Consider the following 59,018-nt stretch of genomic DNA (forward strand, 5'->3'; position numbering starts at 1 on the left):
TTTCACTGAGAAATTATCAAACTACCTTTCTCACTATGCTAAACAATGTTCTTTGTAAGCAAAGCAGAACTGTTGCTGTGCTGTCACCAACATCCTGTTGTTTCACTCTTTTCCTTCCCCCAGTAGTAAAAGGCATCGTACAATTTGCAATGGTGCTCCTCAGAACACATCCCTCTTATCTGGTGTTCTTCTAAATGCTCATCAATCCATGATGAAACTCAAGTTCTTCTGAAGACACTTGTTAGTTAATTGTGCTGAACAGGCTGATCCTCATGTAGGAGGATGCTACTTAGTTTATAGCCCAGCTGCCCAAGGACACAGAACAAGTCCTTCTGGCCGTGGCCATCAAGCCAATCTCAGTGAGGATGGAGCCCTCAGGCTGACTTCAGCTAATTCAGCCGTTAAGCAAAGATCTCCAGATACTGTGTTTTCAGAGGTGTAGCTTAGGATAAACAAGAGCCCTTGTTTGTTCCTTCACTGGGAAAAAGGTTACATGTAGTGTTCAGGCCTTCTTTGGCACTGCAGTGTGCTTAATGCAGAATAAGGTGGGTTTCATGAGTTGTGCTGCTCAATGGAAAACAGATTTAGGTCAGTCTGCAATGTTAAAGTTAACAAAAACCAAATGAAAAGCAATAGCAGAGACAGTATTCTTGAGACACTATGTTGAGAAAAGCTGTACATTTCCTCCTTTTCATCTTAAAAGATGACATTTGAAGCAGCCCCTCAGTTGGGCAACTGTGCAGATCAAGGTCTGTCACAGCCCCAGTGAACTGCAACACCCAGGTCCCAGCTAAACATACTAACCACTGATTTATAGGTAGTGTCTACACTCTCCTGCTCCATGGTTCATTTTGGGGTGATGAATTAAACCAGATTATCTTTTTCATCACAAAGATTTCCCCACTTCTGGAATATTGCCAAATCCACACTCAAACACGCTCTGCAATACGTGCTGCCAACTCATGACACTCACAGCTGCTTCCCTGAAGTGCTCATTTTGTTTTGACTTCCTTTTATCGGCGCAGGTTTCTGCCAGTGAATCAGTCTGCTGGTGGAGACGGACCAGTCACGGTGGCAGAAGGCAGAAGCAAGGCAGTCAAAGCAGAGGTAAGTTACTTGTACATACTTGCTCAGGGTCTCTTTCTCTGTTTCCTGTCTCCATAAAGATATTCTGCCTTGCTTTTGTGCAGTTGGTTGTAAAAATAAGCAGAGTTTTTCCTCTCTCATCTGTAAGCTTATTGCTATGCACAGAAGTGCTTCTCTGCTTAAGCTAGAAGACAAAGAAGTTTGACGTTCACAAAAGGGAGGAAAAAAGCAACTTTTTATTTTTTTCCTACTTGTTTTCTTCCCTCTGAGAACAAGGGAATGAATGAGCAAGTATTGCAACAATGTGTAACGTGGTCTGCCTGTTCCTTCCGTATAATGCACATGTATGCTTTCTCAGTGAGTAAGGCAGTGAATTCTCATGCATATTTAGTCATGCATGTTTAGTTGCTCTTCTGGTTGGTGTGTGTATGCCTTGCAGCTTCTATGAAGTAAATTTTAGACTGCTTAAGGCACAACGGTTGAAGGACAAATTTCAGAATGGCTTGCTTCTTAGCTTCACTAAATCTTAAAAGTACGTAGAGAAGCTTCCAAGGGGCATTTCTCTCTCTGATCTTTTTTCCATCTAAGCATATTCTTTTTTGATAGTTTACCATGCTCAATAGTTACTTATGACTTCATCTGCCTCGATGAAAACAGCAGTTTGTGTCTCCTGTCTTTATTCCTAGAGTTTAAGGGAGCAGTGCTCTGCCAAGATTGATGCTGCTTAGCCACCTGCATCTGAGTAAAAGGTCAGTACCTGGAAGTCCATAAGCCATGCTAGCTAAGCCAGATGATCACAGAGTGCATTGAAGGAAGTTTACCTTAACAAGAGGAATAATTAAGCCTCTGCATTGCCTCAACTAATCTTGGTAGTGATTTCAAAACAAGCTGAGATATTAGCAGAACTTTTTCTTGCCAAATTGAGATTCCCAGTGCAGAGAGAGGCAGGCATATTTTGCTCCCACTAGAACAGAGTGAAACAGCAGAAAACAAAACAATATTTCACTGCCTGAGTATATAGTTTTGAGGCTTCTTGTTTTGATGAAAAATTAGGAAGTATTTGATATACAAAGGGAATCTAATGAAGTGTGTTTTGATGCCAAATTTAAAGTTTTGGGTGTTTCCAAATGCTGCCTTACTTCAACTGTTTGATGAGTCATGAGGTTTGACTTCTTCAAATTTGTTCAGTCAAATTTAAAGGTTAAATTGAAGATTACTTAAAGTCAAAACATATTTTCCTTGTTTACCTCTCTCTCATTCCATAAATTCTGTTCTTCTTTCCCATTACTTCATGGGGAATACTTCCTTATTTTCTCTTGATCCTCATACTGAACATTCCTGAGTACAAATAAACTTCACAGAGCACCTTATTTTAGGATAGCAGATGTCTTATGCTAGAAGCAGACTCAAGAAACGTGACTACATGAGAACCTCTGTTCATCATTTAAAATTGCATTCTCCATGTCTAATGCCTGATTCCCAAAAGACTTGTCTCCTGAGCCTGCTTAACTTCCTAATGAAAACTGTAAGGCAGGCAGGTCTCCTATGGAATTCACTCACAAACCCTGTATGCTATGGCTACTGTGAGACTGCATAGACTGTGACAATCTCGCTCTTGCTGGCTGCTGCTGAACATAACACCAGCTGCCTTTGCCTGCCTTCCCCGCAGCAAGGCTGAACCCTCTGGAGTATTCCTTCCCTGACAAACAGTCCTCAGGAGCTGCTGTGACCCCCATCACTGTGCAGGCTTGTGTCTCAGTGCTGGACTTGGCAGATGTTTAACAATTACATCAAAAGTCAATTACAGGATGGACAGGAGGGTGAACTAACAAACACACCACAGTCACAGAAATGTGTCCTCCTGTTCTGAGGAAGCCCAGCCATCACTGGTGAGGCATTCTTACAAGATGCTGTGATAAGCTGAAGCCTTACACTGCATTATGTCCCATGGATTCTACTGTTGAACATTTAGGTCTCCTGCCTTATCTTTATGGTCTTTATACATATGCAGAATGACTACTACTCTTCACAGGCATCATTCTCTCCTCACACATTAAAGCACAGCATAAACAAAAATTTTGATGTTTAATGTATGATGGGGCTTTTCCTGAATGTGTAAGCACAGTACTGAGCTTCATGGATCAATTTTTTTTTTGCAGTTCTTCAGCAATAAGAAGCAAGGAGTGCTGAATTTGTGAGCTCTTGCTCTCCACACAGTTTTAACCTATAATCCCACACTCAGAAAGCACCTAGGCCACAGAATCTATTCTCTTTTCTAAAGGGATGTTTGTGTCAAAATTATCTTGTTGAAAAAAAGTCTGGGAAGCTCAGAGAGAGCAATGTTCTTACATTGACCTGGGTTCTAGAAAATAAAGACTAAAACCTGGAAGCAGACCTATTTTACATGGAGTTGGCATAAACTGGTACTCGATTGACTGCAGTCTGCAATTTCTGTTCAGAAATGCTAATCTGGAACCATCAGTTGTCCCAGGAAAGGGCAAGGTCTCACTTCCCCATGACCAATACAAGATTTGCACTATGGACAACCATTTCTAAGAGGTAATGGAGACAGGCCCTTGGCAGCACAAAGGCAATCTCAGGATCCATTGCTCATACCTCATGGCACTTGCATGGTTGCCAAAAGGTAAGGTTGACTAGGAACTGACTCATGGGCATTTTGGGAGCCACACATGGTCACTTGTTCCATATTCTCAGAGGAACTGATTTCAAACAGAACTTGATCACCACCCTGTGATGATCCTGTCTGAGAGCCAACTCTTATACCTGGGGCACATCACCCTGTGAGGGAAGCACAAACTGGCACTGAACATGCAAGCATGTTGCCTAGTGTCCATTAAATCTCACAGAGTGCATGAATTACTCCTGGCGCCTTCATGAGCCTCATTATCTGGTCCCTTACCCCAGCACACCACTGACAGACACACGAACAGCATTCAGACCCAGAGGAAGAGAGGGCAGGTTCAAAGAGAGCCCATCCTGAGCCTCTTTCACCTCGTTCCCGAGGGAACAGGAAACAAACAGTGCTTTCTTCTCCCTTCACCTCTGCTGCTGGCAGAAGGGTGGAGACAGATGAAGGCAGACAAGCTGTGTGATGGTCATCTCGGGTGCTCAGTTTTTTGCCAAGCTTCTGCTGGCTTGTGCCAAGACTTGGCCCCGTCTACCAACCCCAGTTCCCTTGTAATCTGCAGAGTGCTCACGCATATTTCTTGCATGGTATCCCCAGGTGCTTTCCTCTCCTGTTCTGCAGCCCTACCTGTTAAACAGGGTGAGCTGTAGACAGCCCATCCTCACACAGGTTCTTATGCTGGCAGTCCTTGGGGAGCAGTTCTTGGGCCACCTTCAGGAGACTCTCCTCTTGGGTCTTCCTGTGGAATTCCACACCACTTTCTTCCTAACACCAACACCCCTGCATGTGCTCTTCCACACAGCCCCAAGATGTGGTGCCTCCTGGTGCTGCTCTGCTCCCAAGGAATTGCCTTTTCAGCAGGATTCACAGCAGCCTCCACTCCAGCTGTTGACACAAGCCACTGCAAGAAGAGTCGCAACCCCGAATGCTTCATGAATGTTGTAAGCTGGGTCACCTCCCTCCCTTTTGTCCTAAAGCTTCCCTCCCAGTTGCATAAGTAACAGTCCTTGTCAGGAAAGCCAAGAAGAGCCCCTTCTGCATCTCCTGTTTTCCCAGCCTGCTGTTTCCAAAACCTCTGCCTTAGGGTCACTTCCACAATGAGGGCTGGCTCTGAACGTGCCAGGGACAGATGTGCCCCTTGCACATTGCATGAGGACAGACACGTAGCACTGCAGTGGGAACTGCTGCCTGCTACCTTGGCTTCCAAGGCTAGGCAACTCCCCAGAGCCTCCTGAGGGGCACTGGAGATCCAGACTATGTAATTTTGACCCCAGTGGGCAGACTCAGCCCTGGGCTGTGGACAGAGCACAGACTATACGGTCCAGTCCATACCAAACTGAAGAACAGACTTTGCTGCCTGCATTTAGGGTGAAGCCCAACAGATATGTGAAAAATGTGGAACTGTATCATGGCTCATGATACCTGTTTGCAGTCAGCTTTCTCAACATATGTCAGTATTTCAGGCTACTGCATAAGTGGAGGAGTGCAAACCTGGCAAGAGAGCAAAGAACATTGCAGCACTAGCCTGGAATAAACCTTGATTCTCCTATCCAAACAGTCTGGGCTGCCACAGAGAAGAATTCCTTTGCAGTGGAGGGAAAGGCTGGTTTCTAATCTCAAGTGAAGCAAAGGCCTGCCCTTCCATAACAAACTGTTTGCTCAGAACAGTGGTAAGCGAGGTTGAACCCCTTCTTCAGATTCTCACAATGCAAATTCTCAAAGATGCCTTACCCCGAGTCACCAAAGATTTCTTTGGAGTACATGCAAAATTTGACATAAGTGATACCATTAGTTCCTTTGACAAGATCTCCACCCTTGTTTGCTTTCCTGCATGGCTTGTGTAACCACACTTTTGCAAGAAAGGATTCATTATGGAGCATTCCCATAGCTATTGGCATTGACTTATATAAATACGGCTGCATATTTTATCTGTAGAAAGGTACAATCTGTATAAGCCTTGAATAACGTGACAAACTATCTCTTAGGAGAGTGTTTGCTACTCAGCTCAGTTCTGCTTTGTCCCATAATAGGGGGCTAAATACTGGACAACCACCAACTAAACAAGTCAAAAAAATGATTTTGCTTCATCTTTTTACAAGGCCTGTAATGTTTATTCTCAGCCGTGGTCTCTGTGAGCAGGGCCTTGCACTGCCATCACAGCACATCCCACTGCTCAATCTGCACTGCTCATCTTGGTTAGGCTCCAGAACAGGACAACTATACATTGACAAACTCTCCTTTGGCTTTCCATAGAGTGAAATTATCAGATATCATGGATTCCCCAGCGAGGAATATGAAGTTACAACAGAGGATGGATACATTCTTGCTGTGTACAGAATTCCTGCTGGGAGGAAGGATCAAAATACAGGTATGACACAGTTACAGGACACAAGGAAGGTCTGAGAGCCAACTCCATTCTCCATCTTTCCCCTTTTCACCTGCAATGGCATGTTCCATACCTTTCCATCTTCACAACAGCACCTAGTGAGAAGTGTGACTCGAATACTGAATCTATCTGAAGTCTACACATTCAGTATCTCTGTCCTTATTTCAGACTTTCCTAATAATTTTGTTGCATCCACGGGTTGGAGGTTTTTTCCTCTCAAGTGGTCTGGCAGGTAGGCTGGTAAACAGGATTTGGGGAGGTTTTACCTTAACAACCTAAATAATATACATATAAAATAGTAGCCTGACAACAAAGCCTGTTAGGCATATGAACAATTCCCAGGCTTCTGAAGGACAGAGATATTTTCAAGGAAGGAGAAAGTAAATCAGGTTGTCAGTGAAAAGCAAATGCATTTCATCAGTTTCATCACATTTTCTGAATTGAACAGAAGTTTCTAGCTGGAATTTGAGGTACTCTGGGTAGTACTACTTTGATTATTACTCCTTGCTAATATTATAGAATGACTTATTTGGATGTCTTCCCCATACTGGATCTCCTTTGGAGATCATTTAGACCAGCCAGACTCTCAAAGTAAGGCCAGCCCAGTTAGATCAGAGGGCTGATGTAACTGGGCTGGCCTTAGTTGGATCTCAGCTCTGCTCAATGGTTACCAAAGTGGATTTCCTTCTTTGGATTATTTTTTCTTTCTCTTCCATACAGTTATTCCTTCAGCAGTTTTCAGCTTTGGGTAGATGGTTTCAGCATAGGGGCTGTAAGCTGGCTTTCAGTGCAAGAGGAGGTAGGACAGGCATCATCAGTAAATTCGTTATTTGCCAGACCTGTCATAAAATGGTTATGAAATGTCATTAAATGGTTCCCGCTTGCATAGAAAAAAATCCTTCAGGTTTCTCAAACCAATATCTATTTGTAGTTCTCCTGGGAGCTTCTAGAAGAAGGAAACCTCTCACAAAATGAACTCTTCACTCCGATATTAATAACACATTAATTGCTGTTCCAATAAAATAATATTTTAATCTTTTTCAGGGCAAAGGCCTGCAGTGTTCCTACAACATGCTTTTCTAGGAGATGCTACCCACTGGATTTCCAACCTGCCCAACAACAGCTTGGGCTTCATCCTTGCAGATGCTGGCTACGATGTCTGGTTGGGAAACAGCCGAGGGAACACCTGGTCTTTAAAACACAGGACCCTTAAGCCCTGCCAAAAGGAGTTCTGGCAGTTCAGGTATTCTGTGGAGAAAGACTCAACATAGAAACTCCAAGAGGACTAGATAGCTTCAGACTGATGGCTTTTACCTAAAGCAGCATCAGATCAGGATCTACACCAACCCAGGAGAGTAAAGAACCAGACAAAGATGGATGTTCACTACTACTCAGAGTTGGGAGCGTTGGCTGGGGAAGAGATTTCAGAAACTGGGAAATGAAACAGGATGCTGAGGATAAGGGAGGATATACTGTGAGAGGGAGAGCAAGAACTTCAGCTGGAACATGCTGAGCAGCCTTGTCTAGAAATCTGATCTCTCACAGTTGAATTCAACCAAGAGAGAAATGTGTTTTGTAACCCATGCAGGTGAAAGCACTGATTAAATTCAGTTCCCCAAGGGCTGCAGCTGTCACATGAAACTGGCACTTGATCCACACAGAGCCCAAGGCATCAGGCAGCCAGGCTGCACAGCTGCACCCCTCTGCCCACTTCTCCAGCTCAAGCAAGGATGCAGACACAGTGTGCAACCTCCTCCTTCAATGGGTCCTGCTCGGTGCAATGAGCAAAACTGACAGTCAGTAACTCCCACTCTGATAGTCAAATTGTCTGCCAGCTTTTTGTGTTTCTCCCTGCAGCTTCGATGAAATGGGTAAATATGATATTCCAGCAGAGCTGAACTTCATCATGAATAAAACTGGGCAGAAGGATATTTACTATATTGGTCACTCTGAAGGGACAACTGCAGGTAATATCAGGAGAGTTACTAACAACCATTTGATCCACAGGTGACTCTCTCCACTGATTCTGTTGTTTTTCTTGTTTGTAGAGAGCTAGGAAAATATAGAGATTTTTCTGTGTTGAGATTTGGAAAATATGCAAAACTTTTCTAAAACCAGGCTTGGTTACCTTTAAGAAGCAAATCAGCCCAATAGAACATGCAGTGGTAGTTTAACTTTTTAAATAATTGTAGACGTAGTAACGATCATTTACTGGGTACTTCTGGTACTGCTACAGGGTGTTTTTTTCAGCAACAGGAATTTACATGAAGTTTTTTTCGTATAAGGACAGACAATTAGGATCATAGAATATCCTGAGCTGGAAGGGGCATAGGATCCCTGAAGTCCAACTCCTGGCCCTGCCCAGGTCAGCCCCAATGATCACACCATGTGCCTGAGAGCATTGTTCAAACACTTCTTGAACTCTGGCAGGATTGGTGCTATGACCACTGCCCTGGGGACCCTGTTCTTGTGGACAGGATAGAAAAGCTAAAAAGATACAACAGTCCATATAATACATAATTTAAATGAATACATTTATTTAAATTAAATTGCTTGAAGGCAAGGAAAAATAATCTTAACATTACTAAGTCATGACTTATTGTCAATATTACAATTTAAATTGTAGTTCATGAGTGGCTATAACTGGCCACATTTCTGTTTAGAAACATAGTGCCAGAGACCAAAAATCAGGACAGCAAAAGCATTAACAGTTAACATTAATAGCTTATTTTCACTTAGGTCCAGCCTTTGTCATTACTCATTTCATGGCCTCTGAATGCAGTTAAATTTCTTTTAGCATAAGTTGAAAGTTCTTGATGGTTATGGTTTATGTTTAAGATCTATGAATGGACATTGATTAGAAAGGAGCCACTGCCAGTGTAAGCAAGCCAGAAAAAAAAGAGAAGGCAGTGTGGGAAAATCATATATTGTCTCAAATTCTGACCTTTTCTTTCTTTGCTTCTCATAAGAGTATTTAAGGACCTTCATGGCAAAACAAACCAAGCACCTAGGCTTTCTTCATCTGCCTGTGATGCAAGCAATCGATTGAAAACACTCAAAGCTCCCAGCATTCAGCTAATTATTCTATAGTTTCATGAAAGCATAAACATGCATGGATCTTTAGAGACTCCTTTCTGAAAAATTCATTTTTGTGAGAGTTTCATGAATTTTAGAGGGAAATGATGTTATCTTCAAATCCTCACTGACATGTTGCCTACAAAAACAGTTCTGATAAAGACAACGCCCAGACATGCCTTGAATCTTAAAATTAACTTTGCTTCCCAAATAAAATTCGTTTCAGGACCTTGCTTCAACACTTTCCTTAAGTAAAACATGCAGCACAAACATGAACAATAGACAATGGGCTGTAAATCTACTATGATGTCTTGTTTGCTATCTACTGTTTATGTTTTTAATTTGTCTGTGGAGAATATCTTCACTAGCTTAGGCTGTCTGTTCTGTGTTTGCAGGCTTCATAGCATTTTATACATACCCTGAGCTGGCTAAACGGGTGAAAGTGTTCTTTGCTCTGGGCCCAGTAACTGCATGCCTACATGCTACAAGCCCTCTGGTTAAGATAACAAATCTTCCTGAACCACTGCTCAGGGTATGTACTTTTTCCCTCTAAGAGTTCCAATGCCTGACTAATCTTCACAGGATTCCCTCAGCTTGAGGCCAAGTGTTCCCAAACAAGTGACATGCTGACACTGAGCTTGGGATGAATTGAGTGCTCTCAAAAAAAACTGTTCACAAACCCTGTAGTGAAAAGAGTTCAGATATAGAGCTTTCAGCAGAAGCTTCCAATGGAGTAGGAAACTTGTGAAACTCTGTCCTGTTTTAGGATTCCTGCTGTTTGACTAAAATTTTGCTGGCCTCATGGTGGAGGAGCTAAAGCAGAACTGCAATAGCAGACATGACAATCTCTAGGACTTCAAGAATGAATAGGCATTAAGGTCAGCACACTAGAAATGGAAGGATAGCTTCCTTGAGGGTTGCTGATAGTAATATGGAGGAGGAAGAATAAATGTGCTGTGGGGAAGAGAGTGTTCTACGGGGTACTGTGAGGGTAAGCTCTTCCAGGACTCCTTGAAGACTAAGTTATGAAGGCTAGGCTTTTAGCCACAATTTTCTGCATAAAATTCTACTGTAACAAGAACAAAAGGTGTTGCACTTTTCCCTCAGCTAGTACTTGGCTGCAAAGGAGCTGCGCACCAGATTGAATTTCTGAAAGGACCTGTGACACAGCTCTGTACAAGCCTGGATAAGTTTTGTGCCCATGTTCTCTGTTACATAGCTGGAGGCAGTGTGAAAAATATCAACACGGTGAGTATATGCAAGAACACCTACTCAGAGCATAACTAAAGGGATTTTGGCAGTTGCCCTCATGCACTATATCCTTGTCTAGTTACCATCACACATGTAAATGTGCATAAACCACAGAATAGTTCTCAGCAGACTGAGAATTCCAGAAATTGTGTATTGTAAACAGTGACAACATGGCTAAGGCTGGTGATGGGTGGGACTAACAGCTAGGCACATTCCAATGCCAGAAAGGAAGAGCTGAGTTCGAACTGGAGCTATATTGCATATGTCAGGATGTACCCTCTTGTGGGGCTAAGCCAACCAGATTTTTGTCACACACAGATGTTCTTTAAAAAGAGACAATGAGTGATGGAGCCAGATTTCTTGGCAATACAGTTGCCAGTTTCCTTCCTTAACATATAGACACTGGGGTCCTCCGAACACTGAAATAGTTAAAAGACAGAAGAAAAACCTCTTCTTTCCAATTTTCAGACTATTTACACCAAAACTTGGTCCCAAAGTGTTGACTGCCAGGGGATCCGTGGAGATCCGATGCTCCAGACCTGGGAAGCTGCCAGCTTTCCCAGAGAGAGGGTCCCACAAGGAACTGCCTTCTAGGGGATCAGAAGATCCCCCCTAGATCCAGTGGCTGGTCTCCTAGCCACTGGATAAGCCTCAGCAAGCTGTGGCCGTGGCCACAAGCGATCAGCTCCGATCAGTGATTTCAGCTCAGTGATTTCAGCTCTGCTTGCGAGGCTATTCCAGGTCAGCTCAGGGACAGAGAGACAGGAGCATCATATGGAGATTCCATAGAGATTCCTTTATTATCCAGCAGCTCTGTGAAAGGAGCCAGGGACGACAGCTCCCTAAAGAACTGGGGGGAATACTGGGGTTTTTATGGGGGAAAGCAAGGGCAGTACCGGGGGGAAAGACCAATAGGTTACAAAGGATTAACATGGGTACCAGGGCATGGTGGAATAACAGAAGCTTTTCAGGGATAGCTCATCATGATAAGAAAAGGTGTGCCAACCTAAGGAGCATCTTTCCAGGAGGGTTGAGATAAGCTAATCACAGCCCATTTAAGGGACATCCCATTCAAGGGACATCCTTCCAGGACAAGGCTGCCGGTGGAGCCATGGCAGGACCATGGGCCTCCACACCAAAGAACTACTGTAAGGGGCAATTTCCTGGTTTTGTTGGGCCCAACAACTCAATCCACAAGGTGTAGAGCTACAGAAAGCCCTTCCACTGTGTTGAGGAACACAGCACACCTACAGTGGGATTCACAAACACTTGTGCATCACTCAGAGGGGACAGGAGAGGCAGCAGTTTTCCCTCTGCTTGCCAATATATGGATGCTGTGGTGCCAGTCCCCTTTACAGTGGCCAAAGTATGCAGAAGCTGGCCTGTGTAATGTTTATTACTGCAGTGTCTGTAACAACTGGGCTCATTTTTTTCATCTATAATCCTTTTTAAAAGCACATATGGGAAAGCAGTTAGACTCAAAGGTTCAATGCAAAATCAATTTCAGCTTTTGAATTGCAGAGCTAAACCATTAAGGATATTTCCTGCCATGCTTAAGTCACTAATGTGGTTCTCAGAGTAAGATAACATAGCTGAGGAAGAATTCAGGGAGATGGAATTGGGACATTTCCTTGACAGAACTATAAAAAATATTTTGTAAGCTGACTTCTTTAATATTAAAAACTCACTTTCTTCACAGTTTCATTCTGTCACAGCACTGGATCTTTGTCTTTATAAAATTTCTGCTTTCTCTCCAGAGTCGAGTAGATATGTACGTAGGACATTCCCCAGCTGGAACATCAGTACAGAACATTTTTCATTGGCGACAGGTATAACTGCACTGACATGTAAACAATCTCTTACTACTCTTACTACTGCTTTTTATGCAATTGACAGCCTACAGGGAAATTCAAAGGCTTTGGATTTAGGAAACTGACCGTCATACCTTCTCACCTACTGTCATGAACATCTGCACATTTAATGTAGCCCAGAATATACATGTGCTCCTGAAGACAAAGATTCCCAACAGTCAGTCCCACAGGATACAGCAAGCCAAGAAATGGACACAAACCATGAGCAGCTGGTGACTCTATGGTCTATTTTGCCAGCCTCTAACAAAATCAAGTGAATGCAAAGCAAACACTGATACAGGAAAATAAAACAGCAAAGGCAATGCAGCAGGCAGATCTTTAGCCTCTATTTAAACCCTGGAAGCAAAGGTCTTCTAAAGTGACAGACACTGGGTTTCTCTCACCCTTTATTACACACCACTCACAAGTGAAATTACTTGTCATGTTTGTGCAAAAAATTAGATTACCAAAACAAACAAATACCTCCAGGTATTCACTCACCAGTCCTGCAAGGCATATTACACAGGACTTATAATAGCCCTGACACATTATAGATGTTCAGGTTCTCTTTCCATGTGACCACTGAACCCAACTCTGCATGACAAACAGGGACCCCAACTTTAGTTACCTAAGGTAGTAAAGCAAGATTTCAGGTAACAAAACATACTGAGGATGGAAGATAAGGATCATAACAGAAAGTTAGCAAGAGAAAAGGCAAGGATGCCACTTACCCTGGGATCTATCCTCAGCACCCTGGAAGCCTGCAACCAGAGAAAGGTGTGGGAATAACCACAGTCCACTACCTGAGCCTTGACTTAACTCACAGGCAGGAATATGCTTCCTGCATTTCTCCTCCTTCATCTCTCATCTCTTTTATTTTGTCTGTTCTTTTAACAGCTAGCACATACAGACCAGTTTCAAGCTTATGACTATGGTTCTAAGGAAAACATGAAGAAATACAACCAGGTAAGGCAAAATGGCTTCCCTCAGAACTGATCCTTGGGTCTTGGTAAAACTGGTGATAGGAAATTTCAAATTTTAGTACCTGTGAGTTCTAACAAGGGGGAGAGTGGTCCTATATAATGTTTCAGCTGAATCACACACACGTGTAAAAGTCTATTCACAAACAAGGCAGAGATAGACTCTTACAGACAATTAACAGAAGTTCATTTTGCCTCCCCTACTGATACCTGATACTGATACCAGGACATGTCAACTTACATGTCATTCCAAAAATGAATAAGAACCACACCCAAGTTCTAGGACTGGATGAGTAGAGCTCTTCACTTGCCCAAAAATCCTCAAAGCCTGCCTTTTGTTTAAGAGAGGAAATGGATCTCACAGCTACAGTGACCTCTCCAGTGGACTGGCAATCATTTCAGCACATTTGACTTGCAGTGTCCTGAGCTGTACCAAAATTCTGTTTTTCACAATGCTCCAGAGCTACAATCAGTCACTTCTATCTCACACACTCAGAAATTTTCTAGAGCATAATTAATGACCAAATTATTTCCTTTCCACTTCAGTTTCAAATATGAAAACCAAAAGTTGCAGTCCATGCACCCCAAAAAACTTATAGATCTCCTTGCCCTGAATACACAGGAAAAATCTCTAGAGTCCTTGACTGATGAATACTGACTGTTCTTTCCACACCTCTGAAAAGCACAAGCCAGGGCCAAACTGCAAGACTTAGCCCTGCTTTATAGAGAGAACAGGAATAGGATGGGTCATTCCACAGACAGGGAAAGGGGTTAGGGCAATGAACAATAAGAGGGTGGCCTTCATCCTTACGGTTTTATTGTAGGCAGTGCAGAAGCAAAAACAAAGAGAGGTGCTTGCACAGAAACCTTTCTCTAAACACAACTTTGATACAGCAGCACTCACTCAGGTCTCCTCCCCCTGTCTTACAGACTGCTCCTCCTGTGTACAAGATAGAAGAGATAAAGATACCAACTGCTGTTTGGAGTGGTGGACAGGACACATTTGCAGACCCAAAAGACATGGCAAGACTACTTCCTCGGATTACTAATCTCATTTACCACGAGAATTTTCCTACATGGGGACATCTTGATTTCATCTGGGGCCTTGATGCAACTGAGAAAATGTATCTGAAAATCATTGAATTAATGAGAAAATATTTTTGAAACCATGAGCAGAGTGTTGATTGCAAAAACTTCCAAAATTTCTATTTGGCGATAAGGGTGGTATCTGGGGAAGGGGTAAACACACAGGCACACATAATGGATACATCTATAGCTATTTATTTGTTCTTATTTATTTCTTGCTTTCCTCATAATTTGAGTTTTTCCATGGTGTTACTGTGACTGCTGTGTTCCTGAGAAGTCTGAGGTGTGTAAGAATGAAAGCTGAAAACATGAATCTATTTGAATACATACTTCAGGGATCACTGAATTTCAACAGTTTTTATTTCTACAAGACTAATTTTCCTAAGCCTAAATTCTATTTTCTCAGATAGATCTTATTTACCCAGTTGAGGCATTCTCATGCCCAATTTTTGTCTTCCTATGAAGACCCAAAAGTATGATTTGATCTTTGCTCTGTTGAAATGAACAATTTTGTTTAAATTAAATTATTGATCCCCTTGACAGAGAACCCTTCTTTTTTTCTTTTTCCCTTCTCAAATTACCCTTTAATGGCAACACAAACAAGAGATCTTCAAGCACAAGAAACTGATCAGATAATAGATGACTACAAAACATCAAGGAATCCAACCTCAAAAAATCGATAGAAGTATTCCTCTTCCCTCCATGCCTAAGAATCACTCAAATGTTAGTTCATACACTCTGAACCCCTCACAGTTTCAAAGACCATGGATGGCAGCTATGGAATAAGGAGATGTAGACCCATCCAGCAAGGTGCACTCCAGGCAATACAGCTTCCACCCTATGAGTTATTCTTCACACTGGCAGTGAAGCTGTTGCAAGCACTCTGAGCTCTCAGCATTCACTTTTACACAGCTCTGTGTCTCGGCCATTTTGATTCAAGCAATTCCTAAAACATGGCAAAGCAGTTGGATGTTTTCCCTTTCTGGCCATTAGCCCGAAGAGATGGTGTCTTCATAACCCATGCAAGTGCCTCCCCTCTTCTCACCTACTGATCTGGAGTGTCTGTCCCCAGATTGCACACAAAACCTTCATTATTACAAGCTCCAGCAAGGAGCTTTGTTTCATGGGGTGTTTCTGGCTGCAGCCTCAAGCTCTTCTTGTCCAGCCAAGACCCTTTGTATTTGGAGTTGATATCCAATACAATAGTTACAAAATAGTGAAAAGTATCTCTCTTTGTAATGCAGGAAAAGTACACTAGCTTGTCCATGCATCTACTGTAGCACTCTTTAACAATGCTGTACTGCACTTCTGACGGCTTACAAGGAAAGGCCAAAATTGTCAACAAAAATAAAGATCCATTAGACCAAGGAGGCATATGAAAGCAAAGCAGCATATGAAAGGAGTTTCCCTTTTATTGCTGCATCATTAAATGACAAAGCACTGGGCCACTTTAGTACATTGCTTTTTACTGCAGGTTTTCTTCTGCCTTCACCTAAGCAAGAGAAGACTCATGGATATATTATTATTATGATTGGTATTATCCCCTGCTGCATGCACCACTCTGTACAGCATGCTATCCTGTCTAGTCCCATGGGAATGATACATCTGGTTTCCATCAACAGCATTTCATTTATTGACTCCTTTTTTCTTTAGTACACTGTTTATATTGGAAAGGTAGTCAAGAGACCTGTTACTCTACTGAGCCAAACATATTTTCTTTACTGTTTCTTAATGTATTAAAGTGATCTGGGAATTTGCTTTCTTTATGGTCTCCAGCAAGGCATTGAATCTCTTTTTGCTGTTTCTTAGATGAAAAAAAAAAGATGATGGTCCTACCCTTGTAGCAACACAGTGAGAATTGAGGTGTGTGAAAATTGTAGGAAAGATGGAAGCAGGAAGGGCTCAACTGAGAGATGTGTTTTCCCAGCCCCTCCCATTGTAGGAAGAGAAATAACAAGAAGAAGGGTACCAGATCTTTTATAACTGTTGTAGCATATTGTTTAGTTCCCCTATGGAACAAGTAATACACATTCTAAAGAATATTTTATTTTTGCATTGGCTGCCAACCATCATATGCAATGTTTAGGCTTCCAGATATTTTATAGCTAGCTTTCAAAATCCACAGTCTGCAGAAGTCAAGTAATAAAACTGATGAAGCAGATGGGAAAAGCAATATTTTGAACACTAATGTAGTAATTCATGGCTTCGTAAAATAAAATTAACTTCTTTCAGCCCACTCATGGCCTTGGGGTACTGACAAACCTCACACAAAATTGTCCAAGTCTGCAGCAAGGAATGGGTGGATGTAGACCAAGTCTTTTTCAAGTATCAGCCCTCATTGTCTGCAGGACTTCTGCTGTTGTGAAAGATGGGTTGTCAGATGAGGTAATTTTCTGCATATTTGAGAGTCCTGGATGGCTAAGAATCTTTTGTTATCATGCTTTCAATGTTGTGAAACTGTAATCTTCTTGCTATATCTAAGGGAGTCTCCCCATCCTGAAAGAAACACATGAAACATATTGCAATATGATAGATATGAGTCAAGTACAAAGAGATTTCCTAACTTTGCCACTTGTGTAAGGTCCCCTGTCACTTCTGCTCTAAAATAAAGGTGAACATGCTGAGTCTAATACTGCTCTGTCTGAAGAAAGGAACAGAGACCTCCCCTGCAGTAGGGAAAGCCTTTCCACTGTTTCCTGGGTGTAATATCCAAATGTAGGGAGCTCAGCTAAGATTTGATTTCAAGAGCAAAATAGGTAATACACTGCTCACCTCAGCTCAGTAGTGTGGATACTCCCAGGTCAATACTGATTTGGGCAACACTTGAGCTGTTCTGGTGACAGAAGCAGCTTGACTTATCCTCTCAGAAGAAGGGTGCTTAGCAGCACAAAAACCACCTAGAAAGATTATTATCCCTACCCTGCAGCCTATATCTTAGGAATAATTATAGAGTAGCTCCCAGCTAAGAAGAGGCAACACAAAGATAGCTAAGATATGTGCTAACCCAGGGGACACTCAGGCAGAACTTATTGGTAGAAATCCAGCAGTGAAGGATTCATATTCTAAAGTTGCTCTTGTGAACAAAGGCAATGGAGTGAATGTTTCATACCAAAGAGGAAACAAATTGGCTGCCAGGAAGCTGTGCACCCTCTTCTTTAAACTTCTGTGCACCAGCTAAGGCCTACAATGTGCTTACTGGTTGGCCACCATGACAAGCAAATACATGTATCAACTTCACCTTCTTACCTCATTCTTTACAGAAGTGTCTGCATGAGCTTCAAGCAATAGAGGAATGACTGCTTGGTTTTTCATTTCACAGGCATAGTGAAGGGCTGTGCTGCCAGACTGAAGGGAAACAGAAGCAGATTAATTTTATTTCTGTGACTTCTTTAGTAGTACTTAGGTAAGTAGGACTACCTGTAGCCTTATCAGTTTTCCCCTAATAGCTGGATGCAAAACACATACCATTTCCTGTCACAATACACTACACAGTAAAACAAATATGTTACCATGAGAAAAACAGGAACAAAAAAATTCATTCCTTCCCTGGGATGCAACTGCTAAAACAGGTTTGATACATTAGCAAGAAGCCAATAATTTTAGAGGATCACATGAGCTTGATCTCAGAAACTACATCTTAAGCAATACTATTTGCTTCCACTTCAGTGTTTTAGAACTTCATTGCTGATAAAACTGGTGTTTCTCCTTTTCTACCTTAGAGGAGAGAAGCTCTTTATCTGTGCCAAGTAGGCTAGTGGATACATAACTTTATATATATGGCAGATCAGCACACTCTGAAGAGCAAGAGAAGACAGAGGGCCTTGCCCTGTAGCCCACAAATCTGTTCTAGTTCAAAATCTTATAAATGTTGATAAACTCAGATGCTTATATCACTAGAATCTTTACAGAATTGGGTATTTAATACATAAGTACCTCTTATGGATTCTTTTATGAAGGCATTGTTCAGAAAGAGAGGATTAGTTGATCAGTGGGGAATTATTTCTGTGTGCACTATAAATCTATTGCCTAAGTGTAAAGCAGAAACACTGAATCCTCCTGTTACATCAGTCAGTTCAGTCCCTGATGCTCCTACTCCAATTATATTGCTAGAAGGATCTGTAGTCTGTTTTTAGTATTGTTTCCTCCATGTGAGCCACATTTGCATTTGCATAAACCCACTTACAGAGTCTGCAGCATTCACATCGACTCCAGCTCTAAGCAACATCTTGACCAGGTGTTCATTCTGCTTTGTCTTTGAGACCTGTTTGGTGCAAGGGAAAGAGCAGCACAGTAAAACAGTTCATCAGTATATAGTCTTAAGTGTATTTGTGCAAATACCAGGATTTTTCCGAAAAAGAGACATGATCTCTGGAAATGTCACTGATGCAGTAATACAAATCTGCTACTGCACCAGCTACAGTCACAGCAAAATCCCTGCTCCTTCTGTTGTACACATTCAGTCTTTCTTTAAGAAAGCAGTCCATATTCTATAGAGGTTCCTAGACTGAAACACTGCCATGAAAAATATGTTCAAGAGAAAGATACAGGTTCATTCTTGCTTCCATGCAGGCTCACCATGAGCAGGTATCCAATAAGCATAACTGGCATGAGGATTATGATGAGCACATAGTCAAGGAAGGTAAAGCGTTTTCTCACAGCATAATGGAGGCAAGTGCGGTCCTTCTAAACACAAAGAAACTCTGATTAGTACCAGATTCAGTGATATCACTTTGCTTAATATTGACAAGAGTAAACCACTTCAAATTCCACAAGCTTTCTTTTAGACTATCTAATAGAAAATCTCCTGTGATTTTCAAGCAGAAATAGATGCTTGCATCTTGTTTCCTTCAAGTAGAAGCACATTTAACACGTAGAGGGTCATAGAAATCAGGCTACACATGCAAGGAGGATGTGGGGTCCAAAGGACTCCACGAGTATGTTGGCAAACTTGGACCTGGCTGCAGAAGTTCAAAGGAGATAGTGGGTATCTCATGTGGCTATTGCTGCCACACAGCAATGTAAATCAGCAGGAGGAATCACCAGAGCCCCCCTTCTTATGGAGGTGCTCAAGCCAGGTCTCACTAATGTGAGACCTTAGGACATCTCTTGGAACATCAGAGAAAAACAGGAAAGTAACAATTACCACCACAGACTCCTATTGAGAACAGAGGTTAAAAAAATCTTTGAGCACTGAATATACCAAAGCAACTAAAGGGCAGGTCTGTAAAGTTTTGTGCTACAATGTTAAACTTGCTACAGGCTGACAAAATGGAGCTGGACGCAGGGCCCCAAAATAAGCAGAGAAGCCTTTTTGCTCCACCCATTTCTCCACATATCCTCAACAGGAAACAAACTTGAGGTTTGTGCTTGCCAGTGTCCCCACTGGCACTCCAATAATCTGAAAGGATAGTCCCACACAGGAAGAGTCAGTGGCTACTTACCTTATTTCTGAGGTTGACATCAGCATGTTTTCTAAGAAGATAGTTAACTATCTTGTTGTTTCCTTTTCTACATGCACAAATTAAGGGAGTGTCTCCACTGAAGCTGTCCTGGACATTCAGATAGTTGCTGTTGCGCTCCAAAAGGAGATGAACTCTATTAAAATCGTTGCTATAAGCTGCCTGACAGATGGGCTGAAGGAAGAAGATAAATTGATCAGCACGTGTTTCACTAAGACATCCATAGTTCCCATTCTGGCTTACTACTCATAAACCCTAAATACTCGTCAGAGGCTGTAGTTCTTGGTGCCTTCCAGAAGATGGTGGTAGGAGACACTCCTGCAGCTGCTACACAGCTCTCAGCCCCAAAGACACCGCCTTTGCACGGTGGAATGGATTTTCTGTTCATTTTGGATTCTGTTTCTATAATATAGGAAATAAATCCTGTTGACTTGCAGCCATTAGGAAAACAAACAAACAAACAAACAAACAAACAAACAAAAAAAAACAACCAAAAAAAAAAACTGCTTCCATTCTCTCAGGAGTTGGTCACTGTATTAAGCAGCAAGCAGGGACAAGCCCATGTGCCTGAGTTTACATCAGGCGTTCCCTTTGGCTGAGCTCTGCTGAACACAAGGAGCCTCTCCTGACTCATCCTTTCCCAGAAGAGAACCACATTTCAGGTGAAAGTTGAAAAAACAAGCCATATCAATGTTTCTTTTCTAGACCTTAAAATATATCAAAAAATACATGCCAGTGTGCCCACAGGTCAGATCCTGTTTGGCTTTTGAGAACTGCTTGCTGGTCAGCTTTTTGCTCAGTATTTCTACACATCCTTGATCTAAACTGCAATTCCTTCCCTCTCCAGTGGCAAGAAGTTAGACTAAGGAGAAGCAGAGAAGGGCAGGAGTACTTCAAGTTCCTAACAGCCTAACACAGGCAGAAACGAACATTTAGAAGTGGGGCAGACTGGTAGCATTTGAGCTCTCCAGTCAAAAATAGAATAAATCTTTCTTTTCTTTGATATTGAGGATTTTACCCAACATTTTCCAAAATATAAAATTTCTTTAGATATTACCTGTAGTTTTTCCTTTTTTTCCACATCCTAAATACTCTACATGAAAAAGATCTAGTCCTGAACTCTGAGCTCTTTCCTTACTCTGCCAGTTCGTTCTCTCCCCTCTGTCCTCCCCTCTACTCCCACACTTTCCTGCCTTAAAAATATTCGTCTTGTTTAAACATTTTTAGCCAAACTTTGATCTACAACACAGGTTTATCTCCAGCGTAATTACTGCTTAGTTTTCTGGACAGCTGCATAAGAGAAGTGATTTGTTTCCAGAGAAAGTATTTACATGCTCACCAGACCTTGCATCACTTCTTGTTTTGTTTTTGTCAGACAAAAAATCTACAAAGAACACATACCATACTCATTTTGGTGTGATTTGCACACAGGTGCCATCTAAAAGATCATTTTTCTCTAGAACCTTGCTCTCTGTCATGTTGGTGTCTAGTACTGTATCTTCATGTCCAGGAAAGAGAAGATCATGTGGAGTCTGTGCACCTCTGGTTTTAGGTTTTACTCTCGTTTTTAGGTTGCTTTGCTTATTTAAAGATGCAGGAGATTTGCTCTTTCTTGCTTGAATATCTGTTCAAAACCCACTCATTTACCATATAAATTTACTCCTTTCTAGGCTGGTTTTGCTCATTCAGCAGCTCAAGGATACGCTTTCCTGCTTTTATTTCTGTACTGCCTCCAAGACTTTTACTTGCTAGTTAGTTAAACCTAAGGCACTTCTCACTCATACTCTCATTGATCCGTGGGATCTTTTTCCAAACTTCACACTACTGCTGAACTCAGTTCTAGAGCCATGAACAATGATGGCACACAGACCACTCCCTAAAAAACCACATTATTTGGGGCTGAAGTCATGCACAGAGACCAGCACACACAAGTCACACAGCCTCTTTCACCTACTGAAACCAGCTCTTCTCAGAAAACACCCAGGGCACAGAGAATGTAAGGAAGCAGTTCTCATCCATACCAACAACTAATACCTGGGTAACCAATGTATTGAAAGTATCTTTTGAATCTTTATTATTCCCCTGGAGTGGTGGTTGTTTGTAGAAATTATTCTCTCTGCATTAACATGTTCCATTAATGTTTGAAGAAAAAATCAACAAAGGAACAAAAACTTTTTCCCCATTTATGGGAAAAGATCTCATGTATGGGATCTTTTTTTGAGGCCTACTCTGCTGGTTTGTATTGATGAAAACACCTTTTAGTCAAAGAAAGGTGAAAAGTCCCACAGACCAAACTTGTAATATACCTCCCAAATTGGCAAACATGACTCCATGGCTGGAAAAGAAAACACAGTAGCAGAATATTTAAGTAAAGGGAAAAAAAACAGTATCAACAACTATAAGTTCATGATAACAATAAGGATTCAGAAAAAACTGTGTTAGGAAAGTATAAAGATAAGGAAAATTCTGAATAACTGGCAATTAGCCACTTGTCCAAGAAAGGCAAATGCTGTATTAGACAGTGTCTCTCACAGAAAGAGATGTTACAGAAGTCATTTTACTAGGGTAGTGTATAGAGCTCTTGTCATTTGGTCCTAAAATTAGACCAGACCAGGGCAGGAACATGAATCTCTACAACTGAGGAATATGAAGAGCCTGAAGAAAGGTTGATTTGCTTAGCTGGGCTAGGGAGAGATAGCACTGTCAGTGTTCCAAAATAAATTAAAGGGTCACTGTTAAAGAAGACCAATTAATTTCAAGAAACACAGTAAAAAAAATGATACATCTGACTAAGAAATTTAGTGTGCAAATTGGAAAGAGATTTGTATTCATAAGCAGGGTAAAGTAACAAAACAGGCTTCCAGCAGCAACAGATTGGACAAAAAACCTGCCTGGCCCTAGGCTGGGGCTTGAGCATGTGCCAGGATTTCTGTGGCTATGAAGCCTCAGCCACAAATATCTTTTCCACCTCTCGCTCTTTTTGGGTTGTCACTCTGGCAACCTTATCTAAAGAAGGATTAACTGTGCTTAAGACTGTTTTAGACTACCCTCTGAAGTTTGCTCATAAGACAATAATAGAATTTCTTACAAACAGGGAGACAGCATCTATCTGGAGTATCAGCAGGGAAGCCAAGTATGGAGTTAGAACAGTGTTAGGTACAAACAGTAAGTTCCATCCAAAACCCAAGAAAACATATTTCCTTTAAGTTTATAGAAAAGCCTGTAGGATAAGAGACTGAAAAATCTCACTCAGTTTTCTACAGTGTTAGAAGATGGCCTCATTAGTGATACAGCTTAACAATCAGTTTCATATTTGAGTTGTGGTTATTACTGTTGCTATGTTATTTTTATCTACCCATCATACACAACAGAGAAATATACCTATGGGATAGTACTCAGAATACCTGAGATTCACTTGCAAGGTGCAAGCCATACCCAAAGAATCCAGAGTTCATGGGCTCATGCTCAGCTGTGGTGAGGAGCAAGACTACATGAGGAGAAGTCTGATGGCAGTGGAGGACACCCAGGAGAGCTCCTGCAGCTTCCCTTGTTCCCAAAGATGCACTGGCAATTAGAACATAGATTTGTCTAAGAAATCTCCTTCGGGGATGTGTGAAAAGTGCTCCTACAAAAACAAATTCTGAAGAAAGCAGCACTGGGCACCGAGTTTCTCAGCTTATGAAGGAGTGGTTTGCAGCCCAAGACACAGAGTGGCTACTCTTGCCTACACCACATCATTTATAAATCCCAGTGTCCTGAGCACCCCAGGGAACTCAAAACACACCTGGCTCACCTCCATAAAGCAGCAGGGCAGACCCAGCACTGGCACAACAAACACTGCACCCAATACAGACAGGGGCTCAGGTCTGAAGGCAGGAGGAATAGGACCCACAATTCCAGCTTAGGTGAAGAGGAAGACAGGGGCTCTCTGAGGGCCTCCCTTCACCTCTGCTCTCATTCACACTTCTGCAGCAGCAGACAGCATTCAGATAAGGTGCACAGGATGAACCTGACAGTGTCACTTTGCACAGAACGTACAGTGCAAGGGACGGAAGAGACCAGAATCCTTTAACCCTCACCAGAGATACCTTTTCCCAGCCATAGAGTCAGGGCTAATCATGAACTAGAACACAGTCTGCCCACCTGTAAAAAAAGCAGTGGGCAGACACTGAAGAATGTAAAGTAGAGTTTGAAGAATAGATATGCCAATGATTGAGTGTTTACAATCTCTGTTTGTACAATACTTCTTCTTCTGCAAGCCTTTCAGACCAGGATTTAATTGTTCAGTATATAAGGCTTCAGGAAAGGTGAGAAGTACTCACAGGACATGCAAGGGTTTTCATGGCTGAGAGCACTCAGTACCAGATCGCCAAATAAGGGGTCCAAGAAAAGCAGTAATTTTTTTAGTTTTCTAATCAGTTGTGGAGTACGTCGGGTCCTAGTAGTTTACCCAGGTCCAGATGAATGCCACATCTGAAGCTGCCTGATGTTTTCAGAGTTTCTTGCATCACTCTCTGCTTAGCTTTGCTGAACTAGTGATAAATCTCCAGCTATTTAGCAAGTTCTACTATACATGAGGTAAAGATGAAAGGCACAGTCTGAAGAACAAAGCATTCAACCAATAGGCAGGAGGTGAAGGTAAAGCCTGACTTGCAACTTGGAGAGCAATTTCAATTTACAATTGCTTTCTTCTTTAGAACTCCAGGAGATTGCCTAAATTACATCAGGTTTTGCAATTGCTTAAAAAAAGGAAGACACTTTGTAATGACAAAATATTCTGAACCAATTCATAGCCTCTTGCTTTGCATCATAATTATAGAAAAAGCATGCTATGAACTTAACAGGAAAGTCTAAATTATGTTTAAGATGCTGAGGAATACATTAATGTCCAATATATACTTCTCAGAAAAGGCAACTTACAATTCTTTATTTTCGGTTCCCTAGCTTTTTATCTTGTATGAATATGAACCCGAATTTACCCAGAAAACTGTATCTCAAAATGTTTCAAGAGAGAAAATGAATGTATAGGAAAATATGAACTAATAAGCATATAACTGTAGACAGCATTTGAACAATCTTTAAACACCTGTGTAATTAAGCTAGATGACACTGGCCTCCACTGCAATACTATCTCAGAGTAGTAGATCTGGAGAGAGGCAAGAAATCCTTTCAGAAGAAGCTACAGACTATTCAGCGAATCACCTTGTGAATGCACAGATTCAAGCGCCTTGTAACACTGAAAGAGGAGGAGATATTTGATTTTCTTGAATAGCTTTTTAAAAATAAAGGGGTGGCTTTCAGCATAGAAATGTAACCTTTAAAAGCAACATGCTTTTAAGGTAATGCTACCTTCCGAAGATGAAACACAGCACAATGCACTCTTTTCACAGTCACAAAGGACCAAAATCCTTATTTTTTCCCACACATACAAATGGGAAATTTACAACAGAATATGTTTAGGCAGAATTTAAGCAAAAGTACAGGGAAATACTAAATCAACCATAGTTTGGGGACAAACCCATGAAGATAAGATAAAAAAAATACCTTTATTATCTGTATTCAGTGTAAGCCAAGGAGATGTCTCCTTTTTGCAAAGTTGTTTGTTGCTTGCACCACGTACAAAATCGTTCTGATCTCAACACAGAAGAACAGAAAATGTTGAACGCATACTTTGTGAAGCTGCAATAACTATGCTGGTTATTGCATTTTCTTTGCTTCTATAAACAATACTACTGATGGCTTGTAATAGACAAAGGAAAACATTTCCAAAGGGAAAAAACTTCCAGATCCCTACAAGCCAGGGTATGGGCAGCTGCAAAGGGAACAGAACAAGCCCAGTCAAGACGTTCAACAGCGTCAGTAACTGCAGGAAATGATCACGTACCTCTGAATAAAGTATCCCCATGCCTATTCTTCACTCTGCAGCTCCTTCTTGTTCAACAGCCCAACAAGTTACCCTCACTTGAATGCGCTTGAGCTTGTTTCAATCTGGTTAATAGTTTACTTTAAAGTATCGCTTTTTCTTAAGCTACCTTTCCTCTTAGTGCTTTCTACTCAGTAGCGTAAAACAATCGTCTTCAGAAGCCCAACCCAGGGAGGTAAACGTGAGAGCAGCAGCTTATGGGAGACTGCCGGAACAAGTTACAGCACAGAAGCATTTTCCTTTGTCATTTTTGCAATAACATCCTCCAGTTGCCTAAAAAGGAAAGTAGCAGAACAGGTTGAGGAGAGGAAGGAGAGAGAGAGAGAGAGAGAGAAGGGAAGAAAGTTTCACAAGTAAGGAAATGGAGGAGTGCAAAGAATAAAGAGCATGAAATCGAAAACTTAAATAAGGAAGAATTGTACCTAGTTTGCCACCCAAACTACTGTTGACTAAAATACCTTCCAAATCTTCTGCAAGAACACCTAAAATGCCTGTCACGAAAAGGGAAGCAATTAGATACCACCCCTTTAATGAAAGCTCACAGTATAATTAGCCTCTCACTCTTTAATTAAACAGGCCGGCCAATTTCATCACTTCTGCTCAGTCTTCTCTTTCTAGCCCGGCCCAAGCAATGAATATGATTTATGTCTAACCTAATAATTTTATTTGCTAATTGAGGAGAGAATTATTGCTGATGGCCCTGAGGACAAGATGCTGATAGCATTTCTGTATATACTAGTTATTTCTGGGCAAGGCTTGTGTATTTCAAATGCCTGCATTCACTTCAAAATTATCTTTTCCATTTATAGTTGAAATCCTGTCTTTCCTATAAATTCCTGTATTTCAAGAAAAATTTTAAAAAAACACTTTTAAAGCATATGCATGTAAGCATGCATCAGAAATACAAGCCCTCTGCCTTGCATTTGAGAACTTCTATTTCCAAATAATTTTCATATTTATTCTCAGTGAGGTGGAGGATCATATAAAATTACTTGTTCTATCTCCAGCCTTCTCTAATTAAAGTAGTACAACATCACTGGCTGCAGTGTTCATTTGCTAGCACCAGTTGTGCCCCTTTCAGTGGCTGTTTATCCCAAGAAAATTAGGCTGGCATGTAACAGACACAGACACAACACCTACCTGTGACAGACTCACTGAGATCCTCACAACAGACTGATCTTTCAACTTCTGGTGAATATGCTGTTGGACTAAGGACATGGAAGAATGAGGAATACCTCCAAGGTGGAAAGGTCTTCCTCACCACTATTTCTTCACATCAAGATCCTAAGATTTTCCCATCCTCCTCCTCCTGCATCCATTGACCTGCTTGTTGGAATTTGAAAGAAATATTGAATCACTAAGATGCTATATAAAACCACTTGGTAGTTTAATTAATCCTTTCCTAACAAAAATAAATAAATGTATGGTAATCTGAAAAAACATTGCAAACAACAATAACAACAAAGCCTATCCTCTCCAAAGCAGAGCAATAACTTCAGGCAACACTTTTCCTAAGAAAAGTGTAAATTACCATTTAATCTAGCATCAAATCCCAGGTCCTCTTGAAAAGAACCGAGTGACTACTTCGGTCAGAGCATCCACCGAAAAAGAGCTAAGCAGCCCAACCATGATGAGGTATGAGATTCATGCAAATCTATAAAGTCATAGGTTCACTTCTGCTTAACCTATTGCTTCAGTGCTCTTTGCCATGCTTGAAAATTAAGATTAGAATTCAGATTTTTATTTTTTTTTTAATGAATAAGGGATTTTTTCTCATTTTCTCCAAAAGGTGCCAAGACTCAGTGCATGGACAAACGGTCATCTATCCAGTCTGTGTAGAAAACATGATTCTTTCTTCCTGACACAATTTGACAACACTGCAAAAGTTTCATGTGAGTCAGAAGGGAACTAAATATTTTTCAGAAGGGCCTTCACCAGAGCAGTAATGAAGTAAACTAACTTTTTAAACTAGATATCAATAGCTTCAGAACAGCATATTCAATAAAAGTCACAGAAGATCATTTGTCTCTTTAAATTCCAAGCACTGGAGCTTGTAGTGCTGCAAATCACGAGTTGCACTACTCTCAGGAAAGCAATCTGCGACATGGTGGAGTCATGTGTGCAGAACTGTCCTCTGAAATGCATGTTCCCAAGAAATGCAGTCCTGGAATTGCCAGTGGCTGGACAAGAGGAACACTAACACCTCACACTTTCCCTCAGAAGACTTTGAAGTATTTGTACAAAAATATCTTTGCAGCAACTCCAGTGCTCCTTGCACCTCGGCTGCAGGACAGGATGAACACAACAGACCCAACAACACAAAGAAAATCCTCCATGGCATGAACCAGAGCCTCTGTTTTCAAGCACTAAACTGAGCTCATGCGAGTTCCAGCTCCAGGCCAGACTACCTGGGCTTCAGCATTTTAAACCAGAACTCTTGCTGTCTCAACAGTCCCGGTTGTCTAAGTAAGGACAGCCCATCCTGGGAAGTTGCTGTTTCTAGGTTTTGTGTTTCCTGTTCTCTTTTTATAAGCATCACTTTAATTCTCTTTTCCATTTTCAAGTGGGCTAACATCTCTTTTTCCTCTTCACTTGGTTCCCATCAACAATATCAGACAATATGAGTCCCATATGCCACCACAAGGTGATACAGGTAAAATGTTGCAAACCATTCCCAGCTGGCAATTCTATAAAACAAAAAATGTAGGATGGTGTTAGCTGGGAACAGAGCAGGGAAAACTCTTCAATATTTCTCACTAAGCAGGCGGATCAGACCTGCTGAGCTGTGATGCTTTTCAGTCAGAAATCACCTTTTTGGCTTTTCCGCAGACTGTGCCAACTTCATAAAGCAGAATTTCTTCTGTGGGGACTCTCAGATTTTCTTTACTAAAAGTACTTACTTCATTCATTTTCCCAGGCAAGGCAGAACACCATTAGCACTGTTTCAAAGAATTTGCTGCATTAAGAAACCAGGCCAGTTTCAATGAGGATCAAGCCCCTCAGGCTGACAACAATTAACTCAGTGGTTAGGCAGGGGTCTCCAATATATTGTGTTCACAGAGTGCACAGAGTTCATGGAGATGGCTTGGAAATAAGACGAATTTGTGTTAGCACCCTCTCTTGACTCCAAGTTTAAACAATGTTTTCAAACTTTATTCAGTTTCTGAGAATCCCCACAGAAGCAGGGTAATTCAGAGCAAACCCTTTTTTGTATGTTCTGGTCCTCACAACTTTGAAATCACTTTGGTTTTCATTCTAAGGTTCTCTAAAAAAGAAGGATTGTCCCCAAGCAATCAGCAATTCAGAAAATAAGCAACTGGTGTGGAACCAGGGAACAAAACAGCTTTTGTGCTACCCACAGCAGCAGAGATCACATTCACAGCTAGAAAGTTTTGATAAAAGCTGGATTCTTCCTCCTTTTTATCACACAATATAGTACTTACAGCCTTACTAAGACAGGCAGCAATAGAGATAAAGATCTGACACAGCCTCAGGGAACAGGAATAAGCAAGTTCCTCCAGAGCATTCTAATGACAGGTTAGATGCCTCTTTACCTCACCACATCCATGGTGCAATTCGTTCTTTCAGAATGTCATGCAATGGCACTATTTAACATAGAATATCTCCACTCCTTAAATACTGCCAAACAAGCAGCACTTGTACATGCTCCCCTATAGACACACATCTCACACAGAGCTCTGCTGCTGCTCCTTTTATTGGCACAAGTTTCTGGCAGTGAATCCACAGGAGACAGATCAGGAGCTGCAGCAGGAGGTGCAAGCAAGGGAGTGAAAACAGAGGTGAGTTGCTTGTTCATGTGCATCCATGCTCTCCTTCTCTTTGCCCCTCTCCATACAGATGTGCTGTCCTGGTTCTGTGCAGCTGGTTCTCAGAGCAGCCAGCCTGCCATCCTTTCTGACTGCTGTGCATCAAAGGGCAGGTTTGCCACAGGTGGAGAGGAAAAACCTTTTGACCCATGCAAATGTAACTGATGGTTTCATTTTGTCCTCCTTGTTTTTTTCCCCTAGGGAAGTCACTGTGGATGCATAGAAATCACAGCATTGAAAGCATGCACATAAATTAAATACATCTTGTTCTATAGTTCCAAAAGCATTTGAATTTTCCCTGTAAGTTAACCCAGGGATTCTGGTGTCTGCTAGCCTGGTGTCTTTTCTGTCCCATTTATGGTGTATGTGAAAGCCATTATGGTTCTCTCAAGAGTACACTGATGAATTTCTAGAAGGATTAAGTTTTGTTTTCATTAATATCAAAAATCTCCACAAATGGCATGTTTGACTATATCTTTCGGGCACTTTCCTTTACCTTTCTTTTTTTTTTTTAAATATTTAAGTTATTTCCAGTTTGCTATGGTAAATGTAACTCCTTGGCATTGTTTCATTGCATAAAAGACTAGATTATTTTTCAAGGCTCCTACAGTCATGACTTGGCCATTGAAATTAGGGAGATATTTGTGTGCCAAGCCTTGGAGTTAATCGGTGCATTTTGTCTGATTTACAAAGCTTTCATATTCAGTGCAGTATACAGAAAATTGCACACCATAAAAAAAGGTAATTATTTAACTACCCCATAGCTTCATCTCTAGTGCAAATTGTGACTGACGCTGAATTTTTCAGGTTTTTTCCCAAACAATGCTACACATGCAGAAAAAGAGAAATGTAGTTTTTACTTTTGTTTGAACTAAATGAAATACCAGAAAGCAGTGGAATATTTACTCTGAAACTGTGCTTCCAGAGCACACAGGTAAGAATATTTCTGTTGTATTGACAGAAGAATTTGTAGGAGTGTTCTCCTCCAAAGTAGACAGACTACAGTGAGTTTGGATTTCAACATTAAAAGTATAAGAACATATAACTATAATAAAAGGATAAATATAAAAATTTATATAGGATAAATAATAAAAATAGAAAAAGTTATTAATACATGTATATAATATATATATATACTCTAATAGTGTAAAATACATAATAATTTTTGTATTGTATCAATCTATCGAAAATGTTCCAGTTCTGGCTTAATCAAAATGTTGTAGTTCCTCAAGAGATATGATAGATTTAATAAAAAATTAAAATATTTGACAACTCACTCACTCCTTCCCTCCTGAAGAAATTCAGTGCAAACAAATGAACAAGTATTTTACCTATCCTTTCTACACGCTCCAAATCTTGGTGATCTTCCCCATGGTGTTTCAGAGAAGACACTCTGGGTGTATGACTGCTCTCATCCATGCTAATTCCAAAGGTGGCTAGAGCCAAAAAGCAGGGCATTAACTACACAGAGTGCTCTACAATTTCTGTTCAGACAAGCTTTACTGTGACCACCAGACAATGATTAAAATACAGGAAGATTCAGCCTTTTCTTCAAGAAAGACAGATTTACAACAGAAAAGACCTAATGTAGAGACAAAGGAAGGTACTCATCACAAACTGCCATCAATATCATATAAACACAGGACCTGCTTGGTTCCTTCTCATCCTGGAGCCATTGACTCATTTGTGGTCCACATTCAACAGAAAGTAGACAATCCTTCCTTTACACTGGGTTCTTATGCTGGCAGTCCTTGGGGAGCAGTTCTTGGGCCACCTTCAGGAGACTCTCCTCTTGGGTCTTCCTGTGGAATTCCACACCACTTTCTTCCTAACACCAACACCCCTGCATGTGCTCTTCCACACAGCCCCAAGATGTGGTGCCTCCTGGTGCTGCTCTGCTCCCAAGGAATTGCCTTTTCAGCAGGATTCACAGCAGCCTCCACTCCAGCTGTTGACACAAGCCACTGCAAGAAGAGTCGCAACCCCGAATGCTTCATGAATGTTGTAAGCTGGGTCACCTCCCTCCCTTTTGTCCTAAAGCTTCTCTCCCAGCACCACTAGCACTGACTAACAGTGCCTACTGGGAGGCTAAAGTAAGTTGCCTTCAAAGGGGTCACACCAGCATCACAAGGAAATGTTGATGCACTTATCCAAACAGGCTGAGCTAGAGAGAAGAATTCCTTTCCAGTGGAAAGAAAGGCTGGCTTCTAGTCTCAAGGCCTGCCCTTCTGTGACAACCTGTTTGCCCACTACAGTGGTAAGGGAGCTTGAACCCCTTCTCCAAACAGCAGATTCTCCCAACAAAAACCCCTTGCTCTGAATCACCAAAGGTTTCCTCACCATGGCAGCAGTGTAGTAGGTGGTGCTGTGAGTGAGTCTGTCATAGGAGATCCACCCTCCATGGCTTGCTTAACCACACCTCGGCAAGAAAAGGTTCCCTGTGGACCAGATAGAAACACTGATGCATGTTTACACTCTAGAAAGGTACAACCTTCTTGTGGGGGAGAGTGGGAGTTTCAGACAATGTTCAAAGAGAAGCCCTTCTGTCAAGTTATGATGTGCTGAAAGGACCCCCTTGATTTCTGAACTCCTCCCCAAAGAAGAGCTTGGGTGCAGCTGAATCCAGTCTTAGCCTCCATCTCTCACTGCAGAAGGCTAAATTAAATAAATAATATATATAAATTATATAGATATATATTATATAAATAAATTACATATAAATTATATATAAATTATATAAAGAAATTATATATAAATTATAAAGGTGTGATTGAACCATTCTACAACTTTGTCCTGCAGGACTAACCATGGCAAACCAAATATATTTATATTAAAAAAATAATGATTCATTATTAGTAATGATTCGACCAAAACATCCTGATCAGAAATTTTTACTACACAGAACAGTAGCTAAAACTACTGGCATAAGATAAGACAGTGCATTATATCAAAGCAATCTTATAAAAGCAATTGTAGTTAAGTTAGCAAAAGGAAACTATTATTAAAGTAGAGGTTGATGTAACTCCCCCTCACCCATACCAGCTACCATGGCCAAAATCTCTTTTGCTCAGCCTCAAGGAGTAACTTTGAGGGGCATCCCAACCCAAAGGAGAAATCTTCATACACACTCCAAGAAGGGATATGTTAGGAGAACTAAACCATATGGAAGTGGACTGGACTTTCAGAGTACAGAGTGATTGACTGTCAATCTTATGACTCCAGGTTGCCTTAGCAGTTTATCTTTTCCAGATCTTTGCCTCATTATCACCATGCTGATTTGGGGATGATGTGTTAGATCTGTTTTAGCGTAATTCAACACCAACAAGGGTACGTGATGCTCCTTCCCATCCCACCACTGGTAGCTTGAAAAATAGGACATTATTTGACAGGTTTGACCACATTCCAAGGTAGAATCTCTACAGACCTGTGTCAGCTTTGCAAAACAGGATATCGCCTATCTCCCAAAAGGTTAGCCACTCACTTTGTCCCGTAATAGGGGATCAAATATTTGGCAATATCTATCATCTAAACAGGTCTGAAGAAGACTTTACTGCATCCTGCTACTCTTACAAGTCTGTGTAGTGCTTGAGCACCACAACCACAGCAATTACCAGAATTAGAGTGATACAGCATTAAGTAGAATACACAAACCACTTCACAGAAACACATCCCAACTCCTCTTGCTGTTCTTTGCATCCTCCAGCCTCCATGGATATAGTAGGGCAGCTATAGGATCATCCACAAAAAAGAGAGACCTGGGGTTTGTTTTCCTGCTGGAGTCCCTTTTGATGTCCCTCCCTACCAGTACAACACAGAGCAGTAGAGAAAGGCTAGCAATATTTATCAGGCTATCTCATTTACCTTCCTGGCATGTTCCTGGCTAGCTTCACATTCCTGGGCAGAAGCAGCCTCCAAACCATTCCTACACTAATATTTACACTGTAAATGAATGGTAACAAACTCTCCTTTGGCTTTCTACAGAGTGAAATTATCAGATATCATGGATTCCCCAGTGAGGAATATGAAGTTACAACAGAGGATGGATACATTCTTACTGTGTACAGAATTCCTGCTGGGAGGAACAGCCGAAATTCTGGTATGACACATAGGATATAAGGAAGGTCTGGGAGCCAACTCTTACATGGATTCCCCATCTTTCCCCTTTGCATATGCAATGGCAAGTTCCACACCTTTCCATCTCAGTAAGGGCACCCAGTCTTTCAGCCTAGATTGCAGCCTGAATTCTGTCTATTGGTTAAAACCCTCCTGCTAAATCAATTTCTGCACCTCAGTTTTAACTACATATTACCTATTACTACTAAAGCCTAAGAAAATCTCTTCTGTTTTAGGCAAGAAGGCTGCAGTCTTGCTACATCATGGTCTTACATCAGACTCTACTCAGTGGATTTCCAACCTGCCCAACAACAGCTTGGGCTTCATCCTTGCAGATGCTGGCTACGATGTCTGGTTGGGAAACAGCCGAGGGAACACCTGGTCTTTAAAACACAAGACTCTTAAGCCCTGCCAAAAGGAGTTCTGGCAGTTCAGGTACTCTGTGGAGAAAGAATTTCTGAGGAAAGTAGCTTTCATGCAATTAGTAAGATTAGCATATCTTACTAGAATGCAGAAGCTTTCCCCTTCTGGCAATATGAAAAAAATTCCCTGCTAAGTTATATGAAGACATTACATGTTTTCATATATCCTGAATTCAAGCGGGACATGCAATGTTTAAGGAGAATTGACAAACTCTTTTCCAGAGACGCAGCCACTCCTGAGCATATTAGGGAGGTTATAAGAAGGAATTGGCTGCATGATCTGAACAGGCTTTCCTGGAATCAGCACACACAGAAGCAAAGCTGGAAGTACTCGGGTCACCTTTGTCCATCCACCATGCTGGTTTCTTTGGGAAAAGACTTCCAGAACTGGGAGGCATCTGTAACCTTGAAGTGTCCCACCAGACACCATGTCCCAAGTGCAGAAAGGACAGGAGACTGCTGAGCTCAGTCTAGAAATCAGATCTAGCACTTATCTGAGAGAAAAATGTTTCTCATAACCCGTGCAGGTGAAAGCACTGATTAAATTCAGTTCCCCAAGGGCTGCAGCTGTCGCATGAAACTGGCACTTGATCCACACAGAGCCCAAGGCATCAGGCAGCCAGGCTGCACAGCTGCACCCCTCTGCCCACTTCTCCAGCTCAAGCAAGGATACAGACACAGTGTGCAACCTCCTCCTTCAATGGGTCCTGCTCGGTGCAATGAGCAAAACTGACAGTCAGTAACTCCCACTCTGATAGTCAAATTGTCTGCCAGCTTTTTGTGTTTTTCCCCGCAGCTTCGATGAAATCGGTAAATATGATATTCCAGCAGAGCTGAACTTCATCATGAATAAAACTGGGCAGAAGGATATTTACTATATTGGTCACTCTGAAGGGACAACTGCAGGTAATGTTAGAACTGTCTGGGTACCAAACAGTCAGTGTTAGTGTTCATGATTTATGTATAAGTTCTGTGAGCACACTCTGAGGTTTGTCACAGTGTACCATTGTACTTTCACAAAAACAAACTCAGAAACAGAGGAGAAATTTGAGAGAAGTAGCTTTATTAGAAAAATATTTTCCTTCCCTCCTATATGTGCATTATAAGAGTCTTTTTGCAGAATGAATAGTACACACCAAGTCACCACCTTCTTTGTCTTTGGATAATTATGTCAGCCAGTCAAATCCATCAGTGGAGAAATTTAAACACATTCAGGAAACAGAAAGGGACAAACCCGTTTTAGCTTTAATGCCTTCCTTATACTCTTCCTTTATGTGTGAATTCATTTTCATGGAAGTATGTATGTCGCTACAAAGAAAAATTCTATTCTTAATCCTCAAATAAGTATTGCATTGCTGAATGACAGCATACACACATACAGCCTTTAGAGACTGCAAGCTGAGAAACTCTTTATTTTGAGTTTAGAGAACTCGAGAAAGAATTTAGATTTCAAAAATCTGATTAATGGACTTTTTCAACCAAAACTGGCCTTAACACAAAATTCTCATTCTGACAAAAGCATTATCAGGACATGCTCTAACGAGCTTGTATTCTTCGAATGAACTTTATCTTCCAAATAAAAGATTTAAGCAAGAATCAAACATTTTCTTTATGTCTGCACCTCAGAAATGGAAAACAGCCAATGGGATGTTAATCTAGTCTCACTCTTTTGCTGCCTACTGCTTTTTTTTTAGTTTGTTCTGTGGAGATCTCTTCATCAACTTGATTTCTTTTTCTGAGCTTGCAGGCTTCATAGCGTTTTCTACTTATCCTGATTTGTCTCAGAAGATTAAAGCATTCTTTGCTTTGGCACCAGTGGCCACCATCACACATGCTAGCAGTCCTGCCCTAATGATTGCACAGCTTCCCCAGTGGCTGACCAGGGTAAGTCATTTCTCCTTCTAAAAAGAAAGACAAAATAGTCGGCTTTGTTTCTACTGCACTCACTCAATCTGAGCTTTAAAGGGGTGATCAGTTAGAATTGAATTCAGTGCATCAGACTGCTGGCAGTGCCTGTAGATATCAGACTTTCCAGAGAGCTAAGCTGCAAGGTTTCACATTTTCACATGGTATCTCTTGTGCAATTTCTTTAAGCTAGCAGGAATACTTTCACCATTATTTATTTAAGTTACATATTTCTGAAGAACTTTCAAATACCAGAACAAAAGAAATCTAATGTAGTCTACTAAATCTAGCCTAAAGACCAAACAAAACCACAATTAAGATATTTCACACCTCAATTTTATCAGACATGCAGATCATTTATGCTTGTAAAATATTTACTTGTAAAATGATACATGAAACCTAAACACTAGAACATGTCAACTTAATATAATTTGCTGGGAATGTGGAAATTATGCATGCTGTACTTCATGTCAAATCACAGAAGCACATCCTCTTCCTGTCCAAGCTGCACCCATGATGTGACAATAGAGCTTTCAGCTCTACACCCTTCTCATTTGCCTCATTTGTCTGATCCCTCTTTACTTAGTAGTACTCACAGTACAGTTTGCACATGCCAGGAAAAAATATTAGGGCAAAGAGGGACTTTCTGTATTCTGCAGCCATCATTGCAGCCAACTTCTCCCTGAGATCAGTACAGTAAAAACAGATGGACAGTGACCTCCAGCATTCATCTCAGGGAGAAGGAGGAACAAGTGGTCTGTCCTTGGGAAGAACACACTATAAAGAAAGTGGGATGGCAAGCAGTTTCAGCAGCCTTGCCTCTTGTGAAGAGTAAAGCTATTAAAGAAGAGAGTGTGACTTAAAGAAGAGGGAGTTTTCTGCATGGAATAATCTTGCAACAGCTAAAAAAGTTTTTCCCTTTTCCTCCACTCAGTTACTACTTGGCAGCAAAGGATTTCTTCAATACAATGAACTGTTCAAAGGATCGGTAATACAGTTCTGTGCATGTCAGGAAAAAGTTTGTGGCAGTATCTTCTGCTACCTATTCGGAGGCAGGATGCAAAATATGAACACGGTAAGGACATCCAAGAAAAGCTTAATACAAGTAAATCTGAAGTAGCTTTGAAGGGTAACTGGATGGAGAAACATCTTTTTCTCTTTCTCACAATTCATATCTTTTCCTTCCTAAACAACGAGACATCTGACTCATCTGAACATAAGAGATGGTTTCTTTTTGTTTGCTACACATTGAAACATTTCCAGCCAAAATTCAAAGCTGTTTCTGCATACTTCTCCCAGCAGAAAGATTGCATTCCTTTACTCTGGCTGCTACCTGTTTTTCTTACAGAACTTTCACATGTCTGTTCTCCAATTACCTTTCACCTCTCAGGCCGTTTAACAAGTGTGCCCATAAAAAGCTCTCACACGTGCTTCTTCATTATGTTCAAGAGAACCGTGTATTACCAATCTTTCTCCACTGATCATGCACAGCAATATTTAACAGCATCACACATAGATCTGAGAAAACAAAGGCCATACCACGCTTTTCAAATGATGCTTTCTCTATGGATAAGTACTAATGTTGAAAAGATTATCCCAAAGGTATAAAATCCTATGAATCTTTCCTACTGTAAACTAGTAAATTTGTGAATCTTTCCTCAACTTCCTTTTCTGTATCTGAAGAATATCCTAGAAAAATGGGGTTCTAACACAGCACCAATATGTTGCTCAGGGCCTTCACAGCTTTATTATGTCACAGCACTGGATCTCTGCCTTCATAACACTTTTGCTTTGTCTGCAGAGTCGAACAGATGCATACTCAGGACATTACCCAGTTGGAACATCAGTAAAGAATATTATTCATTGGCAACAGGTATAACTGTGCTGACATATAAACGCTCTTACTATGGCTTTTCATACAACTGACAGCCAACAGGGAAGCCCAGAGGTGACAGATCTGGAAATCTGCCCATCACATCTCACCTGTCACAGAAGGAGCCCTGCTTCCTATGGCTCACCGGATCATTCCCTGAATTTCCCCTTTGGCACCAGGCTCTGAGATTTCCCCAGGGCACATCACACCTCTCCATGCTAGGCTCTAATGGCTGCCAGTCTCCATCCTTCTTTATGGAGACGTGTGCCTTGAAAGCTGCAGAAGTGAACACAAGCATTGTCTAGGCACTTGGCAGGTGGGATAAGTGAGAACTTTACAGACAGGGATGAACCAGACAAAGAAGTGATCTTGGTTAAAGCTTGTCTCCCAGAGGGTTAATTGCAGCATTGATAACATTCTAAAGCCAGTTTACTGCACAAATGCTTCTGCTGGCTCAATGGCAAAACGGGGAACTGCCTCTTCTGCTGGTACCTCATGCCACTCTCACACCTAAGCTGTTCTCCCTACACTCCAAATCAGACCAGGGCAAGATGGCATTGGCTCAGAAGCACATCACCGTATGTGAACTGCAAACTTAAGTGAACTTAAACCAGCCCTAAAATACATGCGTGCTGCTGCACACCCTCCTGCCTAAAATTCCTGGTATCCAGACCAGAAACCCAGCATCCAGAGCCAGAAAACAGAGATGAGATAGCAGATTTCTGTCACATCCTCAGTTACTTAGAGGTTTGGATAAAAAACATGCATACGCATTGTCAGTAAGACAGGTCAATCCTTTATGGTTTTGATTTTCCCTTTAGACAAGTCACAGAAGACAAACGTTTGTGTTAAAGTAATCACGCCCTGCTACCAATACGCCTGTATTCAGTACAGAGCCCCTGATATCATTGCCACTACTGTGGGCAGACCCCACCAGACCAAGCAGGCACACAAAAGACAAGGATTAGGAGAAGGTATCCCAGGCTAGTGAGAGCCCTGACATGCTCCTACATCACAAAGAAGCCACATTAGCCAACTAAAGAGCCAATTAAGATAGGGCAGCAAGGTATTAGTAATTAAACATAAAAGGGTGGTGGTTGGAGATCAGGAGATAATGTTAGCAAGGGGAAAAGGTGGTGAAACCACTTATCCCATGATCCCTTCTCAGTATCCCTGGAATCCTGGCTACTGCCTGAGATTTGACTTCAATCATATGCACGAAAACAACTCCTGCTCTCTGTCTTTTAACACTTTCATTTTATCTGTCCTTGTTACAATATTAACAGATCCTACATGCAGACCAACTTCAAGCTTATGACTATGGCTGTAAGGAAAACATGAAGAAATACAACCAGGTAAGGCAATTCGTTTTGCTGAAAACTCATCCTTGGGTCCTTGCAAAAACTAAGAATAGAAAAATTCATATATTAACACTTCGAGTGCTACAAAAAGACAGGGAGGGTGGTCTTAGGTAAAGTTTCAGCTGAATGTAATACTCATAATTGTCAAAGTCTATTTATAAACACGGCATGTACAGATTCTCGCAGCCTCCCCTACAGACACAAGGATGTGTCCAACCAGGATGTGTCAGCTCCCCTGCCATTCCCAAAAGGCTAAGAGCCACACCCAGGTTCCAGGACTGCATAAGTGCACAGCTCTTTCCCAAAAATTTTCAAGGTCTGCCTTTCAATTAAACACTGAAATGGGAGGTAAAAGAATTAAAAAAAAAAAAAAAAAAAGGTGGAAATTAATATCTTGGTTTTCAGAGGATAATTGCTGTAAAAATTAAACTTAAGTAATGGTTCAGTATGACAAGTGGAGACTGCTGGGGAGATCTAAAGCATCCTGTATGAAAAAAAGGAAACAGCAAAGTTTGGTCGGAAGGAGCTTTAGTTACTGCATGGTCAACACTTCAAAATGCCCTGTTCCTCTTGCAACACTTATAACATGCCCGATTATTTTTTGAGGTTTGATCAGATCAGTTGACTTGTAGTGAGCTTTGTGAGTCAGGGCAGGCTATTTCATGGGTGGCACGTTATTTTACAGGTGGATAAAGATTCCAAAGACACCTTCCTTCTCAGACACCTTTCATACCCACATATGGTCTTTAAATACCTGAAGTTTAAATCTCAGAATGGGCAATGTTTTATTCCCAGTATTGTGGAAGGTTAGGAAACTGTCCAAAAAGCAGTCAAGAAGAAAGATAACTGAACCACCCTTTGATAATAGGGGTCAGTTTAAAAACATCTTGTGCATGGTCCCTTACCACACGGACAAACAACCATCCTGCATTAACTCGTTTGTTCAGATCTCAGATGATTTCCATTTTTATCTTCTGGTTTTCTTCAGCTTCTTCTGTGATGACAAGCACGGCAGGGAAAGGGGTTAGGGCAATGAACAATAAGAGGGTGGCCTTCATCCTTACGGTTTTATTGTAGGCAGTGCAGAAGCAAAAACAAAGAGAGGTGCTTGCACAGAAACCTTTCTCTAAACACAGCTTTGATACAGCAGCACTCACTCAGGTCTCCTCCCTGTCTTACAGACTGCTCCTCCTGTGTACACAATAGAAGAGATAAAGATACCAACTGCTGTTTGGAGTGGTGGACAGGACAAATTTGCAAATCCAAAAGACATGGCAAGACTACTTCCTCGGATTACTAATCTCATTTACCACGAGAATTTTCCTCCATGGGGACATCTTGATTTCATCTGGGGCCTTGATGCAACTGAGAAAATGTATCTGAAAATCATTGAACTACTAAGAAAATATGTTTAAAGTGCCACAGAAGGATTTAATTCATGCAGTAGAAACCCCAGAGATTTCTATTTAGCTGTTGATTATTGGGCTCGGGATAGGTGTACAGGTTTACAAACTACTGACAATTGGTTTTCCATTTTTTTCCATTGTTTCCTGTGTTGTATTTTGCTGAAGTGAATCATCTGCCATCCTGATAGCGTTTTCCCCTTTTTCCTCTCCTCACTTTACCAACAGTGGCAAGGAAGACCCCAAAGATTTTCATTTGTTCAACTACTCTGGCATCTAAGCAGACAGGAGCTGGCTATACTGGTCGAAATGCAAAGAAATCCAACACCAAAACATATATGTCAGAGAAAAAAGCACTTGACTGTTGGATCAGCGCAGATACTCTCTTACCCTCACACTGTTATTCCTTTTACTACAAAGAGCACAACTGTCTTCACTCTCATAACCTGGCAACTGGGGATTGAGAAGATGTAGGCATAGCAGCTGATTTAACAAAACATGAGTATTGGTCTAATACTGATACTCAACTGTGATGGACAGTAGGCTATCTAACATTTTAAAGTTAGAAACTGGATGTTTATTCAGCAGTGTGATGTAACCCTCCAATACTCACTGCAAATTTACAGGTCATCACAGAGTCTATTTATTGACAAAAGCTTCAAACAATTACATATTCATAATACCAGCACCTCCCATTCTCCACTTCCTATGGTAATTAGCTTGAATGGCTATTAAGTATGTGTGGTTGGCTTCTTAAATGAAGTCTGAGGTCGTTTTTGTGGGGAGGGGGTCTTAAAAAGAGGAAGTAAGGTGAGTCTTCCTCACCCTCAACTCTCAACCTTTTCTATCAATGACAATACAAATGCCTTCTGGGAGAACTCCAATTTCCCTCCCTTCATGACTTTGAATAAGTTTCTGGTTGCAATTGTTCTGTTTCTTTGGATCTACTTACAAGTTTCATCTTTTCCCATTTAAAGCACAGCTGAGCAAACATAATATGACAGGCAATGAATTATTAAAGTTTCAGATAACTATCTCAATCCCACTTTCTTCTAACTAACTTCTAACTTTTAACTAGAATCCTAATTTCTCGAAGATTTCACAGCAAACTGCACAGAAAAGGCAACTGCATCCTCCTCAATAAATATGCCTGCCAATATCAGTAAAGAACTTGAAGCTCTCCTAGGTCCTCAGTTCATCATGTCAGTGCTTGTCTATAAGACTGTTCCAGGGGGTAAAGATCACACCAGATGCTTCATCATTACATGGGAAGTCAGGAGAGCTCCGGCTCTGTGGGTGTTTCTGGGTGGGGGCATAAACCCAGATTCCTCAGTCAAGAATTGTGGAAAGTGAAACCCATTTGATAATAATCTGGGAGATAAAGACCAATATAAACAAAACATGTTTGTCTCTCATACTACAGAAAACACATGCAAAGGACATCTTCATGCAAACATATGCAAGTGACACACCTCCTCGAGCAATGTGTGGAACCACTGGGGACTGAGTTCTCAGCTTCTGGAGACCATTGCAGTCCAAGACACAGAGTGGCTACTCTTGCCTACACCACATCATTTATAAATCCCAGTGTCCTGAGCACCCCAGGGAACTCAAAACACACCTGGCTCACCTCCATAAAGCAGCAGGGCAGACCCAGCACTGGCACAACAAACACTGCACCCAATACAGACAGGGGCTCAGGTCTGAAGGCAGGAGGAATAGGACCCACAATTCCAGCTTAGGTGAAGAGGAAGACAGGGGCTCTCTGAGGGCCTCCCTTCACCTCTGCTCTCATTCACACTTCTGCAGCAGCAGACAGCATTCAGATAAGGTGCACAGGATGAACCTGACAGTGTCACTTTGCACAGAACGTACAGTGCAAGGGACGGAAGAGACCAGAATCCTTTAACCCTCACCAGAGATGCCTTTTCCCAACCATAGAGTCAGGGCTAATCATGAACTAGAACACAGTCTGCCCACCTGTAAAAAAAGCAGTGGGCAGACACTGAAGAATGTAAAGTAGAGTTTGAAGAATAGATATGCCAATGATTGAGTGTTTACAATCTCTGTTTGTACAATACTTCTTCTTCTGCAAGCCTTTCAGACCAGGATTTAATTGTTCAGTATATAAGGCTTCAGGAAAGGTGAGAAGTACTCACAGGACATGCAAGGGTTTTCATGGCTGAGAGCACTCAGTACCAGATCGCCAAATAAGGGGTCCAAGAAAAGCAGTAATTTTTTTAGTTTTCTAATCAGTTGTGGAGTACGTCGGGTCCTAGTAGTTTACCCAGGTCCAGATGAATGCCACATCTGAAGCTGCCTGATGTTTTCAGAGTTTCTTGCATCACTCTCTGCTTAGTTTTGCTGAACTAGTGATAAATCTCCAGTTATTTAGCAAGTTTTACTATACATGAGGTAAAGATGAAAGGCACAGTCTGAAGAACAAAGCATTCAACCAATAGGCAGGAGGTGAAGGTAAAGCTTGACTTGCAACTTGGAGAGCAATTTCAATTTACAATTGCTTTCTTCTTTAGAACTCCAGAAGATTGCCTAAATTACATCAGGTTTTGCAATTGTTTAGAAAAAAGGAAGACACTTTGTAATATCAAAATATTCTGAACCAATTCATAGCCTCTTGCTTTGCATCATAATTATACAAAAAGCATGCTATGAACTTAACAGTGCCTGTATGAATATGAACACGAATTTACCCAGAAAACTGTATCTCAAAATGTTTCAAGAGAGAAAATGAATGTATAGGAAAGTATGAACTAATAAGAATAAAACTGTAGACAGCATTTGAACAATCTTTAAACACCTGTGTAATTAAGCCAGATGACACTGGCCTCCACTGCAATACTATCTCAGAGTAGTAGATCTGGAGAGAGGCAAGAAATCCTTTCAGAAGAAGCTACAGACTATTCAGCGAATCACCTTGTGAATGCACAGATTCAAGCTCCTTGTAACACTGAAAGAGGAGGAGATATTTGATTTTCTTGAACAGCTTTTTAAAAATAAAGGGGTGGCTTTCAGCATAGAAATGTAACCTTTAAAAGCAACATGCTTTTAAGGTAATGCTACCTTCCGAAGATGAAACACAGCACAATGCACTCTTTTCACAGTCACAAAGGACCAAAATCCTTATTTTTTCCCACACATACAAATGGGAAATTTACAACAGAATATGTTTAGGCAGAATTTAAGCAAAAGTACAGGGAAATACTAAATCAACCATAGTTTGGGGACAAACCCATGAAGATAAGATAAAAAAAATACCTTTATTATCTGTATTCAGTGTAAGCCAAGGAGATGTCTCCTTTTTGCAAAGTTGTTTGTTGCTTGCACCACGTACAAAATCGTTCTGATCTCAACACAGAAGAACAGAAAATGTTGAACGCATACTTTGTGAAGCTGCAATAACTATGCTGGTTATTGCATTTTCTTTGCTTCTATAAACAATACTACTGATGGCTTGTAATAGACAAAGGAAAACATTTCCAAAGGGAAAAAACTTCCAGATCCCTACAAGCCAGGGTATGGGCAGCTGCAAAGGGAACAGAACAAGCCCAGTCAAGACGTTCAACAGCGTCAGTAACTGCAGGAAATGATCACGTACCTCTGAATAAAGTATCCCCATGCCTATTCTTCACTCTGCAGCTCCTTCTTGTTCAACAGCCCAACAAGTTACCCTCACTTGAATGCGCTTGAGCTTGTTTCAATCTGGTTAATAGTTTACTTTAAAGTATCGCTTTTTCTTAAGCTACCTTTCCTCTTAGTGCTTTCTACTCAGTAGCGTAAAACAATCGTCTTCAGAAGCCCAACCCAGGGAGGTAAACGTGAGAGCAGCAGCTTATGGGAGACTGCCGGAACAAGTTACAGCACAGAAGCATTTTCCTCTGTCATTTTTGCAATAACATCCTCCAGTTGCCTAAAAAGGAAAGTAGCAGAACAGGTTGAGGAGAGGAAGGAGAGAGAGAGAGAGACAGAGAGAAGGGAAGAAAGTTTCACAAGTAAGGAAATGGAGGAGTGCAAAGAATAAAGAGCATGAAATCGAAAACTTAAATAAGGAAGAATTGTACCTAGTTTGCCACCCAAACTACTGTTGACTAAAATACCTTCCAAATCTTCTGCAAGAACACCTAAAATGCTTGTCACGAAAAGGGAAGCAATTAGATACCACCCCTTTAATGAAAGCTCACAGTATAATTAGCCTCTCACTCTTTAATTAAACAGGCCGGCCAATTTCATCACTTCTGCTCAGTCTTCTCTTTCTAGCCCGGCCCAAGCAATGAATATGATTTATGTCTAACCTAATAATTTTATTTGCTAATTGAGGAGAGAATTATTGCTGATGGCCCTGAGGACAAGATGCTGATAGCATTTCTGTATATACTAGTTATTTCCGGACAAGGCTTGTGTATTTCAAATGCCTGCATTCACTTCAAAATTATCTTTTCCATTTATAGTTGAAATTCTGTCTTTCCTATAAATTCCTGTATTTCAAGAAAAATTTTAAAAAAAGCTTTTAAAACATATGCATGTATATATATATATGCAAATGTATAAAGTCATAGGTTCACTTCTGCTTAACCTATTGCTTCAGTGCTCTTTGCCATGCTTGAAAATTAAGATTAGAATTTTCTTTTTTTTTATTTTTTTAAGGAATAAGGGTTTTTTCTCCAAAAGGTGCCAAGACTCAGTGCATGGACAAACGGTCACCTATCCAGTCTGTGTAAAATCATGATTCTTTCTTCCTGACACAATTTGACAACACTTCAAAAGTTTCATGTGAGTCAGAAGGGAACTAAATATTTTTCAGAAGGGCCTTCACCAGAGCAGTAATGAGGTAAACTAACTTTTTAAACTAGATATCAATAGCTTCAGAACAGCATATTCAATAAAAGTCACAGAAGATCATTTGTCTCTTTAAATTCCAAGCACTGGAGCTTGTAGTGCTGCAAATCACGAGTTGCACTACTCTCAGGAAAGCAATCTGCGACATGTTGGAGTCATGTGTGCAGAACTGTCCTCTGAAATGCATGTTCCCAAGAAATTCAGTCCTGGAATGGCCAGTGGCTGGACAAGAGGAACACTAACACCTCACACTTTCCCTCAGAAGACTTTGAAGTATTTGTACAAAAATATCTTTGCAGCAACTCCAGTGCTCCTTGCACCTCTGCTGCAGGACAGGATGAACACAACAGACCCAACAACACAAAGAAAATCCTCCATGGCATGAACCAGAGCCTCTGTTTTCAAGCACTAAACTGAGCTCATGCGAGTTCCAGCTCCAGGCCAGACTACCTGGGCTTCAGCATTTTAAACCAGAACTCTTGCTGTCTCAACAGTCCCGGTTGTCTAAGTAAGGACAGCCCATCCTGGGAAGTTGCTGTTTCTAGGTTTTGTGTTTCCTGTTCTCTTTTTATAAGTATCACTTTAATTCTCTTTTCCATTTTCAAGTGGGCTAACATCTCTTTTTCCTCTTCACTTGGTTCCCATCAACAATATCAGACAATATATCATGAGTCCCATATGCCACCACAAGGTGATACAGGTAAAATGTTGCAAACCATTCCCAGCTGGCAATTCTATAAAACAAAAAATGTAGGATGGTGTTAGCTGGGAACAGAGCAGGGAAAACTCTTCAATATTTCTCACTAAGCAGGCGGATCAGACCTGCTGAGCTGTGATGCTTTTCAGTCAGAAATCACCTTTTTGGCTTTTCTGCAGACTGTGCCAACTTCATAAAGCAGAATTTCTTCTGTGGGGACTCTCAGATTTTCTTTACTAAAAGTACTTACTTCATTCATTTTCCCAGGCAAGGCAGAACACCATTAGCACTGTTTCAAAGAATTTGCTGCATTAAGAAACCAGGCCAGTTTCAATGAGGATCAAGCCCCTCAGGCTGACAACAATTAACTCAGTGGTTAGGCAGGGGTCTCCAATATATTGTGTTCACAGAGTGCACAGAGTTCATGGAGATGGCTTGGAAATAAGACGAATTTGTGTTAGCACCCTCTCTTGACTCCAAGTTTAAACAACGTTTTCAAACTTTATTCAGTTTCTGAGAATCCCCACAGAAGCAGGGTAATTCAGAGCAAACCCTTTTTTGTATGTTCTGGTCCTCACAACTTTGAAATCACTTTGGTTTTCATTCTAAGGTTCTCTAAAAAAGAAGGATTGTCCCCAAGCAATCAGCAATTCAGAAAATAAGCAACTGGTGTGGAACCAGGGAACAAAACAGCTTTTGTGCTACCCACAGCAGCAGAGATCACATTCACAGCTAGAAAGTTTTGATAAAAGCTGGATTCTTCCTCCTTTTTATCCCACAATATAGTACTTACAGCCTTACTAACACAGGTAGCAATAGAGATAAAGATCTGACACAGCCTCAGGGAACAGGAATAAGCAAGTTCCTCCAGAGCATTCTAATGACAGGTTAGATGCCTCTTTACCTCACCACATCCATGGTGCAATTCGTTCTTTCAGTATGTCATGCAATGGCACTATTTAACATAGAATATCTCCACTCCTTAAATACTGCCAAACAAGCAGCACTTGTACATGCTCCCCTACAGACACACATCTCACACAGAGCTCTGCTGCTGCTCCTTTTATTGGCACAAGTTTCTGGCAGTGAATCCACAGGAGACAGATCAGGAGCTGCAGCAGGAGGTGCAAGCAAGGGAGTGAAAACAGAGGTGAGTTGCTTGTTCATGTGCATCCATGCTCTCCTTCTCTTTGCCCCTCTCCATACAGATGTGCTGTCCTGGTTCTGTGCAGCTGGTTCTCAGAGCAGCCAGCCTGCCATCCTTTCTGACTGCTGTGCATCAAAGGGCAGGTTTGCCACAGGTGGAGAGGAAAAACCTTTTGACCCATGCAAATGTAACTGATGGTTTCATTTTGTCCTCCTTGTTTTTTTCCCCTAGGGAAGTCACTGTGGATGCATAGAAATCACAGCATTGAAAGCATGCACATAAATTAAATACATCTTGTTCTATAGTTCCAAAAGCATTTGAATTTTCCCTGTAAGTTAACCCAGGGATTCTGGTGTCTGCTAGCCTGGTGTCTTTTCTGTCCCATTTATGGTGTATGTGAAAGCCATTATGGTTCTCTCAAGAGTACACTGATGAATTTCTAGAAGGATTAAGTTTTGTTTTCATTAATATCAAAAATCTCCACAAATGGCATGTTTGAATATATCTTTCGGGCACCTTCCTCTACCTTTCTTTTCATTTTAAATATTTAAGTTATTTCCAGTTTGCTATGGTAAATGTAAATCCTTGGCATTGTTTCATTGCATGAAAAAACTAGATGCTGAATTTTTCTGTTTTTTTCCCAAACAATGCTACACATGCAGAAAAAGAGGAATGTAGTTTTTACTTTTCTTTGAACTAAATGAAATACCAGAAAGCAGTGGAATATTTACTCTGAAACTGTGCTTCCAGAGCACACAAGTAAGAATATTTCTGTTGTATTGACAGAAGAATTTGGAGGAGTGTTCTCCTCCAAAGTAGACAGACTACAGTGAGTTTGGATTTCAACATTAAAAGTATAAGAACATATAACTATAATAAAAGGATAAATATAAAAATTTATATAGGATAAATAATAAAAATAGAAAAAGTTATTAATACATGTATATAATATATATATATATACTCTAATAGTGTAAAATACATAATAATTTTTGTATTGTATCAATCTATCGAAAATGTTCCAGTTCTGGCTTAATCAAAATGTTGTAGTTCCTCAAGAGATATGATAGATTTAATAAAAAATTAAAATATTTGACAACTCACTCACTCCTTCCCTCCTGAAGAAATTCAGTGCAAACAAATGAACAAGTATTTTACCTATCCTTTCTACACGCTCCAAATCTTGGTGATCTTCCCCATGGTGTTTCAGAGAAGACACTCTGGGTGTATGACTGCTCTCATCCATGCTAATTCCAAAGGTGGCTACAGCCAAAAAGCAAGGCATTAACTACACAGAGTGCTCTACAATTTCTGTTCAGACAAGCTTTACTGTGACCACCAGACAATGATTAAAATACAGGAAGATTCAGCCTTTTTTTCAAGAAAGACAGATTTACAACAGGAAAGACCTAATGTAGAGACAAAGGAAGGTACTCATCACAAACTGCCATCAATATCATATAAACACAGGACCTGCTTGGTTCCTTCTCATCCTGGAGCCATTGACTCATTTGTGGTCCACATTCAACAGAAAGTAGACAATCCTTCCTTTACACTGGGTTCTTATGCTGGCAGTCCTTGGGGAGCAGTTCTTGGGCCACCTTCAGGAGACTCTCGGGTCTTCCTGTGGAATTCCACACCACTCTCTTCCTAACACCAACACCCCTGCATGTGCTCTTCCACACAGCCCCAAGATGTGGTGCCTCCTCGTGCTGCTCTGCTCCCAAGGAATTGCCTTTTCAGCAGGATTCACAGCAGCCTCCACTCCAGCTGTTGACACAAGCCACTGCAAGAAGAGTCGCAACCCCGAATGCTTCATGAATGTTGTAAGCTGGGTCACCTCCCTCCCTTTTGTCCTAAAGCTTCCCTCCCAGCACCACTAGCACTGACTAACAGTGCCTACTGGGAGGCTAAAGTAAGTTGCCTTCAAAGGGGTCACACCAGCATCACAAGGAAATGTTGATGCACTTATCCAAACAGGCTGAGCTAGAGAGAAGAATTCCTTTCCAGTGGAAAGAAAGGCTGGCTTCTAGTCTCAAGGCCTGCCCTTCTGTGACAACCTGTTTGCCCACTACAGTGGTAAGGGAGCTTGAACCCCTTCTCCAAACAGCAGATTCTCCCAACAAAAACCCCTTGCTCTGAATCACCAAAGGTTTCCTCACCATGGCAGCAGTGTAGTAGGTGGTGCTGTGAGTGAGTCTGTCATAGGAGATCCACCCTCCATGGCTTGCTTAACCACACCTCGGCAAGAAAAGGTTCCCTGTGGACCAGATAGAAACACTGATGCATGTTTACACTCTAGAAAGGTACAACCTTCTTGTGGGGGAGAGTGGGAGTTTCAGACAATGTTCAAAGAGAAGCCCTTCTGTCAAGTTATGATGTGCTGAAAGGACCCCCTTGATTTCTGAACTCCTCCCCAAAGAAGAGCTTGGGTGCAGCTGAATCCAGTCTTAGCCTCCATCTCTCACTGCAGAAGGCTAAATTAAATAAATAATATATATAAATTATATAGATATATATTATATAAATAAATTACATATAAATTATATATAAATTATATAAAGAAATTATATATAAATTATAAAGGTGTGATTGAACCATTCTACAACTTTGTCCTGCAGGACTAACCATGGCAAACCAAATATATTTATATTAAAAAAATAATGATTCATTATTAGTAATGATTCGACCAAAACATCCTGATCAGAAATTTTTACTACACAGAACAGTAGCTAAAACTACTGGCATAAGATAAGACAGTGCATTATATCAAAGCAATCTTATAAAAGCAATTGTAGTTAAGTTAGCAAAAGGAAACTATTATTAAAGTAGAGGTTGATGTAACTCACCCTCACCCATACCAGCTACCATGGCCAAAATCTCTTTTGCTCAGCCTCAAGGAGTAACCTTGAGGGGCATCCCAACCCAAAGGAGAAATCTTCATACACACTCCAAGAAGGGATATGTTAGGAGAACTAAACCATATGGAAGTGGACTGGACTTTCAGAGTACAGAGTGATTGACTGTCAATCTTATGACTCCAGGTTGCCTTAGCAGTTTATCTTTTCCAGATCTTTGCCTCATTATCACCATGCTGATTTGGGGATGATGTGTTAGATCTGTTTTAGCGTAATTCAACACCAACAAGGGTACGTGATGCTCCTTCCCAGCCCACCACTGGTAGCTTGAAAAATAGGACATTATTTGACAGGTTTGACCACATTCCAAGGTAGAATCTCTACAGACCTGTGTCAGCTTTGCAAAACAGGATATCGCCTATCTCCCAAAAGGTTAGCCACTCACTTTGTCCCGTAATAGGGGATCAAATATTTGGCAATATCTATCATCTAAACAGGTCTGAAGAAGACTTTACTGCATCCTGCTACTCTTACAAGTCTGTGTAGTGCTTGAGCACCACAACCACAGCAATTACCAGAATTAGAGTGATACAGCATTAAGTAGAATACACAAACCACTTCACAGAAACACATCCCAACTCCTCTTGCTGTTCTTTGCATCCTCCAGCCTCCATGGATATAGTAGGGCAGCTATAGGATCATCCACAAAAAAGAGAGACCTGGGGTTTGTTTTCCTGCTGGAGTCCCTTTTGATGTCCCTCCCTACCAGTACAACACAGAGCAGTAGAGAAAGGCTAGCAATATTTATCAGGCTATCTCATTTACCTTCCTGGCATGTTCCTGGCTAGCTTCACATTCCTGGGCAGAAGCAGCCTCCAAACCATTCCTACACTAATATTTACACTGTAAATGAATGGTAACAAACTCTCCTTTGGCTTTCTACAGAGTGAAATTATCAGATATCATGGATTCCCCAGTGAGGAATATGAAGTTACAACAGAGGATGGATACATTCTTACTGTGTACAGAATTCCTGCTGGGAGGAACAGCCGAAATTCTGGTATGACACATAGGATATAAGGAAGGTCTGGGAGCCAACCCTTACATGGATTCCCCATCTTTCCCCTTTGCATATGCAATGGCAAGTTCCATACCTTTCCATCTCAGCAAGGGCACCCAGTCTTTCAGCCTAGATTGCAGCCTGAATTCTGTCTATTGGTTAAAACCCTCCTGCTAAATCAATTTCTGCACCTCAGTTTTAACTACATATTACCTATTACTACTAAAGCCTAAGAAAATCTCTTCTGTTTTAGGCAAGAAGGCTGCAGTCTTGCTACATCATGGTCTTCTGTCAGATTCTATTCACTGGATTTCCAACCTGCCCAACAACAGCTTGGGCTTCATCCTTGCAGATGCTGGCTACGATGTCTGGTTGGGAAACAGCCGAGGGAACACCTGGTCTTTAAAACACAAGACTCTTAAGCCCTGCCAAAAGGAGTTCTGGCAGTTCAGGTACTCTGTGGAGAAAGAATTTCTGAGGAAAGTAGCTTTCATGCAATTAGTAAGATTAGCATATCTTACTAGAATGCAGAAGCTTTCCCCTTCTGGCAATATGAAAAAAATTCCCTGCTAAGTTATATGAAAACATTACATGTTTTCATATATCCTGAATTCAAGCGGGACATGCAATGTTTAAGGAGAATTGACAAACTTTTCCAGAGACGCAGCCACTCCTGTGCATATTAGGGAGGTTATAAGAAGGAATTGGCTGCATGATCTGAACAGGCTTTCCTGGAATCAGCACACACAGAAGCAAAGCTGGAAGTACTCGGGTCACCTTTGTCCATCCACCATGCTGGTTTCTTTGGGAAAAGACTTCCAGAACTGGGAGGCATCTGTAACCTTGAAGTGTCCCACCAGACACCATGTCCCAAGTGCAGAAAGGACAGGAGACTGCTGAGCTCAGTCTAGAAATCAGATCTAGCACTTATCTGAGAGAAAAATGTTTCTCATAACCCGTGCAGGTGAAAGCACTGATTAAATTCAGTTCCCCAAGGGCTGCAGCTGTCACATGAAACTGGCACTTGATCCACACAGAGCCCAAGGCATCAGGCAGCCAGGCTGCACAGCTGCACCCCTCTGCCCACTTCTCCAGCTCAAGCAAGGATGCAGACACAGTGTGCAACCTCCTCCTTCAATGGGTCCTGCTCGGTGCAATGAGCAAAACTGACAGTCAGTAACTCCCACTCTGATAGTCAAATTGTCTGCCAGCTTTTTATGTTTCTCCCCGCAGTTTCGATGAAATGGGTAAATATGATATTCCAGCAGAGCTGAACTTCATAATGAATAAAACTGGGCAGAAGGATATTTACTATATTGGTCACTCTGAAGGTTCAACTGCAGGTAATGTTAGAACTATCTGTTAGAACCAAACAGTCAGTGTTAGTGTTCATGATTTATGTATAAGTTCTGTGAGCACACTCTGAGGTTTGTCACAGTGTACCATTGTACTTTCACAAAAACAAACTCAGAAACAGAGGAGAAATTTGAGAGAAGTAGCTTTATTAGAAAAATATTTTCCTTCTCTAACATATGTGCATTGTAAGAGTCTTTTTGCAGAATGAATAGTACACACCAAGTCACCACCTTCTTTGTCTTTGGATAATTATGTCAGCCAGTCAAATCCATCAGTGGAGAAATTTAAACACATTCAGGAAACAGAAAGGGACAAACCCGTTTTAGCTTTAATGCCTTCCTTATACTCTTCCTTTATGTGTGAATTCATTTTCATGGAAATATGTATGTCGCTACAAAGAAAAATTCTATTCTTAATCCTCAAATAAGTATTGCATTGCTGAATGACAGCATACACACATACAGCCTTTAGAGACTGCAAGCTGAGAAACTCTTTATTTTGAGTTTAGAGAACTCGAGAAAGAATTTAGATTTCAAAAATCTGATTAATGGACTTTTTCAACCAAAACTGGCCTTAACACAAAATTCTCATTCTGACAAAAGCATTATCAGGACATGCTCTAACGAGCTTGTGTTCTTCGAATGAACTTTATCTTCCAAATAAAAGATTTAAGCAAGAATCAAACATTTTCTTTATTTATGTCTGCACCTCAGAAATGGAAAACAGCCAATGGGATGTTAATCTAGTCTCACTCTTTTGCTGCCTACTGCTTTTTTTTTAGTTTGTTCTGTGGAGATCTCTTCATCAACTTGATTTCTTTTTCTGAGCTTGCAGGCTTCATAGCGTTTTCTACTTATCCTGATTTGTCTCAGAAGATTAAAGCATTCTTTGCTTTGGCACCAGTGGCCACCATCACACATGCTAGCAGTCCTCTGGTAACATTTTTACAGCTTCCCCAGTCACTGATCAGGGTAAGTCATTTCTCCTTCTAAAAAGAAAGACATCACAGTCTGTTTTGTCTCTACTGCACTCACCCAACCTGAACTTTTAAGGGGTAATCAGTTCGAAATTAATTCAGTGCATCAGACTGCTGGCAGTGCCTGTAGATATCAGACTTTCCAGAGAGCTAAGCTGCAAGGTTTCACATTTTCACATGGTATCTCTTGTGCAATTTCTTTAAGCTAGCAGGAATACTTTCACCATTATTTATTTAAGTTACATATTTCTGAAGAACTTTCAAATACCAGAACAAAAGAAATCTAATGTAGTCTACTAAATCTAGCCTAAAGACCAAACAAAACCACAATTAAGATATTTCACACCTCAATTTTATCAGACATGCAGATCATTTATGCTTGTAAAATATTTACTTGTAAAATGATACATGAAACCTAAACACTAGAACATGTCAACTTAATATAATTTGCTGGGAATGTGGAAATTATGCATGCTGTACTTCATGTCAAACCACAGAAGCACATCCTCTTCCTGTCCAAGCTGCACCCATGATGTGACAATAGAGCTTTCAGCTCTACACCCTTCTCATTTGCCTCATTTGTCTGATCCCTCTTTACTTAGTAGTACTCACAGTACAGTTTGCACCTGCCAGGAAAAAATATTAGGGCAAAGAGGGACTTTCTATATTATGCAGCCATCATTGCAGCCAACTTCTCCCTGAGATCAGTACAGTAAAAACAGATGGACAGTGACCTCCAGCATTCATCTCAGGGAGAAGGAGGAACAAGTGGTCTGTCCTTGGGAAGAACACACTATAAAGAAAGTGGGATGGCAAGCAGTTTCAGCAGTCTTGCCTCTTGTGAAGAGTAAAGCTATTAAAGAAGAGAGAGTGACTTAAAGAAGAGGGAGTTTTCTGCATGGAATAATCTTGCAACAGCTAAAAAAGTTTTTCCCTTTTCCTTCCCTCAGTTAGTACTTGGCTGCAATGGATTTCTTCAATACAATGAACTGCTGAAAGGACCTGTAACACAATTCTGTGCATGTCTGGGAAAAGTTTGTGGCAGTATCTTATGCTACCTAGTTGGGGGCAGGATGCAAAATATGAACACGGTAAGGACATCCAAGAAAAGCTTAATACAAGTAAATCTGAAGTAGCTTTGAAGGGTAACTGGATGGAGAAACATCTTTTTCTCTTTTGTACAATTCATATATTTTCCTTCCTAAACAACAAGACATCTGACTCATCTGAACATAAGAGATGGTTTCTTTTTGTTTGCTACACATTGAAACATTTCCAGCCAAAATTCAAAGCTGTTTCTGCATACTTCTCCCAGCAGAAAGATTGCATTCCTTTACTCTGGCTGCTACCTGTTTTTCTTACAGAACTTTCACATGTCTGTTCTCCAATTACCTTTCACCTCTCAGGCCATTTAACAAGTGTGCCCATAAAAAGCTCTCACACGTGCTTCTTCATTATGTTCAAGAGAACCGTGTATTACCAATCTTTCTCCACTGATCATGCACAGCAATATTTAACAGCATCACACATAGATCTGAGAAAACAAAGGCCATACCACGCTTTTCAAATGATGCTTTCTCTATGGATAAGTACTAATGTTGAAAAGATTATCCCAAAGGTATAAAATCCTATGAATCTTTCCTACTGTAAACTAGTAAATTTGTGAATCTTTCCTCAACTTCCTTTTCTGTATCTGAAGAATATCCTAGAAAAATGGGGTTCTAACACAGCACCAATATGTTGCTCAGGGCCTTCACAGCTTTATTATGTCACAGCACTGGATCTCTGCCTTCATAACACTTTTGCTTTGTCTCCAGAGTCGAACAGATGCATACTCGGGACATTACCCAGCTGGAACATCAGTAAAGAATATTATTCATTGGCAACAGGTATAACTGTGCTGACATATAAACACTCTTACTATGGCTTTTCATACAACTGACAGCCAACAGGGAAGCCCAGAGGTGACAGATCTGGAAATCTGCCCATCACATCTCACCTGTCACAGAAGGAGCCCTGCTTCCTATGGCTCACCAGATCATTCCCTGAATTTCCCCTTTGGCACCAGGCTCTGAGATTTCCCCAGGGCACATCACACCTCTCCATGTTAGGCTCTAATGGCTGCCAGTCTCCATCCTTCTTTATGGAGACGTGTGCCTTGAAAGCTGCAGAAGTGAACACAAGCATTGTCTAGGCACTTGGCAGGTGGGATAAGTGAGAACTTTACAGACAGGGATGAACCAGACAAAGAAGTGATCTAGGTTAAAGCTTGTCTCCCAGAGGGTTAATTGCAGCATTGATAACATTCTAAAGCCAGTTTACTGCACAAATGCTTCTGCTGGCTCAATGGCAAAACGGGGAACTGCCTCTTCTGCTGGTACCTCATGCCACTCTCACACCTAAGCTGTTCTCCCTACACTCCAAATCAGACCAGGGCAAGATGGCATTGGCTCAGAAGCACATCACCGTATGTGAACTGCAAACTTAAGTGAACTTAAACCAGCCCTAAAATACATGCGTGCTGCTGCACACCCTCCTGCCTAAAATTCCTGGTATCCAGACCAGAAACCCAGCATCCAGAGCCAGAAAACAGAGATGAGATAGCAGATTTCTGTCACATCCTCAGTTACTTAGAGGTTTGGATAAAAAACATGCATACGCATTGTCAGTAAGACAGGTCAATCCTTTATGGTTTTGATTTTCCCTTTAGACAAGTCACAGAAGACAAACGTTTGTGTTAAAGTAATCACGCCCTGCTACCAATACGCCTGTATTCAGTACAGAGCCCCTGATATCATTGCCACTACTGTGGGCAGACCCCACCAGACCAAGCAGGTACACAAAAGACAAGGATTAGGAGAAGGTATCCCAGGCTAGTGAGAGCCCTGACATGCTCCTACATCACAAAGAAGCCACATTAGCCAACTAAAGAGCCAATTAAGATAGGGCAGCAAGGTATTAGTAATTAAACATAACAAGGGTGGTGGTTGGAGATCAGGAGATAATGTTAGCAAGGGGAAAAGGTGGTGAAACCACTTATCCCATGATCCCTTCTCAGTATCCCTGGAATCCTGGCTACTGCCTGAGATTTGACTTCAATCATATGCAAGAAAACAACTCCTGCTCTCTGTCTTTTAACACTTTCATTTTATCTGTCCTTGTTACAATATTAACAGATCCTACATGCAGACCAACTTCAAGCTTATGACTATGGCTGTAAGGAAAACATGAAGAAATACAACCAGGTAAGGCAATTCGTTTTGCTGAGAACTCATCCTTGGGTCCTTGCAAAAACTAAGAATAGAAAAATTCATATATTAGCACTTCGAGTGCTACAAAAAGACAGGGAGGGTGGTCTTAGGTAAAGTTTCAGCTGAATGTAATACTCATAATTGTCAAAGTCTATTTATAAACACGGCATGTACAGATTCTCGCAGCCTCCCCTACAGACACAAGGATGTGTCCAACCAGGATGTGTCAGCTCCCCTGCCATTCCCAAAAGGCTAAGAGCCACACCCAGGTTCCAGGACTGCATAAGTGCACAGCTCTTTCCCAAAAATTTTCAAGGTCTGCCTTTCAATTAAACACTGAAATGGGAGGTAAAAGAATTTAAAAAAAAAAAAAAAAAAAAAAAGGGTGGAAATGAATATCTTGGTTTTCAGAGGATAATTGCTGTAAAAATTAAACTTAAGTAATGGTTCAGTATGACAAGTGGAGACTGCTGGGGAGATCTAAAGCATCCTGTATGAAAAAAAGGAAACAGCAAAGTTTGGTCGGAAGGAGCTTTAGTTACTGCATGGTCAACACTTCAAAATGCCCTGCTCCTCTTGCAACACTTATAACATGCCCGATTATTTTTTGAGGTTTGATCAGATCAGTTGACTTGTAGTGAGCTTTGTGAGTCAGGGCAGGCTATTTCATGGGTGGCACGTTATTTTACAGGTGGATAAAGATTCCAAAGACACCTTCCTTCTCAGACACCTTTCATACCCACATATGGTCTTTAAATACCTGAAGTTTAAATCTCAGAATGGGCAATGTTTTATTCCCAGTATTGTGGAAGGTTAGGAAACTGTCCAAAAAGCAGTCAAGAAGAAAGATAACTGAACCACCCTTTGATAATAAGGGTCAGTTTAAAAACATCTTGTGCATGGTCCCTTACCACACGGACAAACAACCATCCTGCATTAACTCGTTTGTTCAGATCTCAGATGATTTCCATTTTTATCTTCTGGTTTTCTTCAGCTTCTTCTGTGATGACAAGCACGGCAGGGAAAGGGGTTAGGGCAATGAACAATAAGAGGGTGGCCTTCATCCTTACGGTTTTATTGTAGGCAGTGCAGAAGCAAAAACAAAGAGAGGTGCTTGCACAGAAACCTTTCTCTAAACACAGCTTTGATACAGCAGCACTCACTCAGGTCTCCTCCCTGTCTTACAGACTGCTCCTCCTGTGTACACAATAGAAGAGATAAAGATACCAACTGCTGTTTGGAGTGGTGGACAGGACAAATTTGCAAATCCAAAAGACATGGCAAGACTACTTCCTCGGATTACTAATCTCATTTACCACGAGAATTTTCCTACATGGGGACATGAAGATTTCCTTTGGGGCCTTGATGCAACTGAGAAAATGTATCTGAAAATCATTGAACTACTAAGAAAATATGTTTAAAGTGTCATAGAAGGATTTAATTCATGCAGTAGAAACCCCAGAGATTTCTATTTAGCTGTTGATTATTGGGCTCGGGATAGGTGTACAGGTTTACAAACTACTGACAATTGTTTTTCCATTTTTTCCATTGTTTCCTATGTTGTTACACTATTTTGGTGACTGCAGTCTTTCTGAAGAAGCTGAGGTACATGTAAATGACCACGGAAAGTACAAATATTTTAGTCAGAACACTTCAGGGATCCCTTACTTTGGAAGATTTCCGTTTTTATGAGACTGATTTTGCTAAGATTTCATTTTCTGTTTCCTTGTTGACCTGTACTACATATTTCACTTGAGACAAAGGTGATTTCCCCTGAAAACCCAAAATAGGATATAATTTCTTTCTTCAGTGTATTTTGCTGAAGTGAATCATCTGCCATCCTGATAGCGTTTACCCCTTTTTCCTCTCCTCACTTTACCAACAGCGGCAAGGAAGACCCCAAAGATTTTCATTTGTTCAACTACTCTGGCATCTAAGCAGACAGGAGCTGGCTATACTGGTCGAAATGCAAAGAAATCCAACACCAAAACATATATGTCAGAGAAAAAAGCACTTGACTGTTGGATCAGCGCAGATACTCTCTTACCCTCACACTGTTATTCCTCTTACTACAAAGAGCACAACTGTCTTCACTCTCATAACCTGGCAACTGGGGATTGAGAAGATGCAGGCATAGCAGCAAACTACACAGAAAAGGCAACTGCATCCTCC

General features: G+C 41.1%; 4 protein-coding genes across 8 annotated transcripts; 3 read left to right on the forward strand and 1 right to left on the reverse strand.

Moving 5' to 3' along the window:
* The first annotated feature begins 995 nt into the window (after positions 1–995).
* Positions 996–14,444, forward strand: LOC106852670 (lysosomal acid lipase/cholesteryl ester hydrolase-like). 2 transcript variants are annotated; one of them, XM_088169094.1, is made up of 11 exons: positions 1,038–1,107; positions 1,773–1,835; positions 4,536–4,674; positions 5,987–6,101; positions 7,164–7,362; positions 7,977–8,086; positions 9,590–9,726; positions 10,302–10,442; positions 12,203–12,274; positions 13,193–13,261; positions 14,206–14,444. In XM_088169094.1, the coding sequence occupies exons 2-11, from the start codon at positions 1,804–1,806 to the stop codon at positions 14,437–14,439; spliced, it is 1,248 nt and encodes a 415-aa protein (XP_088025220.1). In that variant the 5' UTR covers positions 1,038–1,107; positions 1,773–1,803; the 3' UTR covers positions 14,440–14,444. The 2 variants fall into 2 exon arrangements, with proteins under 2 accessions (XP_014730930.2, XP_088025220.1); XM_014875444.2 differs by lacking the exon at positions 1,773–1,835 and having other exon boundaries at positions 996–1,107.
* A 1,943-nt stretch (positions 14,445–16,387) lies between these two features.
* Positions 16,388–25,955, reverse strand: ANKRD22 (ankyrin repeat domain 22). Of its 4 annotated transcripts, XM_088169095.1 has the most exons (7): positions 25,705–25,955; positions 23,225–23,384; positions 19,803–19,994; positions 18,937–19,044; positions 18,545–18,622; positions 17,608–17,706; positions 16,388–16,857 (listed from the first exon to the last, which is right to left on the reverse strand). In XM_088169095.1, exons 2-7 carry the CDS (start codon positions 23,273–23,275, stop codon positions 16,780–16,782), a joined length of 606 nt encoding a protein of 201 aa, XP_088025221.1. In that variant the 5' UTR covers positions 23,276–23,384; positions 25,705–25,955; the 3' UTR covers positions 16,388–16,779. The 4 variants fall into 4 exon arrangements, with proteins under 4 accessions (XP_088025221.1, XP_088025222.1, XP_088025224.1 ...); XM_088169096.1 differs by lacking the exon at positions 23,225–23,384 and having other exon boundaries at positions 25,705–25,950; XM_088169098.1 differs by lacking the exons at positions 23,225–23,384; positions 25,705–25,955 and adding an exon at positions 20,075–20,280 and having other exon boundaries at positions 16,392–16,857; positions 19,803–19,995.
* Positions 25,956–31,406: 5,451 nt separating this feature from the next.
* Positions 31,407–41,753, forward strand: LOC106864669 (lipase member M-like). The gene is made up of 9 exons (XM_088169099.1): positions 31,407–31,574; positions 33,552–33,666; positions 33,920–34,118; positions 34,902–35,011; positions 35,853–35,989; positions 36,945–37,085; positions 37,812–37,883; positions 39,170–39,238; positions 40,426–41,753. Exons 1-9 carry the CDS (start codon positions 31,443–31,445, stop codon positions 40,657–40,659), a joined length of 1,209 nt encoding a protein of 402 aa, XP_088025225.1. The 5' UTR covers positions 31,407–31,442; the 3' UTR covers positions 40,660–41,753.
* Positions 41,754–49,032: 7,279 nt separating this feature from the next.
* On the forward strand, positions 49,033–58,267 carry LOC148223022 (lipase member M-like). Its single transcript, XM_088168609.1, has 9 exons — positions 49,033–49,171; positions 51,149–51,263; positions 51,517–51,715; positions 52,497–52,606; positions 53,454–53,590; positions 54,546–54,686; positions 55,413–55,484; positions 56,772–56,840; positions 58,034–58,267. The coding sequence occupies exons 1-9, from the start codon at positions 49,040–49,042 to the stop codon at positions 58,265–58,267; spliced, it is 1,209 nt and encodes a 402-aa protein (XP_088024735.1). The 5' UTR covers positions 49,033–49,039.
* The last annotated feature ends 751 nt before the right edge of the window (positions 58,268–59,018 follow it).

This window comes from Sturnus vulgaris, chromosome 8 (assembly GCF_052056855.1).
Source record: "Sturnus vulgaris isolate bStuVul1 chromosome 8, bStuVul1.hap1, whole genome shotgun sequence".
NCBI lineage: Eukaryota > Metazoa > Chordata > Aves > Passeriformes > Sturnidae > Sturnus > Sturnus vulgaris.

Coding starts and splice junctions, on each gene's coding strand:
- LOC106852670 (XM_088169094.1), top strand. CDS start 1,804: ATGCTGCTTAGCCACCTGCATCTGAGTAAAAG. Junction 6,102..7,163: donor GAGGAAGGATCAAAATACAG/GTATGACACAGT, acceptor AATCTTTTTCAG/GGCAAAGGCCTGCAGTGTTC. Junction 12,275..13,192: donor ACATTTTTCATTGGCGACAG/GTATAACTGCAC, acceptor TTCTTTTAACAG/CTAGCACATACAGACCAGTT.
- ANKRD22 (XM_088169098.1), bottom strand. CDS start 20,208: ATGAACAGAAAATCCATTCCACCGTGCAAAGGCGGTGTCTTTGGGGCT. Junction 19,996..20,074: donor GCCTCTGACGAGTATTTAGG/GTTTATGAGTAG, acceptor CTTCTTCCTTCA/GCCCATCTGTCAGGCAGCTT. Junction 19,045..19,802: donor ATGTCAACCTCAGAAATAAG/GTAAGTAGCCAC, acceptor CTTTGTGTTTAG/AAGGACCGCACTTGCCTCCA.
- LOC106864669 (XM_088169099.1), top strand. CDS start 31,443: ATGTGGTGCCTCCTGGTGCTGCTCTGCTCCCAAGGAATTGCCTTTTCA. Junction 33,667..33,919: donor GAGGAACAGCCGAAATTCTG/GTATGACACATA, acceptor CTTCTGTTTTAG/GCAAGAAGGCTGCAGTCTTG. Junction 37,884..39,169: donor ATATTATTCATTGGCAACAG/GTATAACTGTGC, acceptor CAATATTAACAG/ATCCTACATGCAGACCAACT.
- LOC148223022 (XM_088168609.1), top strand. CDS start 49,040: ATGTGGTGCCTCCTCGTGCTGCTCTGCTCCCAAGGAATTGCCTTTTCA. Junction 51,264..51,516: donor GAGGAACAGCCGAAATTCTG/GTATGACACATA, acceptor CTTCTGTTTTAG/GCAAGAAGGCTGCAGTCTTG. Junction 53,591..54,545: donor TTCCCCAGTCACTGATCAGG/GTAAGTCATTTC, acceptor TCCTTCCCTCAG/TTAGTACTTGGCTGCAATGG.